The sequence below is a fragment of the Sapajus apella genome, unplaced genomic scaffold (assembly GCF_009761245.1).
Source record: "Sapajus apella isolate SASKATOON/1434 unplaced genomic scaffold, GSC_monkey_1.0 scaffold83, whole genome shotgun sequence".
Taxonomy (NCBI): domain Eukaryota; kingdom Metazoa; phylum Chordata; class Mammalia; order Primates; family Cebidae; genus Sapajus; species Sapajus apella.
In genome coordinates this window covers 9,090,874-9,160,510 of record NW_022437023.1, presented here as the reverse complement: position 1 = coordinate 9,160,510, position 69,637 = coordinate 9,090,874, and the positions used below count along the sequence as shown (strand labels likewise).

Below are 69,637 nucleotides of genomic sequence, written 5' to 3'. Positions count from 1 at the left end.
TTTGCTTCCAGAATGGGGACCTCCACCCTATTCCTTATGGTCATTTTCTGCTTCCCTTTTCTTGTTTTTGGTGGAACACATCCTTCATTCTCCCTTTGTGAGAAGTGGTCAGTGGAGCTGCATTTTGGGAATTTGCATGTCTTGACATGTTTTTATCCTGCACTTAATTAATAGTTTGGCAGAGCATGGCATTTTAGGTTGGAAGCAATTTTCTCTTAGAGCTTCAAAGGCAATGCTCCATTATTTTCTATGACACTATTGTTGTACAATCCAATGCTGTTTTGAGTCTTGATCCCTGAATATGACTTATTTTTCTCTCCTGGTGTTTGTAGGATCTTCTCTTGTCTCCCATGTTCTGAAATTCCATGATGATGTGCTTTGGTGAAGGTACATTTTTTTTTTTTTTTTGAGACGGAGTCTTGCTCTGTGGCCCAGGCTGGAGTCCAGTGGCATGATCTCGGCTCACTAGAATCTCCACCTCCCAGATTCAAGCAATTCTCCTGCCTCAGCCTCCCAAGTAGCTGGGACTACAACCATGCATCACCACACCTAGCTAATTTTTTGTATTTTTAGTAGAGACAGGGTTCGCCATGTTAGCCAGAATGGTCTTGATCTCCTGACCTTGTGATCTGCCCACCTCGGCCTCCCACAGGTGCTGGGATTACAGACGTGAGACGCCTGTACATTTTTACACACACTGTGACCCATTCAATTAGACAAGGTAGAAACTCATGTCTGTCAATTCTGGGGCATGCTTTCAAGTTACTTAAGAGTTTTCTCTTCCCTGACTCTCTTTCTAGGTCTCCTGTTACGTAGATGTTGGACCTCCTGAACTGGTCCTCTAATTTTATTGTGTTTTACCCTGTGTTTCTCTTTGCTGCTGTTTTATTTGCTGTACTTTATGGAAAATCTCTTTGACTTCCAACCTTCCTGTTGTAGTTTTCATTTCTGCTATCATATTTTAAATTTCCAAAGTCTCATTTTGTTCTTGGAATGTTTTTATAACATCTTAATCTTGTTTCATGAGTGCAGTATCACATCTCCTTGAGAATACATTTTTAAAAATTTTCCTCTCTCTGCCTAGTAATATCCTCTGTGTTGCTTGTTGTCTATTTTGATTTCCGTTTTTCATATTAGATGTTTTACCCATCTCTCTGTGGGTCCTTGCATTTTTACTGAAGAATAGGATTCTAAAAGCTCTGTGTCATGGGTGGGCCTCGCTGACCTGACCTTTGGGAACTCTTGATGTCTATGGCTTTTAATCCCCCTGGAGTGCCCCTGCTTCAACATCAGTGTCTCCCAGCCTGAAGACCCTCTACCCCTCCAGAACATTCATCTTCCATCATCTACCATGGCGTAGGGAGAAGAGGCCCGCCGTACAGAGTGGCAGAGTGGGCAGGGAATCTGGAGGACTCACTACTCCTTAAACCGACTTTCAACCAGTTTGCCTGATTTTTCTTTTCTCTTTCCGTTTTTTTTTTTTTTTTTTTTAGAGACGGGGTCTCGCTATGTTGCCCAGGCTGGAGTGTAGTGGCTACTGATCAGCACCGGAGTTTTGACCTGCTCCGTTTCCAGCCTGGGTTGGTTCACCCCTCCTTAGGTAACTTGGTGGTCCCCTGCTCCCAGGAGGTCACCATACTTATGCCAAACTTGGTACGGACACCCGATCGGCGTAGGGCACTACAGCCGAGACCTCCTGGGCTCAAGCAATCCTCCCACCTCAGCCTCCCGAGTAGCTGGGACTACAGGCACGTGCCACCACGCCCGGCAGATTTTTCTTTTAAAAAAAATATAGGCTTGGAGGAGCACGGTGGCTCACGCCTGTGATCCCAACACTTTGGGAGGCTGAAGCGAGTGGATCACCTGAAGTCAGGAGTTTGAGAACAGCCTGGCCAACATGGTGAAACCCCATCTCTACTAGATATACAAAAATTAGCCAGGCATGATTGTGTACGCCTGTAATCCCAGCTACTCAGGAGGCTGAGGCAGGAAAATAGCTTGAACCTGGGAAGCGGAGGTTGCAGTGAGCTGAGATAGTGCCACTGCACTCCAGCCTGGGTGACAGAGTGAGATTCTGTCTCAAAAAAAAAAAATGGGCTTTAATTTTTAAGAGAAGTTTTAGGATCACAGCAAAATTGAGTGGAAAGTACAGAGAATTCCCATACACCCTTCTCCACACACGCACAGCCTCCTCCATGATAAACGTCCCCACTGGAGTGGTACACTTGTTACAATCTGTGGAGCTACGCTGACCATCATTGTCACCCAAAGTCCACAGCGGTTCACTCTTGGTGTACATTCTGTGGGTGTGGACAAATGTATAATGGTGTGTACCCACCATTATAGTATCACTCAGGGTAGTTTTCCTGTTCTGTCATCCTCTGTGCTCTGCCCAGTCATCCCTCCCTCCCTTCCAAATCCTGGCAACTGCTTGTTATTTACTTGGTTAAAGATTTGCCATTACTACCACTTCTTTTTTTTTTTTTTTTTTTTGAGACAGAATCTTGCTCTCTCACCTAGGCTAGAGTGCAGTGGCATGATTTCAGCTCACTGCAAACTTCACCTCCCAGGTTCAAACAATTCTCTTGCTTCAGCCTCCCAAGTAGCTGGGATTATAGGCGTGCACTACCACACTTGGCTAATGTTTGTAGTTTTAGAGATGAGGTCTTACCATGTTGGACAGGCTGGTCTCAAACCCCTGACCTCAAGTGATCTGCCCGCCTCAGCCTCCCAAAGTGCTGGGGTTACAGGTGTGAGCCACTGTGCCCGGCCATTACTTCCACTTCTAGAAGTACCCAGCACCAGCCACCGGTCCCTGAGCCTTGGCGGGGAGGTCCGCATGCCCGGTGGGCTGCCTCTGAGCTCTTCTCATGCTGCCTTAGGACTCAGCTGTCTCTGCCCATCCTCTCCAAGCGTTCCAAAAAGTACTGCTATTGTCTCCTATCTTGTTCTATTCGTCTCTCTGAGGCTATTCCTTCAAAGAAAAATCCCTCAGCTGGGCATGGTAGCTCACGCCTGTAATCCCAACACTTTGGGAGAGCGAGACAGGCGGATTACCTGAGGTCGGGAGTTCAACACCATCCTGATCAACATTGAGAAACCCGTGTCTACTAAAAATACAAAATTAGCTGGGCGTGGTGGCACATGGCTGTAATTGCAGCTACTCGGGAGGCTGAGGCAGGAGAATCGCTTGAACTCGGGAGGCAGAGGTTGCAGTGAGCCGAGATTGCACCATTGCACTCCAGCCTGGGCAACAAAAGCAAAACTCCATCTCAAAACAAAAACAAAAACAAAAACAGAAACTGACAAACAAACAAAAAAAACATGCTCATACTATTCCCCCGCTCAAAAATACTGTATTTTGTCTAGAGTAAAAAGTTCACAAAGTTCTGAGTTGGGCCAGTGATTTTCCACACTCTAACTCCAATCTATGTTTCTGGGCCTAATTCCCCTACCATGCCTGCTGGCCACAGGTAGTTTGAACAGATCAGCCTCTTTCAGAGACTGTGCCCTTCACATGCGGTCCTCTTTGCCCAGGCACTTCCCAAACACCCAGCTCAAGTGCCACCCTGACATGAAGCTTCCCAGGTTACCCCAGGGAAGTTGCATGCATCCTCTTCTGGGCTCCAACCCCAAAATGAATGTTGTATTGTCATTCTTCTGCTTATATATGTGTCTGTATATATAAGCTTCATATATCTATGTCATTCTTCTGCTTATATATGTATCTTTGGAGTTCTTTGAGGAGAGAGACTGTGTCTTACTCATCTTGTACTTTCAGAGCTCAGCTTTGTGCCTTGTATGCAGAAAGTTCTCAATAAATTTTGAATGTATGAATGATTAACCTCAGAGTTATAATTCATTATTTGTCACTTTCTATTCTTTTCTATGCAGCTGTCTTCACTGTCACTATATTAATAACAATTTTTATAGGAAAGCCTTTTGAATAATTAAATTCCTTGGAAGTGTTGTAAGAAGATCCTTTTCTAGGCCGGGTGCAGTGGCTCATGCCTGTAATCCCAGCACTTTGGGAGGCCAAGGCGAGTGGATCGCCTGAAGTCAGGAGTTCGAGACCAGCCTGGCCAACATGGTGAAACCCTGCCTCTACTAAAATAAAAAATTCTGCCGGGCGCGGTGGCTCAAGCCTGTAATCCCAGCACTTCGGGAGGCTGAGGCGGGTGGATCACGAGGTCAAGAGATCGAGACCATCCTGGTCAACATGGTGAAACTCCGTCTCTACTAAAAATACAAAACATTAGCTGGGCATGGTGGCGTGTGCCTGTAATCCCAGTTACTCGGGATGCTGAGGCAGGAGAATTGCTTGAACCCGGAGGTGGAGGTTGCAGTGAGCCGAGGTCGTGCCACTGCACTCCGGCCTGGCGCCTGGTGACACAGTGAGACTCTGTCTCAAAAAAAAAAAAAAAAAAAAATTAGCCGGGTGTGCACCTGTAATCCCAGCTACTCGGGAGGCTGAGACAGGAGAATCACTTGAACCTGGGATGCAAAGGTAAGCTTGTGCCACTACACTCCAGCCTGGGCAACACAGTGAGACTCCATCTCAAAAAAAAAAAAAAAGACGACGACGACCCTTTTCTATATGGGGAGCGCAGAAGGGGGTCGAGCATATTCTTTTGTGTGCTGCCTTACCTTTACTTCACTTCTTTACATATCAGTGTTATTTTCTCTTTTTTTTTTTTTTTTGAGATGGAGTCTTGCTCTGTTTGCCAGGTGATTCTCCTGTCTCAGACTCTTCAGTAGCTGGGGTTACAGGTGCCCACCACCACATCTAATTTTTTTAAATATATTTTTTAGTAGAGATGGGGTTTTGCCATTTTGGCCAGGCTGGTTTTGAACTCCTGACCTCAAGTGATCCACCTGCCTTGGCCTCCCAAAGTGCTAGGATTACACGTGTGAGCCACTGTACCTGGCCAACATAGAGTGTTCTTTTTCCAGCTGCTCAGTTAGCCCCTCACAGTAGGGCCTGTGGCTAGTCATTGCTTTCCATATTCCTTGTAACACTGGGTGTGCTCTGGGGTAGGGAAAGATACATGCTACCACACTAGGCCCCTTGCTCCTTAAAAAGACACCGAAGCATATATAACCATCACTGCTGAGAAAATTAATAAAACCTTGACATTCCTTGGCTATGTCCTACCTCCTCTCCACCTCTGGAGGTCTCTCTCTTTCCCTTTACTACTTACTACAATCACTGAAAGACAGGCCTACACCTGTGCCTCCACTTCCTCTCCAGATAAGGACTCCCTAACCCAGGGGTTCCCAATCCCCAGGCCATGGGCCCAGTTCATGGCCTGTTAGGAAGTGGGACACAGCAGGAGGGGAGCAGCTGACAAGGGAGCGTTACCACCTGAGCTCCACCTCTGTCAGCAGTGGCATTAGATTCTTACAGGAGTGTGAAGCCTATTGTGACGTGTGCATGCGAGGGATCTAGATCATGTGCTCCTTGTGAGAAGCTAATGTCTGATGATCTGAAGTAGAACAGTTCATCCTGAAACTATCTCCCCACCCCTACCCTGGTCCATGGAAAAACTGTCTTCCACGAAACCAGTCCCTGGTGCCAAAAAGGTTGGGGACCGCTGCCCTAACTCACCATTCTGCCCTCACTCTCCTTAGAAACTGTTCTGTCCTTGGGGATCAGAAGCCTCCAGGTACAAGTCCATGGAAATATCTCCCAGGCCCCGAATTCTGGGAACCCTGTGGCCTCTGTCACAGTGAACATCAGGACTGCCCTCTCTTGTGGTTCTCCTTCCTTGCTACCCGCTGACTATCCGCACCTTCCTTCGTGGCCACATCTCCTGCCCAAAGACCAGATGTGGGCCCAGATATGCTTTGCCAATTACCATCTGTCCAGCCCTGCCACCCCTGCAAACCCCTCTAACATTTTACCTTTTCCCTTGCTTGTCTTGAGCCCACAGGGGCTGGAAGGATAAGAATTCTTCCTGTGGCGTGGACCCCAAACCTTGGAGCCATTCTTCTTTTAATTTATTTTATTAATTAATTTAAGGCTGGAGTGCAGTGGCGTGATCTCGGCTCACTGCAACCTCTGCCTCCCAGGTTCAAGCGATTCTCCTGCCTCAGCCTCCTGAGTAACTGGGACTACAGGCATGCACCACCATGCCCAGCTGATTTTTGTATTTTTAGTAGAAATGGCGTTCCACCACGTTGGTCAGGCTGGTCTCAAACTCCTGACCTTGTGATCCACCCACCTCGGCCTCCCAAAGTGCTGGGATGACAAGGGTGAGCCACTGTGCCCAGCTGCTATTTTTTATTTTTAAAATTTCCCTTTTATTTATTTATTTAGAGATGGGGGTCTCACTCTGTCACTCAGGCTGGGGTGCAATGACGTGCGATCTCAGCTCACTACAGACTCCGCCTCCCGGTTCAAGCAATTCTCCCACCTCAGCCTCTGAGTAGCTGGGATTACAGGGGTGCACCACTATGCCCAGCTAATTTTTGCATTTTTAGTAGAAATGGGGTTTCACCATGTTGGCCAGGCTGGTCTCGAACTCCTGACCTCAGGTGATCTGCCCGCCTTGGCTTCCCAAAGTACTGGGATTACAGGCTTGAGCCACTGCACGGGGCTCATTCTTCTTTTAAGTGAAATATTCCAGCCACAAAAAGGTACAGAGAACAGGTTTAACCTCTGTGTTGTCACCACCCAGCTCCAATGCTAACTGTTACCAATAGACTTGAAGCCTCCTGAATACTCCTCCCATTGCATCCCCCTCCCCAGAGTGACAGCCGTGATCTAGAATTTGTTATCATTCCTACAAATTATTTAAATGTTTGCAGCATGTACGTGTGCCCATACGATACGTGCTATATAGATTACACATTTTCAAATATTATATAAATGAAAACAGTCTCTATGTATCTGTCTTCTACTTTTTTTTTTTTTTTTGCTCAAATTTACCCTGCTGATGGGAGCTCTTTACTTTCTTTGCAGTATAATATTCCACTGTCAAATTGTGCCTCACACATTTCCCTCTCTCCTGCGAACGACATTTAGGAGGACCCAGTTGAGCTCATTCCCCACCTTCCTTCTCTCAGGTAGCCGCCAGCCCCTCTTTTACTCTGTTGTTATGCAAAAAGCCTCCTGTTATCATTTTCCAAAGCCCCCCCCACCCCCGCAAACACCAGCATTTTCCAAAGCACCTCCCACACACACACACACACCCGTACTTAGGCCTTCGTTATCGGGCACCTGGACAATCACAATTGTTCCACTTGGCCTGTTCCCCAAATCTCAGGTCAATCCTGCTACTACTCTGCTCTAAAAGCCCCTGTGAGCACAGCTCCCCCAAGTCCCCGCTTGGTCCCCAGCTTGACCTGCAGGGCCCTCCTGAGTCTGGTGCCTGCCTTTCCACCATCTGGCCTTCCTGGCTGTCCCCAGGCGTCCTGTTTAGTCCGCCTGTGCATTTTCAGCTATCCCCTGCCTGGCAAAGCGCTCCTGCTAAGTCGAATCTATTCAGCTCCTTGTAAACTTTATCTCCTCCAAGAAGGCTGCTCTGCACACCTCTGAAAGTCACAGCACGAGGTGTGGGAACCACTGACTGGCCCCTGCCATGCCTGCGAAGTACCTATTAAGTCCAAGACAGTCCCTCTCTGGATGGAAACTCCCCAGTGGCATCAACAGCAGCAGCAGCACCACTTACCGGCATCAGCAGGTGTGGGCGTGCCCATGCCACCAAGCTGGGTCATTCTCCCCTTAACCTTCTGAGTAGTCAGGGAGTCTTGGGGACACTTCATAAGGAAACTACACTCCAATTTACCTGCCCAGGCCCAGCCCCAATCAGTTGGTAATGACAGGGATGGGGCCAGGTTTCTAAGGCCCCGTTGGCCTCCCTGCCTCTGCTTCTGTGTCTGTCGCCTCCATTTAATGTTTTGTTTTCTGCCACATTAATCTTCCCTAAGCTCCATCTCAGTTTCCCTGCAGGCCTAGAACGTTCTCTCTTCTCCTTTCTTTCTACCCAAACTTCCCCTCCTCAGCTCCAGAACTCTTTCAGGGAGTCTTCCAGGTCACACTGGTCCCCAGTGAGCACTTGAGTTCCCCTGAGCCCCTATGGTGACTGGCACCCAGGACTCCACTTTATTAACAGCCATTATGTATTGAGGGCATACTATGCACCAGAATCTTTTTATATATCATTAATCTTCTCAACAAGTCAGTGATGTAGAGATGACTACCCCACCCCATTCTACAAATGAGAACTCTGAGGCCCAGAGAGTTCCAGTGTCTTTCCCAAGGCCACAGAGCTGGCAAGCAGCAGAAGCAGGATTCGAACCCTTATGTTTACTCCCTCACAGCACATGACACTTGGCTGCTCTCCATCTGTTTCCCAGCCAGAGAAGCAGCTGTCAGAGAACAGAGACCCACCTTGTGCTTCTCTGGTGACCACCCACCCCATCCCCTGCACCTGGCCCACCCCTGGAGCCCAACCATGGTGGCCTGGTGTAGACAGGCCTGCATTCCAGGTCCCAGAGCAGGAGGGGCCCTGGCGGGAGGGCCAGGGACAGAAGCCCAGAGTGCCGGCTTGGGTGCCCAGCCCGCTGCTGCACTGTCACTGTTAATTCAGCCAGTCTTCTGAAGTTGCCAGCCCCCACACCCTGTCCCTGGCCCCTCTTGGCTAGGACAGAGGGCCTTTCAGTCTGGGCTGCCACCATGACCACCTTCTCGGGAGGGGCTGTTTTTCTAAACTTTTGATCCTGAAGCAGATGCAGACTGCAGGCCAGTGAGGTGTTGGGGGTTCTGTGTGCTGGGAGTCCCTCCCTGGGGGTCCATGGCTGGTCACCTAGAGATGACTGCAGAGGAAGGGCCCTCTGGTGTCAGCATATTGGGTAGCAGCATGCGGGTATTTGTGTGAAGGTGTGTGCTGTGCGTGAGGGGTGTCATTTCTAACTCCCCACCGCAGACAAGGACATCTTTGTCTGCACTGCTCTGCCTCCCCGTCCCATCAGAAGGGCCTCTGTCTGATTATTTTTATAGGGTATTTCAGACTTCCTTCTCTGCTTCACTCTGTCCTTCAGCAACTGTTCCAAGATCAATTTACCTTATTCTGCTTAGAGAAGAATGGCAGCTGGGGATCTCAGAAGCCAGGGCCTAATTCCCAACTCTGACGTGCTCGGAGACTCCAAAGAAGCAGGGAGGTGGCAAACACCAAGGTAAATCGTGTCGTTGCTAGCCAGGCGCGGTGGCTCACGCCTGTAGTCCCAGCACTTTGGGGGGCCAAGGCAGGCGGATCACAAGGTCAGGAGTTCAAGACCAGCCTGGCCAATATGGTGAAATCCCATCTCTACTAAAAATACAAAATTAATTGGCATGGTGGCACATGCCTGTAGTCCCAGCTACTCGGGAGGCTGAGGCAGAAGAATTGCCTGAACTCGGGAGGTGGAGGTTACAGTGAGCCGGGATCACACCGTTGTACTCCAGCCAGGGCTATGAGTGAGACTCCGTCTCAAAAACAAAAACAAAAAAAACTGTGTCACTAGAAAGCTGGGGTAAGCTACAGGGCCTCCCTCTTCTCTTTCCACACCATCAGCCACAGATTCCTCCTTCTTCTTTTTAGCCTGGATTGCTCATCTGCAAAGATTCTTTATTCCTAATGCTTTATCTCTTCATCTCTTTGACTCTGCCTCAGTTTCTTCATCTGTAAAATGGGGATAATAATAGTATCTAACTCAGTTATTGAGGGGATGAAATGAAATACAAAGCTTCTAGGATAGTGCCTGGCACATGATGAGGGCTCACTAAATGTTAATAGTTATTACTATTAAAAACAGGTACTGAGCCCTCTGCTGTGCAGCAGCTGGCGTTCTCATGGAGGTTGTGCTGTGCCCCCAGACAGGTTAAGTTGGTCCGGAGGAGGAGCTGGTCCACGTTATTTAAAGCGCCCTCTGCTGGCCATTGGCAAGAAGGCCTTGGACAAGGTGGGGCGTTCATGGTGGGGGAGCGAAGTGCTGAGTGCAAGGGGAAGGGGGGACTTCTGCTGGATGCAGAGCCCAGAGTGCTACTCATCCCATCCGAAAAATGTACAGTTTGGAGTATTTCTCTTTACCAGCCTGAAAACAGGTTCCAAAGACGGCTTCACCAACGGGCTCAGCAATGCTAAGACCAGGACAAGCTGCCAGCTGCGGCTAAGAGCCTGCTTGCTCCCTGGCTGTAACAGTAGGAAGGAGAGAAGCTACATGCCCAGCATCCAGGGCTTCCTCACCTCGAGGCGTGATGGGGGTGGGGGGTGGAGGCATTGGTTCTTACTTCGAATAAGGTAATGATGGTGGCGGGGGGTTGCCCCATGTAGGATGTCAGGTCAGGAAGAAAATAAATTACTGACTCTATAAGCCCAATGCAGCCAGAAGGTGGTAGTTCCTAACAGCTCTTGTTTCTTACATTGCAAGACCCTCTCCTGTACCAGTGCACGACAGATCGTCATCCACCTGCAGATGCACTGGCCAGACCTTCACTATATCCCTGTGAGAGGAGTAAGAGGACTCCAGTGGAAGCAGGAGAAACTAAAGTTAGACTTCGGGAAGGACGGTCCTGAAATAAGGCTAGGTGTAGTCTTGTCCTTCAGAGTCTGGCATAGGAAAAATGACCCCGGGGCTGGTCCACAGAACTGACCCTCTTCTTCAAGGGTGTAGAGCAAGGTGTTGGGAGACTGGCAGCCACCACCTAAGAATTCTCTGAAGCGTTTCTGGTAGGTCCCGGCTGGGAGGGGAAGAAGGGAAAGGGGAAGCGACTGCAGCAAAATCATAGGTCATTGTTTTATTGCATTGTAGAGAATGCTGCAGTGCACAGATGACATGCCGCTAGGTCCACTGTACAAGGCCCCGGCAGCCTCCATGGAGGGTTGGGGGCAGACTACAATACACATCAATGCTACCTTAAACAGTGTCTGGTGGGAAGGGGTGGGGCACTCTGAGACCAAGCTAAGCTCCCCAGCCCCTCTCGAGGTATCATGTGGGACAGGAAATTCACCCCAGGCTCTACACAGAGTCCACAGGATTAGAGCTGTGGTGGAGTAGGCCTGTGAAGGTGAGACAGAGAGAAAGCAGGGCGAGTGAGCGACAGAAATTGATGGAGGAAAAGGACAAGACAGGCCTGAGAGTAGGGAGGGATCAGCAAACACTCAACCTCCAGGTCCTCCTCCGGCATGTGGCTGGAGAGTTCCAGCAGTTTGGTGATTTGTAGGAAGGGTGACTTGATTCCTGCTCCCCCAATACACTTTCCTGGGCCCTGTCCCTAGGGACGGGCCTGGGGCTACTTTCCACCCTCAAGGAGGGAGATTCCAGAAGGCGGTATAAGACCAATGAGCCGGCTGAGGCCCTGGGGATGTGCAGAGGGGTCTGAGGCGGCGGGAGGGGCTCTGTGTTGAGGAGGGGCAGCAGGTGGAGAACCAGGACCTAATATGGGTGGAGAGCCACGCAGGCTGGTGTGTGGGGCTCGGGGAGGTGGCAGGGCCCATCTTTGGCTTAATAGCTTGGCCCTCGGCCTCTTTCCTTGCTGCCTATCCAGGGTCCCCTTCATACAGGTTGGATATCCAGTTTCTGCCATGAGCCCACTCTGTGACGACTGTGGTCACTGCAGTGTGCCACGTGGGTGTGCATGCATTCACTAATGGTCCTACTGCTTTAGGATGCCACTGCCACACCTGCGCACAAATACACTCACACATACACACACCTAGCCAGGCAGCCCCCTGGAAGATGTGGACAATGAGCCTACAAGGACACCTGGGCATGGGGGTGGATGTCTCCAGAGCTGGTGGCCCAGGTAAGGGAGCCCTGCAACAGTGGCCCTCTCCATCCCCGAAGCAGATCAGCTGCCTTGCTCCAGTACTCTGACAGGAACTTGGATTTCAAACTAGGGAAAGAACTGGGGCAAGGGATTGGCAGTCTGGAAGAAAACAGGAAAATGACAGACAGCCCTGCTTAAGTGTGGAAGGGACGGGAGGTGCAGGGGAATGGAGGCAGGGGGACCCTGTCCACACAGTGAGGGCACATGCCCAGCGCCCAGCATGGTCGCTCATTCCATCCATTCACAGAAACTACCCCACAGCTGCCCTCACGTTGCCGCTGCTCTCCTGAGGCTCCCCGAGCAGAGTGATCTTTCAGCTTTAATGCTCCTCCCCTCACACCCTGGCGACACACACGGGGCCAGGTGAATAGAGGACGTTTAATATTTCTGTGCTGGTCAAACGGAACACAGGTGGGGAATACACGGGTAGGGGGCAGAGGGCCCCCTGCCTCTCAGGAGGGGTGGCTTGTGAGGGGTGCATGTGGGGGATTCTTGGGAAATATCCAAGGAGTCTTCTCAGCAAAGGGGCCAGGCCAGGGGTGTTATGAGCATCCGACACACCCAGTCCTTGGCCTTGAGTTGGGGTCCCCCATAGGGGGTCTGTGGAGAGTCTCACTTTTTTTCCAGCTCTTTTGCTGGAATCCACACTCCCAGCACGACGGGTGACTTGGTCCTAGAGAGGGGTCTGGAGAGCCCCCAGGAAGCAGCCCAGGGGCAGGGAGGAGGGCTCCTGTGCCCACTCCTGAGGGTGTGAGAGCCCACCTCCTCTCCTCCTTCTCCTTCCCCCAGGCTGGGCAGGAGTAGAGGGGAGGGGAGCAGGGCTCCAGCCTCCACTGAGCCCCAGGGCCCTCCGGATGGGTGGAAGAGGGGTGGAGGGAGAGGGTCTTGGCCACCAACAGACACTGTAAACTTTGGTTTAAAACAATAACTTAAGTGGAGGGAGGGCTTCCAGCCTGGGGCCAGGGCGGGAGACTGGGAGGGCAGGTGCTGGGGAGGTGACAAAGGAAAAAGCCAACAAAAAGTTTTGGTTTTTGCTTCCGGCATAAGAAAGGTCTTTGGTCATCCGTTTAACTTGGGGGGAGAGGGGGGTGCAGGGAAAGGGAGCCAAGGGAGGGTGAGGGAGAATGCAGAGGAAGGGGAGCTGAGGGAGGTGGGAGGACTGCAGAGGGGCCTGCAAGCTGGATGTGGGTGTGAAGCTGGGGTCCAGCCTGGCCTCCCCCTGGGCTCCCAATGGCCCAGGCCCCGCCTGTGGCCTCAGGGGGAGCTTGGCTCCACCTGCAGAGCGCACCAGGCAGACCTCTGTGGGTGAGACGGGCACTGGGCCTCTTACTATGGGGTGGCTAGAGGAGCCCCCAGCAAATGAGGGTGGGGGTCGGGGCAGAGGCCTGGCTCAGCCTGGTTCTGTCTCAGGTTGGGGGCAGGGCTGGAGCCAGGTGGGCCAGCTTGCACAGATCCCCACAGGGCATACAGATGGTCCCACCCCAGCAGTGGAGGGGGCCATTTCTTCTGGGATGGTCTGGAACTGCAGTTCCTCCACCCAGGCCAGGGCAGGTAGGAGCTAGGGGTGGAGTTCTTTCTTCACAGTACGGAAAAGAAGGTGGAAGGGAGAAGGAATTAGGTAAGCAGGGGCCTCTGGCCAGAAAACGAGGCCACAGCCAGGTGCCAGGAGGCCCTGGGTTTGAGAGGGGTGGCTAAGCCCCGCCTGCGGGTCTCCATGGCGCTGAGGGGCCCTGTGGGGAGAGCTGGTGGGGGAGGAGGGCCCTGATGCTGCTGGTGGTTGGGGGTAGGCGATTTCAGATGTGGGGAGGGTCTGAGGAGGGGTCTGAACCCTCCGTGTCCTCTACTGGTCCCAGACCAGGGGTTGTATCCCTGGGGGTGGGGACCGCCCCTGCCCCTGTGTGTTTTTGTCAGGTCACACTGGGAGCTGCTGGCCCGGGCCTCCCCCGTTCTGAGTCCTGGACGTGTGCCTTGAGGCTCGGGAGGGGCTGTGGAGTGGGGGGAGGTGGGGCCTGGATTCTGGGAGGGTCTCACCCCAGCCCCTCGGGTCCCTACATGCCCTTAGGACAGTTCTTCTCCCGGCAGCTCCTCCTCCAGGTCCCTGTCTTCCGGAGGCCCTGAGGCGCTGGGGTTGGGGGCGCCCAGGGAAGGCCCGGGCTGCCTGTCTTCCTCCGCCTCTGCTGGCTCCTCCTTCACCTGCACCTGGTGGCTGAGGCAAAAGTATGGCATGGACACTTGGGGGCTGTCCTCTGATCCCCTCGGCCCCCTGCTCCCCAAACTCACCCAGAACTCTGGGGACAGTGGGGTGCCCACAGCCCCTTCCCCAGGATCCCATCAGCACTGAGGCTTCAAAGAAAAGTCAATGCTGGGTCACAGACTACTCTGGGTTGGGGAAGAGAAAAAAGGGGAGCAAAGGGGAGATGAGCAAATGGAGGAAGGAGAAGAGAAGAGGAGCTGGGCGTGGCAGTTCACACCTGTAATTCCAGCACTTTGCGAGGCTCAGGCCAGTGGATCACCTGGGGTCAGGAGTGCGAGACCAGCCTGGCCAACATGGTGAAACCCTATCTCTACCAAAAATACAAAATGAGCCGAGTGTGGTGGCACCTGTAATCCCAGGTATGGGGCTGAGGGGCGCTGAAGCAGGAGAATTGCTTGAACCTAGGAGGCAGAGGTTGCAGTGAGCCAAGATCTCACCATTGCACTTCAGCCTGGGTGACAGAGCATGACTCTGTCTTAAAAAAAAAAGAAAAAGGAGAGAGGAAGAGAGAGAGAGAGAGAGAGAAGGAGGAAAAGTAAAAAGGAAGGAGGAAAAGAGGAGGAAGAGGTGGGGAGAAGGGAGAGAGGGTAAGAAGAACAGGCAGGTGGGAGAAGGGAGGGCTGAGAGGGCTGCTGAGGTGAAGGAAGAGAGAGGCCACTTGTCCTGGGGAGAGGCATGGTGGGGGTGGGATGGAGAACCCCACCCAGAGGAGGAATGAGGCCTCCTCTCTGGTGCTTGAGGGGCACTGGGATGGGTGGGAGTCTGTGCTGTGTGCTCACCTGTACTGGGGTGGGGAGAGGCGAGGGGGGCTGCTGCTGCCATTGCTGGACAGAGGCTCCAGGGGTGCGCCCACGTCATCGTGGCTGAGGGGCAGGAGGCTGCTGGTGGAGCCAGGGTTCAGCATGCCGGGGCTGTTGAGGAGGGGGAAGCTGCTCTCGGCCAGGGCGGCCTGAAGGGCACAGGGTTGGGGCCCGTCAGTGGCTCCACAGGATGGGGCACACCTAGTCAAGTCTGTGCCCTTCCCACCTGCTAGAGAGCCCCCTGAGTGTCTGTCTGCTGGCCCCATGGGCAGATCTGTCTGGGCACCCCTAAGTCCCAACTCAGCCTTTGAATGAAGCACCCCTCCCATGGCTGGAACTCTGACCCCCACCTCCTACCTCCCAGCTTTCCTGGAACCTAGGCCTGGCTTATCTCCTCTCCCAGGGGACAGAGAACACCCAGACTGACAAACCAGGAAAGGGGATGCTACGGGTATGCCCCCCTCCCGGCTCTCTGCCTGTCTTGTCTGAGCCCAGCCTTGAAAGCAGAGGTGGAGGCTGGCCCCGAGTTGGGGTGAGGCAGAGAGGTGGGGTCTTGGGGAGTTTGGGTCTTCACCCTCCTTCCCTCCTCTGGTGAGTCCTCTGCAGGGGAGGACGGGAGTCTCTTGCATGAGAAAGCAAGGGGGTGGGAGGTAGAGGTGAGTGGGTGGGCTCTGGGCCAGTCACCTGGTAGCTGGCATTAAGTGCTCCATAGCTGAGGCCCGAGATCATGTTCTTCACCAGGGTGGGGCTCCTGGAGGACAGAGAAGGCCGGCTTTGGCTCACTCATTCTCTTAACTATTCATTTGCATCCTTTACTCCCACTAAGTACGGGCCTGTGCTGGGGCAGGGACTGGCGCATTCCTTATCCCCGGAGGCCAGAGCAGATCAGCCACCGTCTCAGAGCCGTGGGTGTGCTTGCTCTGATTCGGTTCTCACACTGACCTGGCCATGCAGGAGCAGCCCCTTCACAGTTGGGCGCAGGGAGCTTGGTTCGGGGACCTCCAGGTCTTGGAGCTGGGAAGTGGGACCTGGTACCCATCCCCGCAACGTCTGCTTTCACAGCACGCCGCCCTCCACCACCCCCATTTTCTCTCTCTGGTCTAGATTTTCCAATGTTTGGCAAGATCCGAGCTACAGCCTCGATAGTTCCACATCTGCTCTGCCCACACCGTCTTGCCATCCTGGATTCTGGGACATGTCAGACATGCCTCAGTCTGTCCCCACATGCTCCATTCAAAAGGCTTCTCTGCACTGGAAGGTGTTTGGGAGTCGGGACAGGAAATGCAATGGCTCGGTGCTGTCCCTCTTCCACAGTGATGACACCATCAGAGAGCTCTCACACAGCTTAAAGAAACGGCCAAGGGTCACCAAACTGGTGAGAAGCAGAGGTGCAAGTGCAGCCAGGCCTTCTGATGTAACTTGGTAATGAGACATGCCAGTACCCGGCCACCTGGGGACTGGCCCCTGGGGCATTCACCTGGGGATGGCTTCCCTCCGTCTTCCAGGCTCCCACACTGCCTGGGGTGCAGAGGCTCCTGCCTGGAGAGCAGGCATCTTTGAGGGGAGCAGACACCCCACACCCCAGAGGCATCCATCTAACTTGCTCTCCTCTCCTTACCCAGGGGCTCTGGTCCAAGGGGCACAGCAGGTGGGTGGATGGGGTAGGGGTGTTTGGGGTGGGGAGAAGGCCACGGCTGCTATGTGGAAGCCAAAAGGGATTCTGACCCTGTTTCCATTTAAACTGTCAGATGGAGGCTGGGCGCGGTGGCTCATGCCTGTAATCCCAGCACTCTGAGAGGCCAAAGCAGGTGGATCACCTGAGGTCAGGAGTTCAAGATCACCTTGGTCAACACGGTGAAACCCCGTCTCTACCAAAAATCACAAAAATTAGCTGGCCATGGTGGTGCGTACCTGTAATTCCAGCTTCTCAGGAGGCTGAGGCAGGAGAGTCGCTTGAAGCCATGAGGTGGAGGCTGCAGTGAGCCAGGATCACACCACTGCACTCCAGCCTCAGCAACAGAGCAGGACTCCCTCAAAAAAAATAATAGGCCAGGCATGGTGGCACACACCTGTAATCCCAACATTTTGGGAGGCCAAGGCGGGTGGATCATCTGAGGTCAGGAGTTCGAGACCAGCCTGACTAGCACGGTGAAATGTCGCCTCTACCAAATGCAAAAAAATTGGCCAGGTATGGTGGCAGGCACCTGTAATCCCAGCTACTTGAGAAGCTGAGGCAGGAGAATAGCTTGAACCCAGGAAGTAAAGGTTGCAGTAAGCCTAGATCATGCCACTACACTTCAGCCTGGGCAACAAGAGTGAAACTCCATCTCAAAAAAAAAAAACCAATAAAATTAAAATAAATAAATAAAATGCCAGGTGGAAAAGCCGAGCAGGAGGTCAGAGACCTGGTCCTGAAACTAGCTCTGCCACAAACCAGACCTGGTCCTGAAACCAGCTCCCACCAGCCCCTGGCTCTCACTGGTCCTCCTCTGCCATAAGATAAATTGGTGGGGTCCCTGGGACCTCAAAGGTATACACATTCTGATGAGCTGAGGAAGCAGGTACCCTGGGGGTGGCAGCCCCTCACCCAGGGCCCACTGGCTGGCATCTGCCTGTGTGCCAGCTCTGGCCTGGGCTACTTGGGGCCTCTGTCTCTCTTAGCTACCAGGCCTCCCGCTTGACTCCTTCCCTCAGCCATAGTGAGGCCAGAAAAAGACGTGCCTGCTTTCTGATGATCCATTACTTCCAGATTCCAGCCACCCCCCACCACCACCCCGTGCACTAATCTCCGCTCCTTTCTCCCCACAACCCTTCCCCCGGCCAGGAAGGATCTGGTGCACATGGGCACCCTGGAGAGGCAGGAGGTGGGGGTGAGCTGGCTCCTGCCCCTCTTGCCCCCCCCGGCAGGTACACCCCATCCAGCTTTGGAGCCACATACCCTGTCATCTTTGGCGGTCTCCGCTTCTGATATTCCCGCTCGTCCACAGTCCACACGGCACCCTTGACGTTCTCCACACGGACGAAGCACTTGTGCAGGCTGAGGTTGTGGCGCACGGCATTCTGTGGGTGCAGGGAGAAGGAGCTCAGAAGCAGCTTGCTTGGCCAAGCGCAAACAGGACAGTCCTCGTCCAGTCCCAAGTCCCAGGCAGCAGCAGCCCTCCTTCCCCAGCTCAGGGATGAGCAGGAGAGGGGGTGGGCTGGGAGGAGACCCGGCCAAAGGGAAGGCAGGCCACTACGCTTTCCATAGAGCCAGGGGCTCCCAGCCTCTTCACCACAAATGACCCATTTTATTAGCTGCCTTCTCTTTCCCTGCCACATGGTGGAAAGTTCTGTCTACCAACTAAATGCTATCTAGTTAGTAATAATCTATTCCATCATCTTCATTAATCAAAGACACATGTAACTGTTATTCAAGACTTTGGATCAGCAGCTGATCACATTCAGGCCCGGGATCTCTGCAAGCCCGGGGTGCTTTATCTCCAGTGCATGCAGAATTTTCACTAAGCTTTTAAAAGTTTGGGAAAGAGCTCACGAACCCTCACTGCCTCGTCCACTGACCCACATGAGTCTGGGCGCCGTGCTTTGAGCTGTGGCTCAGAACAGGTAGCTTGTGTTTTGAGAGCAGGAGGTATACAGTAGAGGCCTCATACAGACTTGTTGAAATAAACAGGGAGAGAGGAGAGTGTGGGTTGACAGCTGAGAGGCAGAAAGAGGAGAGAAAGAGGTAAGTCACCTTGTCTGTCCCACCTCCTCCTGGAGGGATAACTTCAAGAATTGAGGTCATCTGGTTTGTAGGACGCCTGGGTGATGGTGGGGGTGTGCTTGGCCCAAATCTCCCCCTCGCCGCCTTGGGAGCCCAGACTACGGCCCTAGTCCATCTCTGGGCGTGTCCCTCAGTCCTGCCCCGCACCCTCCTCTTGAAGCTCCCAGTCATCACCGCCCCTGCCTGCATCCCTGCCCCTGTTACCTGTCCTCCCTCAGCCTCCCCCGCCTCGTCCCCATCCTTGTCTCCTCTTTACATTTCTAAACGGGGAAGAAAGCGGGCAGGGCAGGCAGCCTGTGCCCCTGGAGATCCCCTCTCCCTCTCTCCCTTCCAACTCTTGCCACTTGCAACTGGCCCGATTTCATTACCAATTTTAATTTGCCTCTAATTAAATCCTGTGTATTTTTCCGACTCGCTTGCTAATCCACGAGGGAGGCGGGCGGCTGGAGTGGAATCTCTTGGAGCGATAATTACAAAGGGCCTAATCACGCCGGGGCTCCTGCCTCGGAATAAATTTGCCCGCATTACGGGGCTCCAATCCTCCGCTTTGCAAATGAGAATGACCCCAATTTCCGAGGATGGCCTCACCGGGGCTTTTTTCCCTCATTTCGAAGCCTGATTCGTGATGAGAGACTAATTCGTTACGCTGAAACATTAACGGCAATTTAAGGGGTCTGGCGGGGGCTGCATAAACAAAAGGACGGGCCCACAACACGGGCCTTGGGAGGGGATGGACACGGGGAGGGCCAGCAAGGACCATCAGCTTGGCAGATGGCAGCTCTGTCCCTGGATGAACGGCAGCTGGCTGGGCCCACACTATGCCCACTCCCAACCCTTCTGCCTTGGTCTGAGGTGGAAAGTATCTCAGGGTGGGAGGCAGCAAAGGTGAAGAAGGAAATGAAGGAAGCACACATAATTTGGGAGAGGAGCAGAGATGACCTGAGGGACTGATGAGTGGAAGGTGGAAGTGGAAGGGAAGCAGAGTTGAGTGTAGTTAGGACATGTTTCCCAAGTAACATGAATGAATTTGGCTGAAAATAAGAAGGTCAAAGTGGACCTCAAGCTGGACGGAGTCTGCTGTGCCATGAGGAAGGCTCAGGCAGTGACCTCAGGCAGCAGACGTAGCAGCAGAGCACTGCTAACTGGGAAAGTCACCTACTTAGTCACGCAATTTCTCCAGCCCAGACAGCTTCTTACCTGGCCCTAGACTAGGTGAGGGGAGATGGGAGTGAAGAACTAGGAGGGAGACACACACCACAGAGATGTCAAAGGCTGGGCTATGCAAGGCCAGCAGGGTTAGAATATCAATATCAGGGGATGGCTTCAGCATGGTCACTGAGTGGCTTAAGGAAGTCACCTAAACCAGCTCCTCGTGACCTCAAAAGTAGAGAGAATTAGAAAATTGCAGCAGGGTAGAGCAGGTAAGAGAGAAGGAAGGAAGGAAGGAAGGAAGGAAGGAAGGAAGGTAGGTAGGTAGGTGGCTTAGCAGTACTTTGCCCCCAAAGAGGAGGCTGTCTATGGAAAGGAGGCTCTATATTGCTACTCCTAAAGGCAAAGCATTTATATGCATTATTAAACATTAGGCAATAATTATAATGATTCCTTACGTTTGTATAGGACCCTATCATTTATAAAAACCTGGTATCTGAACTGACTTGGAGGTTGGAGATTGGACCAGGTGGTCCCAAGCAAGCCCTGCTGGCTCAGAAAGAGGGCAGGACTGTGGTTGGCAAAAATTAACATCACTCACAGCCAATTAGAGCAACTGTCCCAGCGTCCCAGCTTCTCTCCCAAGGTTTGGGAATTGCGCATGGGGATATGAAAGTCATGATTCAGTCCCTCCTGCTCCACTTAGCACACTCCCAGGGCAAAGGCAGGCAGGCACTGCGCAGACCCCACCAAGTCCTGGTCACTGGTGGGGAGGAGGGGTTCAGTAACACTTGTTGAAACCTAGTGGGATTGGGGGAGGTAGCCCATTTAACTGCAGTTTCTACACTGGCCAGCAGGGGGACTCAAGAGCCAGGGATGCAATTAAGGTTCTGTGATAGGGACTTCTTCCCCGTGTCTAACCTTCCCTGCAGGGGCCAATGCTCTCTCCTCCTTCCCACATCCCTCTACCAATTTAGATATCGCTTTCTGACCTTGCTGCAAGTGTGCATGCACACATGCATACATCGCGCGCACGTGCGCGCGCGCGCACACACACACACACACACACACACACACACACACGCCCCCATCTTGACTATAGAAAAATAAATGGCCTAGTGCCCCAGCATCTCTGTGTCCCATTTTTCTAGGGTCCCCTTCTTGCCTGCTTCTGGTCTCCCAGGAAAACTTATGGCTGAAGGTGCTGAAATGACTAATTGGATGGAAACAATTATCTTCCTGCTAGGGATGGCAGAGCCGGGGAGGGCTATGAGTGCCGTCAGTGCCCCAGTGTGTGGTCTACGGCTCTTGGTCCATCCGTGTGTCTACACCTGCACCTCCCCAGCCCCACCGCAGGCTTCAGAACATGCACCTTAAGCCAAGGTATCCAGACCCTTAGGGTCTCTGTGAATTCAGCCCTGGCTGAATGTACCAAGCTTGGGCATTACCAACTCCTAGAAGCCCTATTTCATGGGGCTGGCGTCTTTGGGGCCCTTCACCCTAGAGAAGAGGACTGCTTCCCAGAAAGGAGGCAGCACCAGGCTGGAAGGAAGGGATCATAAAAAGGCGGTTCTGGAACAACCCACAGCTCCTGCTGAGGGGGGTGTGGGCATGCAGCCCTGGCTGGACTCTGGGGCGACTGTTCCTACAGAACTAATGGTTTAGGGAACGAATTGTTAGGCAGCCTTGGTCTCCATGGGATATGGAAGGTCCAAGGGTGACTGGGGCCCAGAAGGTGGAAGGGTCCTGCCTCACCTTCCAGGTGGCAGTGTTTCTGCGGAAATAGGCGAACATCCTGGTGAACCAGTTATAGATCTCATTCAGGGTCAGCTGCCTGTCAGGGGTTTCCAGGATGGCCTGCAAGCAAGAAACAAGCAAAGGGACCATCAGCCTGGGCCTTGAAGGGTCACAGCCCTGGGTTCCCGCTGCCAGTATCTCCCCCTTCTGCCTGGCCCTGAGCTCACCGTGTGAGAAGACCTGCTCAGAAATGTGTGGGTAAGAAGATGGGTGGTGGCTGGTGTGTCCCCTGAGAGGGACAGGCTGGTTACAGCCTGGCCAAGGATAAAGGGGGCAGGTGCCTCCAAGGGCTATGTATTTGTACAAAGAGGATTGGAGCTGCTCCTGGAGAAGCACCTGGCCTGCACCGAGTGACAGCAGTCAGTCCTGTCTTTCTTGTGAGAGATGTCCACAGGGTGGAGGCTGTTTGAAGTCTATCTTGATTTTGGCAAAAGGCACCCTAAGCACAGTGTGTGTGTGAGAGAATGTGTGCAAGGGTGTGCATGCCTGTGTGGGGCATCAGGGAGGATGTACGTGTCCATGTATGTTCACGCTTGAGTGTGAATATTACATGAACACTGGTGACATGAAGATCATGGGCTCAAAGGAGGAAAGAGGAAGGAGGCAGACAAAGAGTGACCCTGAGTCTATCATGGGGGTCTGTGTACATGGAAATGAGCGCATGAACGCCACAGCAGGGGTCGGTAGGAAGAGCAGAGTGTGCACCCTCAGAGACACATGACCCTACGCAGCAGGCTGATGGGGCTCAGCCCGCAGGAGAGACTGCACAGCAGACAGGGAAGACATTGGTGTGAGACGGAGCCAAAAGGCTATGCTACCTGGCCCCAGGACCATTCTGGAGACAGGGGTGTGATGGCGGCTGGGGGAGGTGCCTTTGTGCCATTCCCGGCCCTGCTCACCTGGCGGATGAGGGAGGCGTAGGTGAAGGGGGGCCTGACGTCGGCGTTCTTGTAGAACTCATGATTCTGGGCCAGCTCTGGGGAAACAGGCAGAGAGTGAGGTAGCCAGACATGGGGCCCAGCTAGGAAAAACAGCCTCTCTCTGCAGCTGCCCTGTAGCTCCCAGCCCGCCCTTACCTGAGGAGATGGGGGAGCAGAACTTGTCACTGCTTCTCCGACGGGCTGGGCCCCCACCATGCAGGGAGGCAGAGCCCAGGCCAGGGGGCCGTAGGGGGGTGACAGGGGCTGCGGCCGAGGTCGGGGGGTGCACAAGACCATCTGGGAACGAGTCTGCTGCAGAGACGGTCACCTTGGAGAATGAGGAGGAGTCAGGGACCGGGTTCAGCTGTGAGCAATGGGGAGGGTACTGAGACCAGTGCCCGAGGTGGGGGTCCCGAGGCTCCAGGGGCTGTGGAAGGCTCTGGGAGGCGTGGGGAGGGCAGCAGCACTCACCGGTTGGCTGAAGGGCTTGGGCTCCGAGGGCCGCATGTGCAGGTGGGCCATCATGGCCTGCAGCCGCTCGCTCTCCTTGGCGAGCTGTGGAGGGTGGCAAAGCAGGTGAGCAGGAGGCTGAACCCTGGAGGTAGTGACGTCCCACCCCTCCACTGCCAGGCCCTTCAGAAGGCTGCTGGTTCCCACCCCCATTTGCCTCCTGGCCTCAGCATCCTAGCTCCCTCTGTCCCCTGCTCCAGGGAGACCTCAGCAATGCTCTGCCCCTCAGGGGCTGCCAGCTCTAGGAAGCCTCTCCCTTTCTCCCCCGGACGGTGACCATTTAGGTCCTCCCAGAGTGTCCTGGCTGAGCTCATCCCTGCCTCTACACGTTGGGGAGCTTCTTCCTACCCACCCACAGAGGACGGCCACTGGACCTCGTGCAGTGGCACTTGTGTGTGAGGGCCTTGAATACTGAATGCAGACGCAGGAATGGGTGGAATGGCTGACGCCCCATTCATAAACTCAATGGGTCTTTCAGAGACCACCCTCTTACAGCAGGGCGCTCTGCTAGGTGCCGGAGGGACAGGGTAAGCACGGAGGAGCTGCCCTGAGTCGCTTCCTGGGAACGGTGTGCTACCGAGTGTCCCCTCCCAAGTAAATGGGAGACTCCCTCGGGAGAGCCAGGCTGCCTGGGTTCTAATCCCAGCCCTGCCGCTCGCAGGCAACTCACTTTAGCTGTGTGCCTATTTTCTCCATCTGGAAAATGGGGAGAACAATGGTACCCACCACATAAGGTTGTTGAGAGGATTCCTTGAGCTATATAAAGTATTTAGTACAGCACAAAGTAAGTGCTCCATATGTTAGCAGTTAATATTATTTTTGATGTTGCTATGTAGCGTGAGTCTCTTCTGGACCTCCCAGCAGAGACGCCCCCAACCTTGGTTTACCCCTCAGAATCCAGCTGTCCTCACCTCACAACCATGGTCATTAGGACCTAGAAAGCATAAGATGGTGGCTTTGACCATAGGACCCTTCCATGAGACCCCCCCAACAGAGCCCACCTAGCAAGTCAGTGCTGTGGGTGGGCAGGGGCTGGAGCCCGCCAGGTCCCTCCCCAGCATCCTCCGGGCCACACCTGGATCTCCAGCTGCTGCACCACCTGCATCTGTACCCGACACTGGGCCGTGCTCCGGTCATCCAGGGCGTGCTCTGTGTTGAGGTGTCTTCAAGGGTAGGGGAGGAGGAGAGAAAGTTGGCTTGGGTTTCCCTGCTGCCACCATCCTCCCATCCTATCCTCTAACCCCACCCACAGCCTGAAAAGCAGACGGACCAAGAGACACAAAGAAGAGAAAGAGGTGGGAAAACGGGGCAGTGGAGGAAGGCTTTTCCCTTCTAGTCAGCCTCCTTTGATGTCTTTGCTAAAATCCCAGCTACAGAGAGATCTAATTGCAAATGAACTAATTAAGTAAACCTCTGACGAAGCGTGAAAACAATTTGTTTGACCCTGATGCTGCAAGGGTCTGAGAGACAGCAGAGTTAATCAGTCAGTGACAGAGCCTGGCACGGCTGTGGCAGCTGGCCGCCTGCTGCCAGCCGCCTGTCCGCCTCCCATCCTGCCTGTCCTGGGCCCTCAGCCTGTCACTAGCCATCACTCCCCAGGGCTGAGGCTGGAAGGGAGCTAGGGAAGGTGGGGGGTGGAGAAATGCTTATGTTTGTCCTCTCCTTCTCCTTCTACCCCCACTTTGTGCTGGGGAGGGGGCCGGGGGAATGCAGGCCTGGGAATATAGACAGGGTAGGGAGTGGGTGCTCAGCGAGTCTGTCAGGGGCAGAGAAAGAACTAGAACCCCCTGGAGTGAGGACAGTAGTACAGCTAGTGAGGAGGGCCCCCAGAAGGGGTAAGCTAGTGGGCAGGCTTGGGGGAGGGGCCCTATGGGGAAAGGCTGATGGGGGAGTGGCTGGGGGTGACACCTACTTGATAAACTGGCCCAGGTCTTCACACAGGGTCTCACAGCCTGGCCACTTGCACTCTCCGTGTCCATACAGGGGGTGGGAGCCAGGGGTCTCCTCGTGGGAAGAGCTGGGAGGACAGCAGGGAGGTGGCGATCAGGAACCTTGAAGACCCCAGTGGCCCTGTGCTCAGCTGAGCTCCAGCTCCCCTGCTGGTGACATTTCTGCCCCTAATACAGGTTTCCCAGAGGCCAAGCACCATCTGTACACCCGGGAGAGGGAGTGAACCTCCAGTCCCTAGGCTCCACCCCTCCCTCCCAGTCCCCATCACAGGGCCAGCCCTCCGGAGCAAGGTCTAGCCCCAGGCAGGGCTTTGGTGCCCCTCCCAGCCTGGGCCCCTGTACCTGTCTCTCCGAGATGTGAGCACAGTGGGCTGTCCGTTGGGCAGGGTATGGTGGGAGAGGGAGGGTGAGACCTTGGGGGGGGCGGCGAACGAGGTAGCAGTGGCGGCCGTGCCAGTGAGGTCCAGCCCCTCCTGCTTGACGCTGTCCTCAGCAGGCTGCCCGGGGGCACCCTCGCCCTTCCACAACTGGGGCAGGTCTGTTGGGCAGACAGCTGCTGTGGGAGAGACAGGGGAGGCTGGCAGGGCCCCACGAACACTCGGCTTTCTACCTGGCCCCCGAGAGCAGGGGCTGCCAGCTCTCGGGTACAGGCAGGGCTGTGGGGTTGGGGCTGGGAGGGGAGGAGTGGTGGGCGCTCACCTTGCGGAAGGGTCTGGAGGGGCCCCGAGGCTTGGCTGGGCTGCAGGCTGACCAGCCCCTGCCTCTGCAGGTTGAGCAGGTGCTGCTGCTGCAACTGTTGCATTTGCAGGAGCTGCTGCTGGAAGGCCAGCTGCTTGTTCCCCAGCGCCTGGTGAGGGGCCCGAGGGGGTGGGCAGAGAGGGGTGCCATCAGCTTCAGGCATGCCATCTGGCCCCCACCCTGCGGCCACCCCCTCCCAGGGTCTGTCAGCCCCTGGAGCTGTCGTTGTGGCGTCTGCAGCTGCAGCGTCTCTGCTCCCGGCCCAGCTTCCATAAGGCTGCATGCCTCCTCGCAGTAAACACACGCATGCACGCACGCACGCACGCGCGCAAACACACACAGCCAGACCCAGACACGCAGCACGACGCCCTCCCTCCTCCCGCCTCCCTCCTTCCGCTGCTTCAGCTCCCTGCACCGCAGCTGTGCACGCCTGGGGGGGGGGCCTCATCACAATGATCGATGAGCCTGTCAGATTCTGGGGGCCGCTCCTGCCTGGAGGGCACCCTTCCCACATGCCCGGGGTGCCCCGCTTCTGCTCTGGGGAGGGAGTTTTCTCTCCCCCAGCTCTTTTCCTCTCTTGCTTTTTAGATACAGAGAATCAAGGAGTCTGAGCGGGACTCACTGGGACCCAGGCTCAGACAGCAGTCACATCACTACTGCCCAGGCACCCTGTGCTCGCTGGCTCACCCGCTCTGCCTACCCCCACCCATTCAGTTCTTCACACAGGCACTGACAAGTCAGGCTGGTAGCAAGTCTTTTCTGAGTCCCAGGAGCCAAGCATGTTCTGGGTGGGTTGAGAAGCAGGGACGTCTCTGCCTGCCTGCTGGGGGTGGGAAGGATGGGGTAGGGTGGGGGCTGGCTATTCAATACAGAGACACAGGATAAACCCAACCTAGAGATTTAGTGGCCGATAACACAGCAATTACAAGACTGCTGAGGGGGAGACTGGGGGTGCTAGAGAATGCCTGGGTGTCAGGGCAGCGTTCCCAAAGAGGAAACTTAGAGCTTGAGGCTGTGGTTGAGCAGCAGGAGGGATACACAGGTCTGGGACCCAGGGGAGAGGGGCCTCCGGGACCTGGTATGGAAACTCGGATGGGGCAGAGGGTGTAGGCTGGGGAGCTCTGAGAGGAGACGGAGGGGTGGCTGGAGGGACAGGGCAAGACATGACAAAAACGGGAAGAAGCTAGGGCAGGCCAAGGTGAGGGGAGGTGGTTTGCTGAGGGACTCGGAGATTCTCGGGACAAGGAGGGGAGGGCTGAGGTGCTGGGTCATGAAAAGACAACAGGGCAGGAAGATGGCATGACCACAAGGCAGCTGCACATGAGCGTGGCCCGGCAGACGCCACACATGGGGGATGCACGCACACACCTGTCTACACCCATGTGCACAGAGACAACAACACAAGGCAAGGAGAGGAAGAACGAATGAGGATGCGAGGAGATGGAGACACACAAGAACCACCATCTTTCCCTCCACGCTGCTCCTTGGTCCCCTCTTCCTCAACCTTTTCTTGATTTTTCTACTATTCCTGCAAGGCAATTCCCTCCTGGCTGGCTCTGGACACCCAGCCTCTGGGCAGGAGGTGGGGGCGGTGGTGGGCCCTGCTACAGCCCCTTACCTCTTTGGGCTGCGGTTTCCCAGCCTGCTGCTGGGTGAGGAGCTGCAGGTGGAGCTGCTCCTGCTGCTTCTTGTAGTACTCCTGCAGCTGGGGGTGGGGGAGGATTACCACTGGCAGGGGATTGCTGTCCCCAGAACAACCCCAGCCCTGTCCCATCTGGGCTCCTGGGGGCAGGAGAGGGAAGTTTCCCTAAAATGTGGACTGGCTCTCCCTAGTCTGCCTGGAGGGTCCCTAAGCAGGGCCTGGGTGTGGAGGAAGGAGGTAAGGGATGGGTGGGGGTGGGGTGGGGTGTTCATTCCCACAGCTCTGAACCCTCCCAGCTTTTGGTGGATCTCCTGAACAGGTCACAGGGGACAAGGTACCAGATGTTCCAGTACTTTTCCCTTCCCTGCAGTTCAGGAGATAGAAGTGGGGCCAGCATGCAGGGAGGGAGGATGGGGGAGTATTGTGGGGGTGGGGCTGCCAGGAGAGATGCCTGACCTTTGACCTCTCCCCACTACCGTAGAGGAATGCAGATCAGTCTAGCCTGAGCAGTCCCTCTGGTTTCTGGGACAGTTTGGGCCCTCCATGAGGTGTAAACAGGGTGAGAGGAGCCAGGCCAGGCAGAGGAGGAGCAGCTGCCCTGGGGCCAGACTCACCTGCTGGAGCATGAGGGCTTGCTGCTGCTGGAGCAAGGCCTGCAGCTGTGGGGGTGACAGGATCTGCTGCATCTGTTGCGGGGTAAGCATCTGCGGCGACATCATGGCCACTGACACGGGCACCTGCAGGATTTGGCAGGTTAGCCCCATCCCCTCGACCCCGCCCCAGGAGGAGGCACCACCCAGGGCCCCACTCACAGCATGGCAGAGTGGCTCCCAGGGAAGCTGCCTGGGTTCCAGTTCTGGCTCTGCTGTCTGCTGGCTATCTCTCTGGACAGTGACTTACCTCCCTGTTGTCCGTTTTCCTTATGTCTAAAATGAAAACAATGATAGCACCTACCTATTAAGGTTACCATAAGGACTAATCAGTGAATACTTAAGACAAGGCCTGGCACACAGCAAGTATATGTAAGGGCTGGCTATTATCGTAGGACATGCTGTCCTCAGAGCAGGAAGATTAGGCCCTAGTGACACTGGTCAGTAGAACCCACGCTTTGGCTGGTTCCCCCCAGTAATGGGGAGGGGCAGCACACCAGGCCACTCCTAGTCTCACGCAGTCTATTTTGAGACCACTTCCTGCAAGGAGGGCCTGGCTGGGAGGGCAGCCTACAGCATGAGAAGGATTCAAAACGTGGCCCACCTGGCACGAGGACCTGCCCTTTGTCCCCTCTCACACAGACCTCACACACCCTGACACACCTGCCTGGAAGGCACACACAGTGGCCAGAGTTGAAGCCCACGGAGTAATCTTGGAGTCATCCTGATCCTGGTGTGTGTGCATGTGCAGAGCTACGTCTAGCATGGGGTGGAAAGAACGGCAGGGGAGTTAGCAGGGGCAAGCTTCGGCTCCCAGCTCTGCACTGAACTTGCTGTGTGACTCTAGCAAGCCACTTGCTCTCTCTTATGTTTCAGTTTCCTCAAACATAAAACATCAGAGACTGGGCTGTAAGAGACAATTCCTTCTAGGCTGGAACATTCAGGATTCTCAAAATAGAACAGCTTTCTGCCTCCTGCCCTGGGTCAGGCCTTTATAGAAGGCCCAAAGAATCCAGTGACAGGGAAAAGATTCAGAGAAAAGCAATGACATCGTTCTCTTCCCAGCCCCACCTCCCCTGAAACCCCCAGGCTTGTGCAGTTGTGGCCAGGCAGGTCTAGGCGGCTATGTTGTCTTGTTCCTGTGTTAGCAGGACAGGTGCCCTGATGGGGCTGTCTGCCGCCCCTCCACTATGGGACCCCATGCATACAGGACTCCTCTAATCTCCTCTCTCACTCCTAAGCTCTGGCAGAGTCCCTGACACACAGTAGGTACTCACTGTTTGCCCTCCTGAGCTGAAATGCCTTTCCCAGCTCCTCAGAGGCCCCTTTGCCAGCCCTGGGGCAGGAAGGGAAGGGTACAGGGCTCGCCCAGCCAGGGAGGAGTGCTGTGCAGGGACTTGTCCTAGGCTGTGACAGGTTAGGTCCTCAGGGAACTCTCCCCCAAGCCTCGGCCCCACCTGTGGGGCAGAGGAGGAGGAGGTGGTTCTCTTTTCAATCCCTGGCAGGCGCCCGACTCAGCCTTGAACCACCCCTTAAGCCATGGATTAGGAAATCCCCAGGCAGAGAAGCAACCAGGGAGGTACAGTGAATCCAAGGACATCGGGGAATCCCACTGCTCCCAACACCCACGCTCACCCCACCACTAGCAGCTGCCCCCACCCTGGGCTTTACTCCTTTATCCCAGCCCATCTCTATCCACATATCCCCAGGACAGGTAACACCTAGCTCTTTAGTCATGGATATACCATGTGAATGAAGGCTCCAAGGGACCTCTAAGCCAGTGGGGGATGTGCCCATAGGAGTGTTTTTTGTTTCTTTTAACCTCACTTTTAACCAATGAGGAGATCAGAAAAGTCTGGCACCCCTAAGTGGCAGGGTTGGGATTCAAGCCCAGGTCTGCATACTCCATGGCTCCAGGGTTTTCACATCCTAAGCTGCCTGCCCCGCCCCAGGGCAGGTCTTGAGAAGGGTTAGGGAGAGCATGTGGAGGTGGGACCTCCGGAGGCTGAGGGGGCTGATGAGGCTGAGATCCCAAAGGCTAACTTCCTGCTCTACGGTGGTATCATCCCAGAAGGACTCTCTGGAAAGCCAGGCTGCAGGGGTGGATGAGGGGGCCTGGGGTTGGAGGCAGACAATGGTATAGACCCAACTCCAGAGCCAGCCCCTAAGTCTGTTGTTGGGTGTTCCAGAGGCAGCTGGGGAGGCTGCTCAAAGAAGGTGGGTTTTGGCATCCAAAGACATGGAACAAGTACCACGGACTGTCCTTTTTTTCCTCCTCCCGGGCGGGGGTCGGGGGTTTGCCCAAGAAAGAGAGGCATCCTGGTGGGGGTGAACTCAGAGCCCTAGATTTCTGGGTCAGGTGACCTTGGTTTTTGTCCCTGATATTTACTAGTCTTGAAATCCCAAGCCTCACTTTCCCTGTCAGCTAACTGGGATTTGGGGCACCTGCCCTCCCCGCATCATTAGAGGATGTTGCTGACTGCTTATTACGTGCCAGGCACAGCACTTGGCTAAGGCCTTTATATGTTTATCTCATGGAATCTTCACGGCAACCACGTGAGGATGGTACAATCATCGTCACCATCTCACAGATGAGATGGGGAAACTGAGGCCCAGAGAGGTTCAATAACCTGTCCCAACCCTGACCCTGAAGGGACAGTGGGAGTAGGGGCGAAAGTGACTTGCACGCCATTAAATTCTATATAAACGTAAAGAAAATAACTTTTTAAAACATGCCGGAGTTTTCCTTTCCCCTCTTTCTTTCTCTCCTCCCCTGGTGGGCCTTAAGGGTGCTGCTAGACAAAAGTCACTGAGGACCAAGGCACTAGGCCACTCAGTCTCACTGCTGCGAGAGCTCAACAACAGATGAAAACAGCCTGCAACAGGAGGAACTGAGACCAGACACTCCGAAGATCTTCCCAGGCACCAGGACTGCCAGTCACTGACAGGGTAATTCGAGAAAAGGATGCGGCCTTTCCTTCCTTGGAAGCAGGGGAATGGAAGAGATGACCTTGGAAGGCCTTCTTGGCACTTGCTGCTCCTGCCACTTGGCTGAGCAGCGGCCCGTGGAGGCTGCTACAGAGATCTGGAGAGATTATACGGTGTGCACTCCTCTCGAGGTGGCCCAGTGGGGTCACAAAGGGTCGGGGAAGTGGCTGCTGCATGCTGATCTCCTGAGCTAGTTGACCTCATCCACCTCTCCCCATGCCCCTTGGGGGTCTGAGAACTGAACTGAGCTCCTCTGGTGTCCCTGCTGGCCCTTAAACAGGCTCAGATGCCTCAGGATGGGTGTTCTGCAGCTAGCAGGCTCAGCAGGGCCCAAGAGTCACCATCTGGAGAGGGGCAGCTAAGTGCTTACTGAAGCCCTGGGAGGGTGCGCCCTGGGCTAAACGCCGGCAGCTGCCTCTAGCCCCTCCCTCAGGGACCTGGCACCCACCATGAATACAGTGTGCTCCGCTGGATGGCCTGATTGAAAGGAACAGGGGCAGTGCTTGACACACAGGAAGCTTATTTGATGGCTGAGGGTGGGAATGAATGCAATTTGGTGCCAGGGTCAAGGACCCAAATTCAGTCTTAAGTATGGAGTCCCTGTGAGTTGGGGACAATGTGGGGAAATCAGGCCAGAGCTTGGTTTGGCTTAAACTCTCTTGCAAATGACCAAAAGGAAGTCCTCAAACTAATTCTGGGCTGGAGCTGCAGCAAGGAAAGACAGCAGTGAGCTATAACGAAGAACTTCTGGAAATGCCAGATGGGGATGGACAAAGCCAAGGCCCCAGCCACCTCTGCCCCCACCATGCCCCCAACTCGCAGCCACTTGTGCGGTCTTCTATGATGGGCCTCTCTCTGGTGGGGCCCAGGCCTGGAAGGAAGGCTCCTCACTAGGCTGGAGGTGGAGACCTGATACGGTTTTGGAAACTCTTCTGAAGCTGGTTTTGGAGGAGAGGGGTGGTGAATGTGTCTGGGAGGTGCGTGGGCAGATAATCCTGCTGGGGAGCAGAGCAGAGTTCTGCAGGGACCCCTGGGAAAGGAGCTGCCCTTGATCTCCCTTCATTATCCACTGCACTCAGGCTCAAGATGCACTCCTCTGCTCAGGTGAGGAGCCCAGCCCTTGCTCTTCCCAGACCCTCACCAGTCTTGAGCTCACTTAAGAGCATTTCAAAGCCCTGGGGCCCTACTTATAGACAAGGATACCACCTCTTTGGAGATAATACACTTAGGAATAGGGGCAGAAGGCAAGGAAGGTGACCAGGATTAGAGGAGAAATTGAGGGATAAATATAGTTGGGGAATCCAGGCTCCTGGGGGGACATAGCTCCATGGCCTCAAGAACCCCCAACTCCCCCAGACCCTGAGAACCATCTGGTCCAGGCTTCTGCACCTGGGAAATATTGGCATTATTACTGTGTCAAGTACAAGGGATCGTCACAATGCAGAGATTAAAAGTGTGAGTTCTGGAGCTACTGGGTTTAAATCCTCACTCTGTCCTCTATTTGTTGTATACTTTGGATAAGTTTCTTAACTTCTCCGGACCTCGGTTTCCTCATCTGCAAGATGGGACTAGAATAGTACCTCTCCCTTAGGACTGTGAGGATAAATGAGGTATCTTTAAAGTGCTTAGTGTCTACTTCATGGTAAGCACTCTGTAAATGTCAGTTGTTTAGTTTGGGATGTACTCAGTATTTGTGGAATGAATAAATGAATGAATGAATCAATCAATTTTGGGAAGGTAATGAGACAAGGAGAGAGAAGGCCTGAGAAAAGGGTCATTTTATCTGTCTTTCTGACCCTGAACGACACCTCTAGGCCTCTCATTTTGAAGGGAGGGAGTTTCCTAAGGAAGATTCCATAGTCTCCCTTCCTCTCTCAATTATTTCAGATCTGTGATCCTTAATCCTCAGCTGAGAAGTCCTTCTGGATGTCTGACCCCAGTCCCTTCCACGACCATCAAGTCAGCAGGCCCTTTCTGGTTTGGGGGAATGTTTGCTGTTGCCCAGCCTACTCCTTCCTGTTCTAAGCTGGGCCCAGGGTGGGGGTGATTCAGAGTGGAAGCCCGAGGACCACTTCAGACCCTGGGAGTGTAAGTGGGGGTCATTAATTTAAAGAGAACCAATTCTGATCGGCATGGGCATGAGAACCTTTTCAGTTATCCAGATGAGATCATTCTCTTCCTCCCTTTATTGACTTTCCAGATTGTGTCTTCCCCTCCTCCATCCCAGGCCAGGCCCCCCTTTGCCCAGCTCCTCCCTTTGAGGGTTGTCTCCTTAGGGTCCAAATTTTTAAAAGAGGGTTACTGCTAAGGCTGCACATCTGTTGGGCACCTTGAACTTTTTCCAAACATAGACTTGTTTTATGTAAAACCCAGACTTTGTCAGAGCGCTGGAATCTCCACCCAGGACAAAGCCTGGTCCTGGGTCCTTCTCTAAGCACCCTGCACCCACCCCACGCTCCTCCTTACTTCCCTCAGCACCCAGCCCCAGACTCCAGAGCACCTCCGGCTCAGGACCAACCATGCTCACCCTTCCTCCTTTAGATAAACTTCCTTTCAAAGCCTGGCTTAATCCTTTCCCCAATTCTGAGCCTCCTTCTGCTGGGGGAGGGGTGGGGGGGTAGCAGGGATGCTGGGCTGCTGGGCAGAGGGGGAGGGGAGCGGCTGCCCGAGTAGTGACCCCACCCAGACTCAGACTGCAATTCTCCCAAGTTCTTTGTGACACAAAAGGTAAACAGAAGGCCTGGTTCCCCCACCCCCCTGCCCACCCCCCACAGATCTCTCCTCCCCCAGCCAGCCAGATGGGCTGGCAAGCTGGGGGGAAGGGAGAAGGGGAAAAAAGGGCAGATTGTGCAAAGGAAAACAAAAGAGACAGAGAGACATCAAGAGACAGGAAGCATGGAGAGACTGCGAGAGAGTTGGTGGGTGAGGGAAAAGTGGGGAGGATAAGGGAAGGGGGAGACCTGGTGACGTGACAGCCAGCAACAGAGATCCCCTGGGAGGGGCTGAGACCCAGACAAGGGAACAGAGGACACAGGGAGTGACCTACAGGGACGCAGAAACAGAAGCAAGAGAAGTGACCGAGAGAGACCCTGAGGGGAAGAGGCAGGGGAGAGGAAACAGTGAGAAGTACAAACAGACAGGGAGAGCTGCAGACAAACTTTGAGCGACAGGGACCAAGCTGGCGGAAGGTCTGGCTGATCAGGTGGAGATGAGAGAAAGTGGAAGTCTTTTTGCCCCACCCCTGGCTGTATTTCTTTTGAAAACTTGCCCACGTTTTGGCATTGGGCCTGGCAAGAGCAGTTCACCAATGGGTCTTTGCCCTCCCTCTGCGCCAGGCCCACTCTCCAGCCCAGCCCAGAGCCAGCAGGGTGCTCTCCTCCTCACCTGCACAGCAGAGGCAGACTGTTTGCTGTCATTGTTCCCTGGGGAGCTCAGGCCCGAGGCCTGCTGCAGCAGGAACTGCCGGGCCACCTGGAGAGCCTGCAAGACAGGGGCTGAGTCAGCAACGGCCTGGGAGGCTGGGTGGGATCCAGGGATTAGGGCGTGTTTGGGGCAGTCAGGAGAAGGAGCTCAGGGTAAGGTGGAAGGTCTTGGGGGTGAGAGAGTCACCGGTCCATAAGTGCTTGGGGGAAGGGCAGTAGGAGTCACTGAGAAGAGTAGTCAGGGTTCGGAATCAGAGCCTCTAAGGACTCATCCTGGGACCCAGTGAAGTTTTGTTAGGACTCAATGGTGGCAGCAAATGAAAGGGCCCAATAGTCAAAAAAGGGCTCTAGAGGAAAGTAAAGGGGGTGGACTCAGGGCATTAGTAAATCAGTACTATTTGTTGAGTACCTACTATGGGTCAGGCACTGTATAAGGCAAGAGCTTATTTAATCTTCCTCTGTAAGGCTGTGAGACAGGGATTACTGCCCCATTTTGCAGATGAGGAAACAGAGTCTCCAGAAGGTTAAGTAATTTACCCAAGATCATACAGCTAGGAGATATCAGAGCCAGGATTTGAGTCCAGGAAGCTTGGCTCCAAGGTCAACTGCCTTATTGGGTAGTCAGTCTGTGAGGGTGTGGGGGTGGGAGTGGGTGCTTAAAAAGTAGGATTCACTGTGGAGCCAGAGCACACAGTTAGGAGGATGAAGGAAGTGCCCTGGGGTCAGTGGCACAAGGTCTGAGTACCATGTGATTTTCTGAGTTCAAGGACTGTACATGCATGGTGCTGGAGGAATTAGATCAAGTTCTGAAAGGTGAACTACCAGCAGAGATGCATGGATCATGGTCGTCCGGACTTGGTGGCCACAGTGGCTTAGACTGAACTGAGCCAGAGGGGTCAGGAGTAGGAGGCATATAGAGACTGCTAGAGGAATGGCTTCAGTGGGTCAGTGTGACACTCAAGGAGTAGGAGTGGCCTGGGAGGTAAGCTGATGGGCAGTGAGACGTCTGGTAGGAGTGAGGGGTCAGGAGGGCCCAGGAAATTATCTGTGAGGCTGGCCAAGCACTCTATGCCGTCTCTGTGGGTCAGTGGAAGGTCTGAAGGCAAGTTCTGAATCCACATTTGAGGAGCACAAAACTGAATCTGCCTCCAGACTGCTCAAGACCCCCTTGGGAGCCAGTGCAGTTGCGTCCAAGCCCTTGACACAGGGCTCCAATCTTAGGCAGCCCTGGGTTTGGATCCCAGCTGTGCGGCCTGCCAGCCATGACCTTGGGCAAGTTATTCCAGTTCTTTGCACTTCAGTCTCCTTATCTGCAAAACTGGGAAACTACTCATCTCCAAATTACCAGGGGGATTAAAGGACCAATGTTTGGCATCCAGTTGGCATTTGGGAAGTGTTTACTCCCTTCAACTCTCATTAATCTCAACAATTCTCCATTTCACCTCCTCCAGCCTCTCCCCAACATAGCCTTGTGCCCTGCGCACTTATTAGACGAAATGAGCCCGCTTGTGGCTCACTCTCACATCTGTTCACACACGCACTTGTTTCCTCCATATAGGCGCCTATTCTCCAACCCCACCACAAGCATCTTCAAGGAAAAACCTTTTAAGGTGAGATATGGCTGCACTACCCATTGTTCAACAAGGGAAGAAAGTGACCACTGTGTACCAAGCATATACACACATCCACCTTTGTGCCTGTTCATCACCGGAGAGAACAGCCAAGCCTCCAGAGGCTTTACATCTAGTTTACCTGAGAATGTTATCTAAATGCTCACTGGCTTATTGATGGGAATGCATCCTGCAGCAAACCTGGAGCTCAGATTGGTGTCCTCCTCACAGGCCACCCCCACCCCACCTCCTTCCCTGGGCCTCATACCCAGAGAAGTGCCCTGGGCTTCCAGAGGAAGGCAGAATGTTTCTCCTCTTTCAGATTCACTTTGGAAAGCAGAAATCTGACCTTTTAAGTAAAAAGACTCTGTGGAAAGAGGAGTAAGGAACGGCGGTGGGTGAGGAAAGGCAGGGAGTCAGGTGGTCATCAGGAAGGAGCCCCTGCCTCTACCTTGCTTTTACAAATCCCTCCAGGTCTACTGACAAGTGCTCTTTGTCCTTCAAAGGTGGAGGTAGGATAGGGTGGAGGGGGTACAGTGATCAGAAGCCAGGGCGCAAGGGTTGGGGAATAAGACGGCTCAGAGAGGCTGGCCAGCCCAGGCGACCCAAAAGGGACACTGTTTGGGGTGGGGAGATGAAGCACTCCAGATCCCTGGGGAGCAGGAGAGAGCAGCAGGGGAGGGGCTTCTGGGGGAAGCTGGGGGCAGAGCCCTGCTCAGTCTCTTGGGGTGGGGTTGGGAAGTGGCCAGGGGAGTTGAATTCACTCCCTACTGACTGTCTTACTTTGTGGTCTCCTGGAGCATGAAATTACACGATTTACAGGAAAAAAATGACAAGGCCTTGCAATCTCATTCTTGAGACCTCCCTCCGTGTGACAGGCCCTTCTCACCTCCCCACCCCACAACCCCTTTCCTTCTTCTTGCCCAGGCCGGTACCCTCCCCTTTAGGCCAGATGAGAGCCAGGTAAGACCTTAGGTCTGGCCAAGGCTCCCCTCCCCCACCTTCCCACCATTCCTGCTCATATGAAGGTCCTCACTCACCCACTCCTCTCACATCTATGAAGTACCTGCTGTGTGCCAGGGACCAGGCTAGATGCTGGGAATATAGAGAAACAGAACATGGCCTCTGCCCCCAGGGCTCACAGCTCAGGTTCTGTGATGATAGTCTCTTATAAAGAATGATAAGGAACTAGTCAGCCAGAATCGAGGGTGGGTGCCAGGGCTCAGAGAAGGCCTTCTACCTGTAGAAGTCTGAGAAGGCTTCCCAGAGGAGGTGGCAACACTAACTGGAGTCTCGCCATCTGAAGGGAGAGTTCACATGGTGAATGTGGAGGGTGGTCACATCTACCACTACCATGCTGCTGCATCAGATGTGTTCACACTGCCTCCTGGCACCGGGGCCTGGAGATCACTGGACCGCCCACCTCCAAGAGACATGGGAAATAACAGGTCCTAACTCTGGCAGATCCAGCCCCACTTTCTTTGATAATGCCAACCAGACTGGGGCCTCCTTGAAAGCACAGATGTTGTCAAATGTAGCTGTGAACCCCCACCGCCACCCACCAGTATACAGCAGCCATGCGATACCCACTCACAAAACTCATTTTAGTCTAGGCTGAATACGGTCAGCCAGCACTAAGCTTAGCAGCCAACATATGCCTTGCAACTTTCAAAGCACTTTTTCAAACATTTAATTGAATCTTCACAACACTGAGCTAGGTGGAGCAGGTATTGATAACCCTATTTTACAGACAAGAAAACTGAGGCCTTAGGTTCCACAGCTAGGAAGTGGGAGAGCCGGGTTTACCCCACTAAGGGGTCTCCACGATCCCATGCAGAGTGCAGCAAGGCCTTCAAATCTGCCTTTCCCCTCATCTGCATGTGTTCAGCCCTCCAGTGAGAAAGGGAAGTGAAGATGGAGGTAGAGGAGGAAGACCAAGAAAGGAAACTCCAGGGGAAAGGTGGGCTCAGTTTCCCTTCCCTAGAAACAAGAGATAACCAAACACAGCCCTGGGTGAGTAAGATGTTCAGATACCCACTCCAGGAAGAAGCCATTATGGAAAACTTAGGGGAGGAAGGAAGTGGGGGCTTAAGCAGAATGGGAAACAGGGAGCCATTTGGCCTCTCAAACCTTCTTTTTTCCCTCCTTCTACCCCTTGGACTGAAAACCAAATGTCCAGCTCTGTGGTTTGGGGATGACATCCAGTTTTCCTCTAAGGGAGGTGTACAGTCCATTCATGCATGGACTTCAAGAGAGATCTAGATCCAAGTCCTGGCTCCACCATATACTGGGTAACCTGGGGCAAGTCAACATCTCTTTGAGCCTCCGTTTCTTCCTCTGCAAAACTGGAATAAAAAACAAACAAACAAACAAAAAAAAAAACTGGAACACAACCCCATACTTTCTTCATGGGGTTCCTGGGAAAAGCACATGGGACTATGCACACGGAGTACTTAGCACACTGCCAGGTACCCAGTAGGTCCTGGACGAACACTATTACTATGATTAATCTTTCACCAGCAGCTCCTGGTCATTTGCCTGGTGCCACCCAGAAGGCCTTGCTAACCAAACCCTCTTTCAGCCCAGCCCACATTTCCCCTCAAGCTTAAGAACTCAGTCTCGGTAATGAAGCTGAACTCTCCTCCCCCAACCCCCATTCAGAAGTCATTAGCAGGATCTCTGCAATTAGGAACAAATGGCTTATAACGGATGGCATCCAGGGAGGGCAGTTGGGATGGAGGAGAATGAAGCTGTAGCTTTGAGGGCAACAGGGAGCTGCTATGAATAGAAAAACAAGTCTTGGTGCTGTGGGGTCTCTCTCTCCCCTCCAGGATGGGATCACACTCCTATTTCTGGTTCTGGGAATTTGGGGTTGGTGGGAGGGGTGGGAGAGGGGTCATTCTCTCCAGGAAGCCAGGTGCAGGGTTGTTTACCAGCCCTTTCAGCAGGCTGGAGGGTCCCAGATCTGTGTTGCGGTGCCAGCCTTATTCTCTGTGTGTGCGGGAGGGTGGGGATGTGATAATCAGGGGGATGAACTTGAAGGGCTGCTGAGAATGAGAAGTCAAAGAGCATGGGCCACAGCCCTGGAGAGCTCAAGTGTTAGAAGGTATCGAGTCCAGCATTTCTTAAATTGTTGCTCATGGCCCAGTAGTGGGTCATAATATAAATTTAGCGGGTAAAAAAACAGGAATTTTCTAGTTCACTGATAAATGAAGAAATAGAGATCCAGAGATGGGCAATGATTTGCCCAATGGGACACAGTGACAAAAGGAGAACCTGAATGCACCAGACCTGAAACTGGGCTCTGCACAGGGAAGAGGAACCGAGCGCTGGCCGGCGGGATGGAGGAGGTGCTAGCACATTCTGGTTTAATATGGATTGTGGTGAGGGGCAGCCAAAAGAAACAAACTCCAAACTTCCTTTGTCTGCCTCTGGCTGGTTTTGGCAAAACTGGGATTCCGTCTTATCTAAATTGTCTCCATAATTAATTTTCACTGGGAATTGGCTGAATTTAGGAAAAGGAGGGACTAGAAGGGTATATCTGAGCACGCTGGCCCACCTCACCCCATTCCAAACCAGAAAAGCATCCCCAGGAAAGCCTATCCCTTTTACCTCCAGAGCCATAGCACAACTATTAACTTAGCAACAATTGAATGAGTGGTTATTAAGCCCCACAGGGCACTCAGTGTCCTCAGCACTGGGGACTCAGTGTCCTCAGCACTAGGGACTCAGTGTGTTTAAAGGGGCTCACATTCTAATAGGCTGAGACAGACACTACACAAAGAGGCAAACAAACTCTGAGCTGGTGGTGTGCGTTACGCAGAGGCTGGCTGGCTGGCTCTGTGGTGTGCGGCCAGGGAAGGGCTCTCTGAGGAGACACATCAGGAAGAGGCAACTCTTCCAAGCGAGAGTATCTGAGGTGGAGGGAACAGATGGTGCAAGGGACCTGCTGTGGGAAAAGCTGGGTATATTATGAATTGAAAAGCCAGTGTGGCTGAGAGAAGAGTGGCCTGAGAAGAAGTCCCAGAGCTGTGCAGGGGCCAGATTACATAGGGACAATGATTTTTTTATTTCATTCTGCACTTGAAAAATCACTGGAAGACTTTGAGCAGGAAGTGATAGAGTCTTTCAGGGTAGACACTTAACTTACTGCTAGTCAACAATGGATGCCTAGTAAGTACTCATTGGTTCAAAGTAAAGAAGGAATACCTCTTCATCTACCCCTCAAAATGCAACTCCTCAGGGGCCAGAGGGTGGAAGAAAGGGGTACAGGAAGGAGGAGTTAGAGAGCAGTGGCCCTGACTACTAAGGGCACTGATCTCGGCGGAGGAAAGTTCTCAGCCAGCCAGGCTTTGTCCTCCAGCAAAGAGACATAAAAATGAAATTACACAGAGAAGGGGGACAAGGAAGGTGGGGAGAGGAGCCCATAAAACCCCCAAAGTTGTTCCGCACCTTTTTCCTTTGGAAAAAAAAAACGCTTTTTGGAAAAGGCTGTAAATTTTTTTTTACACCAACCTCGTAAAAATGACATAGGCGCATTCTCAAATTAGAACCATTAAAATGAAAACCAGCAATGCACAGACACAGACAGGCCCATGTGGGTGGGAGACGACTCACATCCTGGGCGTACAGCCCCGGTTTCAGGACCCCATCCCCACCAAGTGCCTTGAAAATGCCTCCTCTCTACAAGGAACTAGCCTGTGGCCTGAGAGAGATGAGAATTTACAGCTGAACTCAACAGCGTGGATGAGGGAGCTGCGATCCTTCAAAGGGCTCCTTCATTCTCTTCGTTCCCCAGCACCACCGCTCTCAAACTCAGGCAGGCTTTACACCAGCAGTGCCCGGCCTCTGCTCGCTTCCAGCAATGATGCAGCCCAGGACTCATTCGACTCCTGCAGCCAAAACCAGCTCTGCAGGGTGTCATGAGAGGCAAGGCCAGAGTCCTCAGTGCCTGAAAGGAACCCTCTGACCACCAGCAAGGAGGTGAAACCACCAAGGTGGTGGCGGATGGCTGAGAGGTGGTGGTGCAAAAGTTCCCATGATCGCTTTCCTCATTTGTGGCGTTTGGAGGTGGCTAACAGACATACTTCCCTCCCACCCGTATCTGTGGAGTTCTCTGGAAGTGGGTCTGTGCCAGGGTCTGGGTTCTGAGCTGCTTCACTCTAGCCACTTCTGCAGTGTAGGGTTGGAGTGGGGGCAATGGAGCAGGGGATGGAGTTCTTGTCCTGAAGATTCCTACTGGGTCTTCTCAGAAAAAAGATGCTCCCCCAGGGGAAAAGCTAACTCTCCCATCGAGGGTTCCAGGCCAAGTTCTGCCCTGATGAGGTGACCCTAGGATGCAGCCTTCCCCGCTTCAATCCTCAAGATAAATCCTTTCTCAGAAGGAATAGTCACCTCCCTTCCCCAAATTCTCCTCAGTAACCCCAGTTCTAATCAGCAGGGACAAGAATTCTGCCATAAAGGGGAGGTGAGGGAGGGGAGAAAAAGAGGGAGCTCAGAATTCCATATTAGGAGAGAAGCTGGGGGCTCTCCTGCTGGTAGAGTGGGCTGGCTCCTTTTAGTCCCAAGAAAGCAGGGGTCTGCAGATCCCTCCTCCAGGTCCCAGCCCCACCCTCCGCCCTCCTAGCACTACTCCCTCCCAGGGGGATTTTCCAACTTAGGAAACTGGGCTGCCTTTGGCTCACAGGGACCTGGGAGGGGTACAACGTGGGGGACGTTTAAGGCCCTCTCCCAGCCACAGCACTCCCCAGCTCCTCCCACCTCCCACCTGCCTTCCTCTCACTGTGTCCAGGCCAAGTAGGAAAGGGCAGTTTCTGAGTGTTCTCCAGCAGCTGGTATGAACTGGTATGATGTGCCTAAGCTTCCCCTCTGGAGAGTCCAGGCCCCAACTCTCCCTCCATGCCCAGGCTACTACTGCACAGGAGGGGCTCATTCTCCAGAAGGAAAAGGAGAATGCAGAAGGTATGCAACCAGACAGGACCTGGGGCACACAGGCAGGAGTCCTGGAGAGAAATGGGCCCCAGACCTGCAGACGAAAGACAACTGTTGAGTGAGTGAGTGAGTGAGTGAGTGAGTGAGTGTGTGTGTGTGTGTGTGTGTGTGTGTGTGTGGTGGGGTGGGGGTAAAATGCACCCTCTGAATCCTCCTCTTCCCCCGCTGCCATCCCTTTAAGTAGCTTGGGCAGAGGAGGGCCAGATGGGGGAGGATAAGGAAAAAACCTCTCTTCCATTCTTCTTTTCCCCTCCCCCAACTCCCTGACATTCCCCCCATCTCTTTGAAGGGGGGTGAGTTAAAAGCCCATTAATGTGCAGAGCCCCCCAACCCTTTTGAATCTCCTCACAGGATGTGAACGGGGTGGGATTTGGCCCAGTTGCCACGGCAACTGCGATGGGAGTTCCCAGACGCTAGGCAACCCTCCCATGACCCTCGCTGACCTGTCACCCCCGCAACCCATGGACAATGGGAGTGCGCGCTCCAGAGGCCCAGGACGCCTTTCAGGCGGCCTCAGCACCACCGCCAGCGGCTCTGCCTGCCCCCACCTCATCAGCTCGGCCCTCCTGGCCCCAACTTGGCCAGTGCACCCAGACCAGCCCCCAAGACCTCCCCTCCCAAAATCTGACACGTACTTCTCCTAGGCTCCATCACCCCTGTCAGAGAGTCCTAAGGGTATTTGTGGGGTCCCACTGGGAACATTTTCATACAAGTGAAATCAGATTAGGATAAAACACAGGGCAACTTTCAAATAAAAGAGCCATCCCATAGGGTAAAAATGCAGGGAGGGGCACTGTGGTAGAAGCATTTGCCTTGGTGAGGGAGGGGATGGATTGGCAGCGGGTGTGTCTACAGTCTAGTGTATTCTTTAACAGCAGCTGAGGATCGCCAGTGCCAGCTGGCCAGCACACTGCCCAGTGCAAAATAAGTCTGAAGGTGTTTGCAGATTGACTGACTGCTCCAGAGCCCACTGCACTTCCTGTACCTTCCCCTTAGGATAGACAGATTCCCCATGGGGGTAAGACTGCAGACTTGGTGAAGCCCCAAGGACAGCGTGGAGGTGGCACGGCTCTGTCACTCACCAATGACCAGGCTGGGATGAGGGAGGGGGAAGCTGGGGCCTTGAGGGCTGAAATGGGGCAGCCAGCCAAGGACCCTCTCCCTCTAGTCAAACCTGGCCTGGAAGCCAAGCCAGGTCACCCCCAGCCTCTGTTTAAACAAGCTCCCAGCCTGCTGGTTGCATGGAAACAAGCGCCTGCTCTTGTTCCAAAGTGACGTGGCCACCCTCTTCAGCACTGTTTGTTTCAGCCTAAAGTCCTGTCACGGGCCTGACTTCTGACTCGACCTGTTTCTCTCTCTCCTCTCTGTCAACTCATTACTCCCAAAGGCCAGGATTGCATTTCCAGGGCTTGTTTACTGAGAGCAGGGGAACAAGGGCCGACAGACAGACGGACAAAGGCAGAGGGGCCTGGAGAGCCACGGAGGGTCCCTGGAGAATGGGACCAGTGCGACCCTCTCCCACCCCACTTCCTATCGAGTTTGCAGATGGCACTAGAGTGGCTATTTGGGGCCAGCAGGCAGCGCTGCTTTTACATCACAGAGCCCTTTCAGGTTGGAAATGAAATGCACTCATTTACTCATCAACAGACATTTCTTTAGCAACCACTATACTCGAGGCCTTGCTGCCTCCATTTCCCAGGGGGACTGCGTGAAGGAGAAGAAGCAAAGGGGCAGGTGTGCTGAGCCCTCAACTAGGAACTGGGAGACTGAGGTCTATGCAGCCTTTATTGTGCCATCTCGACAAGTCAGTGCCTACCTATGGCTGTCTCATCTGTGAAATGGGAATAATCATATCGACCTAACAGGGATGGTGAGCTGATTTGATGACAGCATACGCGAAGGCCCAAAGCACCAAACAGAAGAAAGGCATCTGTTTGTCCTCTAAGGACTTTGTGGTCAGGGTTGAGAAGGAGCAGGAACCCAAAGGGCCAGGCTCTCTTTCCTGTACTTGTTTAACCTACAAGTAGGAACTTTTATTGTTGGGGACCAGAAAATGTTACCCTTGAAGGTCCCCGAAAAGCTTCATTCGTACATTGAGGGTAGAGAATAGCCCATGGACTGTTTCATTTCAATTCAAACTCTTGTCATTTTAAGTTTGCAAGGTTCTTTTCAAAGTTTGGAGCCAAGAAAACCTTTTTTAAGTCTCAAATATGTTCCTTGGCCCTGGGCACTATGCCCATAGTGAGCCCAAATGGATAAAACAGCCCTCTGCCTGCCTCCAACTCCCCACCCCAGTTTATTTGTGAAACAGATATAGGATTTTCCAGGACTGTGGGATATTCCCCAAAACAAACAGCAATAACTGGAATGTGGAATATAGATGGGAAAACATGGCTCATGTGCGATGCAGAACCAAGAAACCTGATCAGTACAGACAGTTCTGTCTTTCCCCACCCCAAACATTTCCCCAGTTATCCAGAGATCTGTATTCATTCTTCACTTTCAGTAATTTTTTAAAAGAAACTTTCCAGTTTCAGTACTCCCGAACCTCCACCACATTCAAAATTTTTCATAACTCTGTTTCAGAGAGGGAAGAGCTGGCCATACAAAATGGGTGGCCTTCGGGATTCCTGGTGGGGCATGTTTTGCTATTATGTTGGTAAAGGGTAGGATTTTGCCCTTTAACCTTCTCTCCCCAGCAGACGGCACAGACTCTGTGGGTCTCTTCCCCAGACAACCTGCTTAGGAAGGCATGGGAGATGCCAGCAAACTCCTGAGGACTCTCTCCCTAGGGAAGGGCGTCAGGCTCTTCCCTGCTCCAGTCTCCACCACTGGCAAGAGAAAGTGATTTTTGAAGTCCTCCGTTCTGCTCACATCCACATCGACAAGTGAGCTGCACGTGTCGCACACCCAAATTGCATCTAATCCTAACAACTCTGCACTTGAGATGCCAAGGAGGCCAGGGCTCAGGAAGGCCTATGACTCTGTCAAGGTCATGCCGCTGGTTAAGGGGCTTGCTGGGACTTAAACCAGGTTTCTTCAATTCTTGCTTTACTGCTGGCTGACCAGCTCTGTGCAGGGGTGCCAAGCTGCTGATGGTGCTGCTTCCAGTCTGACTTCTGGCCCCAAGGAATACAGTGGGAAAGAGGCCCTTAGGGGTTATGAAGTTGGGTTGTAGGAGACGGAGGACACAGTCCTAGGGTGAACTTGAGAGAGACAGCAGGGCCACAGAGGGGCACATGAGGGCACGGTGGTACATACGCGTATGCACACATGAGGCAGGAGTGGGGTACTAAGCAGGGAGGTACACACAGGCCCCTGCTTCTCCATGTTCCTAGCAGACCCCCAAGGGCCAGCACCACTGGCAGTGATTCCAGGAGCAGAGTCAAATTAGAGAAAGACAATCCCAATGCCAGGGCTGTCTGGGCAGGTTCTCCTCAATTTGTCGAGTGTGATTCTCCCTTTTTCCCTGGGTGGGACCAGGACATGAACCCCTGCTCTGTTATCACTCAACCAAATCTAGGCCCATCCTAAGTGCCTCTAGGTCCTCAGAGAGGCTGGTCTTAAAACTCCTGAACTCTGTACTTTAGGGTGGAAAAGGAAATAGAAGACACAGACAGGGGTTCCCAGTTTGAGTCCTAAAAATGGAGGCCTGCCTTTGCCTAACTCTCTTGGCCTTTACTCAGCTGCCTAGGCCTCTCTTCACAGCTTGGAAGCTTGGATTGGAGGCCCAGGCTGACTCGGATGTGGAGAATGTTTTGCAACAGAAATAATGTGAAGATCCCTGTGTGCACAGCATTCTCTTAACCCTGTTCAATTAGCCAGTTTCCTAGCCAGTATGTAGGTGAAGAGTGGAGTGCCCAACAACCCAACATGCCAATCTCATGCCTGCTGCCCAGGTGTATGTCTGTCTCTTCTTATTGGCACTTCTGGGACAGTTTCAAGCTTCATGATCTCAGACCTCCGAGTCCCACTTCTCTCTCTTGAAAATGCTGTGGTAGCCCAGGCTCAAGGTGGCCACCAGAATGGGAGGGTGCACAGGGAATCCTCAGAGGCTGACCTGTCTTAAGAATGGTAGTGATGCTAGCTGGCAGGGAGTGCTGCTCCAGCAGCCAGAATGAAGTGGCATGAGGCCTAGTGACCCCTCTCCCCCTCCCTGATACCCCAAGGCGCGCCAGCTCCTACCTGTTGCTGCTGGAAGTGTAGTAGCTCCGCAGGGCTCATCTCACCATTGCTGTCTGTGCCCGTGGTCACGTCCCTGCCCGTGCCACTTGCGGTTGTCCCTGTGGCCCCGCCGCCGCCGCTGCCATCAGCTTGCCCAGAGAGGCTGCCCACGCCATTCTGACTGGATGGAGCTGACCTGATTGTCTCCGAGGCAGATTCCACCATCATGTCGCTCTAGCGGGAACTGGAGGAGGAAGACAGACATGGTGGGAGAGGCTGAGGCTCAAGGCTGAAAGTGCAGTGACTGCTGATCCCCAAAAACACAACCATAACCACAGGAGGAGCTGGGCATCCACTCCTCCTCAACTTCCCAGAGGCTGCTCCTCGGACACCTGATGGAGTGTGGCCCCTCTTGATGTCCCTGGAGGTAAGGAGTAACACCACATTCCTCAATGTTTTTTTGACTTCTAGGAGACCTCGTGCTGGGTGGGGAAGGGAGGAGACAAAGCCCTTGCACTGCCCCTCTCGGTGGGTTTTTTTGTCCCAGTTGAGATTTTGCACTGTTTATAATAATGACATGAAGCAGGGCTTTTTTAGTTTAAGACAAAGTATCACTCTGTCACCCAGGCTGGAGTGCAGTGGCTCTATCTTGGCTCACTGCAGTCTCCACCTCCCAAGTTCAAGTGATTCTTCTACCTCAGCCTCCTGAGTAGCTGGGACTACAAGCAACCACCACCCCGCCCGGCAAATTTCTTTTTAGACGGAGTTTTGCTCTTGTCACCTAGACTGGAGTGCAGTGGCTCGATCTCGGCTTACTGCAACCTCTACCTCCTGGGTTTAAACAATTCTCCTACTTCAGCCTCCTGAGAAGCTGGGACTATAGGTGTGTGCCACTATGCCCGGATAATTTTTTTGTATTTTTAGTAGAGACAGGGTTTCACCATTTTGGGGAGTCTGGGCTCGAATTCCTGTCCTCAGGTGATCCGCCTGCCTCAGCCTCCCAAACTGTTAGGATTACAGGTGTGAGCGACCGAGCCCAACCTTCTGTTTGCATTTTTAGTATAGACGGGGTTTCACCATGTTGACCAGGCTGGTCCCAAACTCCTAACCACCTGCCTCAGCCTCCCAAAGTGCTGGGATTATAGGCATGAGCCACAGCGCCCAGCCCCCCTATGGGTCTTAAACCTACACCAACAAAGCAAAGACAAAAGTTATTCACTAGGGACCCACCATATTACTGCCTTCCCATCCGCACCTGAAATGGGCTTTGCGTTTGTTCCCATCCCAGGACAGACCACCTTTTCCAGGCCACAGAAGGTCCAAAGCAATAATTATTCTACAATAAAAAAGGCCACCACTTGCCCAGCACCTACTGGGAGACACACACTAGGCTTGGGCATGGAGGTGTGCAATGAAGGAACGCCTGGTTCCATTTTCCATCTTCCATTTTAAAGCCCTCAGCCCAGCGCCTGGTCAAAAGTACAGAGTAGCTGGGACTACAGGCATGCACCACCAAGCCTGGCTAATTTTAGTAGAGATGTTGGCCAGGCTGGTCTCCAACTCCAGGCCTCAAGTGATCCACCCGCCTTGGCTTCCCAAAGTGCTGGGATTAAGGGATTATAGGCATGAACCACTGCACCTGGCAAGGTTTCACTATCTTTAGTATGAAAAGCTGTTCTGAAATTCTGGGGGTTCCCCAACTACCCACCGGAGTCACAGTACCTTGATAGGAACATGGATTCAGTCAAACAGGTCAGATCATGCTTGGTATCCACTACTGATATTTGACACATTTTAAACTCCCTAACTCTCAGTTTCCTTGTCTGTAGTAGGACAATGTTTCTCGGCACCTACGGGGGATTGGTTCCAGGACCCCTGTGGATACCATAATCTCCAGATGCGCAAGCCTCCCAGTTTGTCCTGCGGGACCTGTGGATACAAAAGTTGGCCCTCCCTATCTGTGGGTCCTGCATGCTGAAAATACTGTACAGTATTTTCCATCTGTGGTAGACTGAATCCACGGATATGGAACCCGTGGATTAAAAGGGCCAAGTATATTTCATCCCAGCCTCTGAGTCTTTGGAGGAACAAACAAAACAAGCATGTACATGGCACCTGACAGAGCAGGCCCCAGTATTGATCAGTGCCTTCTCCACCCACCCTAATTGTAAGGGTGGGGACACTGAGACCCAAACAGGTCAAGGACTTGGCCCAGATCACACAGAGATCATCAAGGGATAGAAGCCACATGAGCATTTAGTAAGGTCCGTGGAAGCCAGCCAGTTTCTTTCCCCCCATTTGGTCTCCTTTGGCCTAGGCAGAGCCTATATCCACATGGTCTCCTTGACCCAAGTGACAGATGAGGCCCTTGTAGGTAACCAATGAGAAACTGCAGAAAGAGACTGGACTGTGATTTCTCTAGTTCCTTCCCCAAAGCATCTCCTTCCAACTCCCAAATTCTCTCCTTTCACTCCAGTACCTGGCCATTTGTTCAGCTTTCATCCTGGCTGGAAGCAGAGTAGGGAGGAGACAGAGAACTACAAGGGGTCCACAGAAGCCACATCACTGTTCCTGTGGCCCCTCTTTGTCTGTGATTCTGGGTGTCACTGTCCCAGTGAATCTGAGTGGCCTCCCAAGCGCCCTGTATTTGTGAATTTCTCTATATGTTCCCAAGGGCTTGCTCTTCCCCCAATCCAGCTGCTGCTCCACTTCTAACTTCTGAGAGAAGCTGGGCTAAGGTAAGGGCAGGATGGTATTACTTGAGTGTTGGAAGAGGGGCACCTCTTCCAAGAGATGGCTCTGAAGAGATTGAGCACTCCGGCTCAGGCCTTAATGGTCGTGTCAGCCTGAGGGCTAGTGGCAGTGAAATGATAGATGGGGTGGGCACCATTCTCCACTAGCCACAGCACAGGGCTCCATCCCCCTCCCCTGAAACCACCCAGCCAGCAGCACCTTCCCCACAAGCTGAGGCCTGGGCCTCAGCTACATGAGGGGGATGGGAAGACAGGAGGGAGGGGGGCCTCTCCCCCAACCCTGGCTTTGCTGGTGGTGGAGAGCAGCTGCCCGCTCTGATTCCAAGTCTAGCTTCTCTGAGATCTGAGAAATCCTGGGCCCCAGGGGACAAAGACCAGAGCCTCAGGGGTGAATGCATGCAAAGGAGAAAGGAAAGAGAATCTGGCAGTTACTTCCCTGGGGTTAGGGAGAGTGCCCATCTTCCAACACTCAAGTAATACCATAAAGTTGCAGATCAGACGGTTAAGTTTGGAAAAAGAGAAAAAAGGAAGAAGGAGGATGCAGACAGAGGTGCTCCTTTCTTTTCTGTCTTCTTATTGGGGGGATACAGAGCGACACCCAGTGAACAACATAATTGCTGCAATGTGGTATATAATAATAGCTATTCAGGGGCCGATCATTCATATTAAACAGGGTGAAGCAAGCCTCTCATTTGCATGCTTGAGATTATATGCATTTGAAAAGTCATTTCCGCAGGGTGTATGAATGGCATTAATTCCCGTGTGGCACGCTCTGCCCCCCTCCAGGGCCTTCACCCCACTGACACACACCCATACACCTCCTTCAATGCTCCTGCCCACCTACCAACATAACCCCCAAGCCTGCATGACAGGTACTCCCAAGAGCTTTCCAAATTCTCACCTCTGCCCTGGGACACCTGCCGTCCAAGGACGAGCACACCAGCAGCCTCATGTCTCCTGCTCACCTCTTCACAGGGTGTCGAGACTCACTGTGGTGAGCAGGATCTGGGTGCCTGGGACACTCAGCCAGCTAGAGACAGGATGGGGTGGGGTGCTGCCAGGAGGCCTTGATTATCAGTGCCCTGTAACTGCAAGGGTGTGGGGCATGGAGAAGGAAGTCAGTGTCCACAGGAGCCTGAGCCCTGGCTAGGGGAGCAGGTAGGGGCCTGGGCTCAGTCACACATCATTGTGAATGCCCTGTCTTCTCTCTTCTCTGAGTCTCTATTTCCCCATCTCTATATGGATAGGCGGTCTTGCAGGTCTCTTTTCACTCTCAGTCTGGCATGTGGACATGAAGCCACAGTATTTCAGTGAATACTGGGAAGCACTGATGGTCCACTGGAGTCACAGCAGGGTCCCTTTCCCAGTGGACTCCACCCGGTGTAGACCCGAGCTGCTTCCTCTGGTACTGAGGGGCAAGCTCCAAGAGGCCTTCCTTCCTTCTCCACACACCCCTAGCCTCCCCATCCATGCTCCTCCCCCAGCCACCAAAGTCTTCAGCAAGGAGCAGCTGAACACCCGCAGAACAGAAAGGCAGAGGCTCTGAGAATTAGACCATCTGCTTTCTAGGCTCAGCTGTGTGACCTTGGGCGAGTCACCGGGCTGCTCTTTCTGCCTCCATACAATGACGTGGGGGTTGGTCAGGAGTCTTTCTAAGGTTCACCAATACTAGGTTCTTATCTCCCACCCCAGACTTCCCATACCCCTCTCCTACCACATGTTGGGGGCAAATGGAGACAGCACTGGAGGCCGAGTTATTCTGGCAGATCCAGGACTTGTCTGAGGCTCAGGTCTTGTACTTGGGCAGGACCTAGTCCGCCATCCCTCAGCGTTCCCCGTGGGGGAGTCAGCGCACCTGGGAGCCTAAGTCGGGCCCGGAGGCTCCTGCAGATGCCGTCGGAAGGAAGCTGGGTCAAACCCGCGGCCGCCTCTTCCGCTTTGGGGGAGTCTGCGGGCCGCTGGGGGCTCCCACTTCCCCTGAGGCTCCTGGCTCTTCAAAGAACCTGTGCCGGGGAGGTGCGCAACTAGGGACGCCCTCGGAACTTGCCGGAGTCCGCCCGGTCCCCTCCCTGGCCGGAAGTGACGAGTGCCACCTACCCTGGGGCTAAAGGGGGGACCCACGGGCTGGGGTGCTTTTGGGGAAGGAGAAAAGAGAAGGGGAGCCCCACACGCGGAGAAACCTTTTGTGCCTTTTCGCGGGCCCATATGGCGTAGCAAGTATTAATTACCGTCGCTTTTTAATTAACAATCGCTTAATCTGAGCCGTAACATTTGCCATGACACCCTGCGCCTCGCCGCGAACCCGCGCCGCCCGCCCTGCCAACTCATCAATTAATTTTTATTGACGTTTTCTTCCCCAAACAGGCACAATACCAGGGTTTTCCAATTAACACCTCCGCGATCTCTAATTAGTGCAATTAACAGACTGATGGATGCCTGGAGTTTACCCGCGGGGGAGGGGGGGCGGGGCAGCCCCCAGCGCGCTCCCGGGCGTACACATGCACGCGCAGCTGGAGTGGGGATGCGGCCCCAGCTCTTAAGGGACACACGGGTGGGCATGACGACAGGTAGCCCATACCCAGAGCAAGCGTGGTGGTTGGAATTTAAGTAAGAAGATATCCTTTCCAGTTATCTGGAAACCTATAATCTAGTCTGGGAGATAGCAGGAGGTGGCCCTGCTGAGAGCCTGACCCTGGAAGTTGGAGTCTAGCCCCGGCTCTAACACCAATTTACTACTGAGTGACTTGCTTTTTTTAAGAGTGGTGGTGGTGTGGGGGAGTCTCACTTTGTTGCCCAGGCTGGTCTCCAACTCCGGGGCTCAAGTGATCCTCCCTCCTCAGTCACCCTAAGTGCTGGGAGGACAGGCCTGAGCCACCCACCGTACCTGGCCTACTGAGTGACTTGGAGCAAGTTAATTCTCTCTTCTCCTCTGAATAATGGGGAGAACTGGACTAGACGTAGTCAACTATTTTATTATTTATAATTCCAACATAGATTAGGAAGCAGATTGCAGTAAGAGGTAAGATTTCTTAAAATACAATAGCATGGAGTAGAAAGCGAGAATCATGGACCACAACGTTAAATCAGGGGGTTGCAGACTTGAGTGCATCAGAATCACCTTGGAGAACTTGTTAAAACACAGATTACTGGGCCCCAACAGAAGTTTCTAACTCAGTAAGTCTAGTGTGGGTCTGGGAATCTGCATTTATAAGAAGTTCCCAGGTGATGCTGACGGTGGTTGTCCCAGGCAATGGGGCTCCAATTGACTTTAGTTATAAGCTTCCTGGTGGTCAAAACTAGACGATATATCTCCAAAACCCATTCAATCATTCAACATGTATTTAGGGGCCCATTAAGCTAAGCACTGGGGATCTACCTGAAGGAAACTGAAATGTGGGTCCTACTGAACAAGGAAGTACAGCAGTGCCCTTAGATGCACTGAGAACTGCAGGTGAAAGACTCAGCAAGGGCAACTGGTAATAACCAAGGTCCTAGCCCCTTCTTGTTTGTTCTAGATAAACCTGGCTCTTGTTCTTTTCCTAAAAACAAGTTTCCTAAAAACCAGTCGGGTTTTAGCCATGAACAAAGTCATGCTTCTCTCTCCTCTAATGGTTGTCCAGGAGCATGTTTCACCAGCAACGACCCTTCATCCATTCATTGGTGCGACCAATGCTTAAGTACCTACAGTGTGCCAGGCTCTGTGTATGCAGACTCCAGCAGAACAGGACACAGGCCTTGCTCTTATGGAGTTTATGTTCCCATGAAGGGGGTGCAAATGATGACTAAAGACACAAGTAAATGGAGAAGCCCAAGTCATATACATTCTATCGAGTGTGAGTACAGGACAGGGAATAAATGGGGATCTAACATGTCCCCATTTGTGGAGAGAGGCAGGGAAAGCCTCCTTTTTCAAGGAAAGGGCATTTATGCTTAGATATGAAGGCTGAGTAGGTATTGGCTGGGCAAAGTATACAATGAATGCAGGGCAAACAACACATACAAAGGCCTTCATTTTACAAAGGAAAGGTCACCAGTTTCAGACTTTCCCAGAACTAAAAATCTTTGAAATACATGTATTTCTAGATATATAAAAAGACACACATGTGGATACCAGAGCACAAGGATGCCTTCTAGTTCCTTCTTTCTCCGTTTCTTTCTAGCTATCCTGCTATCAGATCTTACTTGTGTCAAGAGATATAAAACAGAGGACTTTCCAGAGCAATGAGCACTGGTCCTACAAGTAACTGCAGGATGCTTCCCAATCCAAAGTCCCAGGGGCCAGCCTCCCCTATTCAGCCCTGGCCCCAGAGGTCCAATCGCTTCTGGCTTTAGGCTCCAGGGAAGGGGAGGGCTCCAAGGCAGTGGCCACTTTGGGCCTCTGGATTACTTAGCCAGCCACTCATTTGCCAGATGACCTGCTAACCCTTCCTGGCCTCTTACTACCTTTGTGATGTTGAGGGATGAGGTCACCAGTCTGAGCCTTGGTTTCCTTATCTGTAACATGGGGCTAATGCCAATACACCTTCTTCCAGGGTTGCTGTGGTATCAGATCACACTGCATGAGGAAGACATTTGGAGCAGGGTAGCTACTGTAGTTATGGGAGTCCAGAAAGTCCTGCTACAGCCCACCTCTGAGTGGGCTATGGTTTAAAAATTGATTCCAACCCCTCCCCCTGCCCTTGGTTCAGCATTGAAGAAAGTGAGGCAAGACCCTACAGTGTGGGTTAGAATGTGGCTATAGCTCATTCTATAGCCAGAGCTGGGTGATGTGAGTCACGTACTGCTTGGCTCCCCTGATCATCCCAGCAGCTTCTCTCCCCAAGCACATGGGGTTCTGTGGGTTCCAGAGTAGATTTAATCCCTCTCCAAGACCCTGCCCTCCTTTAGCATTCCCCGTTGTGTGGGTCAGAGGGTGGCACCCTGGACTTCACTCTGTACCCCCACCTCTGCCTGAGTTCCTGGCCTGGGAGTCTCCCTAAATGACTGTGACATCCTAGAAGCTACCTACCCCAAACTCTAAGGACCATTCCAGGCCTTTTAGCACAACCCTTTGGCGCTCAGAGCAGCTCAGTGCAAGGGGCAGGGCAAAGACATTCCCGTGTGAAAGGCTGCAGCAAAGCCTTTGATTTGGAAGGTGAGCCGCCATCCTGTGCCATCTGTTCCAGGTCCTCTCCCAAGTTCCAAAGAGCTCTATTCCTGAACCCTAAAAGTAAGAGACATCCTGGTAGAAAATTTTGAAACAAACAAACAAAAGGATAAGAAAAAATGGAGTACTCATAATCCTACCACCCAGAGATCTAGCCCTTTGGGATATACAGCCTTTCCAGTCAAGCCACTCTCTCTCTCTTCTGGCATATAAACATTTAAAAAGTGAAATTGGGGTCATAATCTGTACATGGTTTGAATTTTCCTCTTTTTCCACTCACCGCTTACTATCATAAGCATTTCCACATGCCATCAAATATTTTAGGCAACAGTTTTTAATGGTCACACAATTGCCTGAATGGGCGGCATGTTCCAGAATGTATTGAGCCAATCCCCTAGAGTTAGACATCTAGGCTGTTAGCTATGTTTTACTATGACTCTGCAGTAAACGCCTTTATGGGAACAGGATACTCTACATTTTTGACTATTTGCCTTGAATCCATGTTTAGAAGGTGGAACTGTGTATTTTTAAGGCTCTTGATAGGTTTATTCCCTAATTGATGCCCATAAAATTTATACCAATTTTGTCCAATTCTCCCTTCACAAGGCAGCCACATCTCGTAAGACCCTCAGGCCCTTACCTTTTTAGCCATTTCCCTCAATTCTCCGCAGCCCCTTCTCCAGGAGATTCTCAGAGCCTGAATAAGGCATTCACCACTCAACACTACAGGCCCTGCCAAGTCTGGGTGAGCTCCTTAAGCTCAGAGTGGGGCAGGGAGCTTTCAGCTGCAGCTGATACTGAGCACAGTGGGCACTGGGGTTGGAGCAAACGGAGGTGATTAAAACGCAGACCTTGCTTTTGAGGGACTTGAAATGGAGAGAGACTAACGGGCAGGTAAGCTTTCCTTCTAAACATCGGAATCACCTGGGGAGCTTCAAACAAACAAACCCATACCTATGGCCCACCCTAGGTCAATTAAATCAGACTCTTCAGGGAACGGGACCCAGGGGTGGATATTTTAAAAAGCTTTCCAACCATTCTAAATTCCCAGTGGCGCCAGGATTGAGAACTTCTGCCTTACACAGCACACACAGCTTTACAAAGGTTATGTTAGACACTGGGGACGGACCATGGAGTCTGGAAAGAGTAAGGGGTGCTCCGGAAAGGCTTTCTGTAGGAGGTGGCTTCTGAGCTGAGCCATGAGGCAGCGAGACCTCGGCACACAATTTGTGAATACATTTTATTGTTAAAAACCATCCGATTCAGAGTCCCTGAGAGTGCTTTCCTACAGCCTCTCCCTCCCCCCATGCAATTTTGTGCTCATTTTGACAGAGGAAGGAACCACACTTCAAAGATGCCAAAGACTTGACAAGGTCACCTGACTGCTAAGTGGCTGAGCCAAACTGAAACCAGGTGGCTCTCCTAACTCTTAAACCAGTGCTCTTCCCCGCATCCAAACTTCCAGAGTCACTCTGGAATCCCTCACCACCACCACCCTCCTCCACCTTACCTTTTACTGGCTCCAGCCCTGAAACGCTCCCACAGGCCCTGGCACGGTGGCCTCCCTCAATACCCCTTCCTACTACATAGACCAAAAGGAAGAATTAACAATGAAGGGGGGAAAAAAGAAAGAGAACCAAAGATCCCACTCCATCTCATTAAGAAAGTAAACATAAGAGCCATCTAAGTGTCTAATTAAGCTTCTAATTAGTCCCTGCTTGTTACTAATGCAAATTAGATTACTCCGCTTAACTACAGCATGTCCACAACACCCTTGTTAATTGCGGCCTTTTGAAATTAAATTACTCCCTAATTAGCATATCAAAGCCATTGATTCGGAGCTGGGAAAGATGAGGGCAAGAGGAGCCGAATGCCAAGTTTGGTTAATCAGAGACGGCTAATTAAATAGTGACGTCTTACGTGGGGGGCCTGCTGGTTAAGGGGTAGGGGCAACTAGCCCAGGGCCTGAATGGCCATCTGGAACCTGGTTCTGGTACTGCCTTTGGCATCAGGGTTTCCTGTGGGCACAGGCGGGGCTCTAGCGGGCCTAGGACAAACCACTGAGTATGGCCGCGTCTGGGCCCCTGGCTGTTCTGCCCAGCCTGCCCCTGACATGCCTTGGCCCCTCCCTTCATTTCCCCAGATGATTTCCAAGTGTGGCATTCACAGGGATCTTGGGCACCAATTCAGGGGCATCCAAAACACAGTCACATTTGAATATGCAAAGATTCAGCATCCTTCCACGTCTTTCTCCCTGTTCTAAGGTGAGTTCCAGAAGGGTAACTTCTGCGTGTGGTTTCATTCTTGGAAGAAAGCCCCTCCTCCCCAACAAAAGTACACAAAGGGAGTAAGTGTTGGGGGCAGGGGATGACTTTATCGTAGAGGATCTCACCCTGGCAGGGATGGGCCGGTTTCATCTTGAAACAGGGCCCCGGGAGACACAAGGCCTTATGGTAAAAAGGCCTACCCTCAGTGGTAGAAAGAAGGGAAAAACAATCACTCACCACCATTAGTTCTTTTTTTTTTTTTTTGAGACAGGGTCTCACTCTGTGTCGCTCAGACTAGAGTGCAGTGGCATGATCTCAGTTCACTCATTGAAACCTCTGCCTCCTTGACTTAAGTGATCCTCTGGCCTCATTCTCCTGACTAGCTGGGACTAGTCACATCCCACCACACCCTAATTTTTGTTTTTGTAGAGAGGGGGTTTCACCATAATGCCTAGGCTGGTCTTAAACTCCTGAGATCAAGTGATCCTCCCACTTCGACCTCTCAAGTGCTGGGATTACAGGCATGAGCCACTGCGTCAGTTCCACCACCAGTTCTTAAGTAGCTGTGCAGAAATTAGATTTGGGTCAGAGTGTCCTTATAGGTCTTCTCTGAGCTCTTGTTGTACAGACCCTGCAGGGTCTTTTTTTTTTTTGGAGACGGATTCTCACTGTCACTCAGGCTAGAGTACAGTGGTACAATCTCGGCTCATTGTAACCTCTGCCTCCCAGGTTCAAGTGATTCTCCTGTCTTAGCCTCCCGAGGAGCTGGGAGCTGGGATTACAAGCACCCGCCACCACGCCCAGCTAACCTTTGTATTTTTAGTAGAGATGAGGTTTAGCCATGTTGGCCAGGCTGGTCTTGAACAACTGACCTCAGGTGATCTACCTGGCTCAGCCTCCCAATGTGCTGTGAGTCACTGCGTCTGGCCAAACCCTGCAGTCTTTCAGACACTGTCCCCCACTAGATTTTCCTTGAAGAATACTGGGGACTGCTGAATCTCCATGTCAAAGCTGCTAGCCAAAATGTCCTCAGGGGCTAGGCTGGTCACTTAGAAGGCCAGGTGAGGAGGGCACAAGGAGGCAGCTGCCACTCAATCCCAGTCCATCCTTTCCACACAGAGATGCAGACTCAGTGTTGACAGGGCTTGGGTTTTTCAAAAGGAGCCTTAGTGGGAATATTTATGTGAAATTTGCCATTGTAATGAACTGTGTGTGGGTCAAAAAAACTCAACAGGGATGAAGTTAGTCCATTTGTGACCTCAGCCTTTATGGCCAGCATTCCAGAGAGGCAGGTTCCAGTTAACTGTGACCCTGGGCAAGTCAGGTCACCTCTCTGGGCCTGGGTCCTTCACCTATCAAATGAGAGTGGTAATTACCACTGCCTGGAGAATCTTTCAGGGTTGTCGTGGGGATGAGAACAAGGAGGTATGTGAAACTGCAAAGCACAGTTCTCAGTCAGGGCCTGGTGACTACCTAGCTCTACCTGCCACAATGCCCTCCCAGGTTTCCTAATGGGGGTGTCCCATTAGAACTTTCTTCCCCCATCTTCCACGCAGGAGGCTCCCAAGTGTCCTTGAAAATGCTGAGGGCTTTTTCCTGCAGATACCTGGCCTGGCTGTTGGGAGGCTTGGAGGTACCACACACTTGTGCCCTCCACCCTGCATTTAATGGATCAGGCCTGGGAGGGGCAACAGCTTCTGAATGACAAAATCCTGAGGGTTGAGAGGTCCCTAGCTTAGTCCTATACCTCCCCCATCCCCAACTAGGGTAGAGTCTGTTCCCAGCTCTTCCTCCCACCCCTAGTCTTCCTTTCTAAGTTTCTTACCAGTAGCCCCTGGAGCACACAGGGTCACAGCCAAATTCCCAAAGGGTGAGATTCTGCTTATTTAAGGAGACATCAGACAGGGTCCAGGGGAGGGGAAGTCCTCCTGCCCCCACCTCAGAAAGGATAAATCCAGCCAGTACCCAGCCCATGGTTATCCATCCAAGCCAAACTGGGTAAAGGGGCCCAGAGCAGTGGTTTTATTTTAGAAAATAAGTGAAATTAAAAGAAAGGCAGAAAAAAAAGGAATGGGGGAGGGGAAAGCTGCCCTGGTGTGAGGGGGAGGGAGGACGGCGGCACATAAGGGCCAAGCTGCAGCCCGCCTCGCCTCACAGAGCGCTCTCTCCCAACGAGATTCAATTAATTGATAACATGAGGCATCAAATTAATTTCTGGAGGATGTGAGATTCTGATGAAGGGAAATCTCGGCGATGGGGATAGGCTGGGAGGGGCAGGCAGCACCCCTTTTAATCAGGCTCCACGGCCTAATTGGGAAGGAGGAGACTTGCATGGGTCGTAGTATCCCCTGCCCTGAGCTCCACAGCACCCCTTTCAGGAAGGACCCACAGAAGCAGTAGGCTCCCAACGCCCTTGGAACAAAGAGGGTGTGCATGGAGATCTGCAGGTGTCTTCTTCCCTGGCTCCCAACCCACAGCTTCAGGATGCTGAGCCCGAGGACACTGGACTATAGGCGAACTCTTCACCCACTCTACAGTTAGGAAAACCAAGGCCCAGAGGGGAGACAGGTCATGCCTAAGGCCAAAAAGTGAGTTAGGAAGTTGGCGGCAGTGTGCTTGCTGGGGCTCCTCATGATGTATCCGTGTGGGTTCAGACCCTGTTTAGAACCAGACCCACGAAGTCATCTCAGAGCAGCATGGGTGGGCGACCCTCCAACCCTCTCTGTGGCTACAAACTGCCATGCTGCCTGAGCCGTCCCCTCTTCAAGTGTTCCCGGATCCCCAGCTGCCAGCCTGAGCAGACCCAGCTGCAGTTATTTCCTTGGAGTGTTCTGAGTGCCGAAAACACCTTTCATTACATCCCTGTGCTCAGGTCTCAGACGAAGGAGATTCCAGCAACTCCAACTGATGCGCCCAATTAAAAAGGTAAAAGCTCACCGGGGGAATAATCCGAAGCGAATGCTCAGCTGGGGAGGGGGAATAGGTAGCTCTGGCTCTCAGGGAAAGGAATCTCCGAGGCTTCCTGAAGGAGGATTCTCTCAGCGGAGCAACTCTACACCCTAAACACGGCCTGACTGTTCAGCTCCTCCAGCTCCCATCCAGAGATGCGGCCTCAAAAAGCCTGGTGCTTTGCTCCCTGAGTGCTTACTGTGTCTGCAGCACCCGTCGCTGGGTCTCCCACAAATCCTAACGCTCCATATCCCCCCAGAACTCTCTCCAGTGCACCCCTTCCTTCCAGAATGCGGATGTGCATCTGCAGGGGGAACCTCAAAGGAAAGGAAGAAGCATACCACCACCCTCTTTTGGAGCAACTTCTTTAGGCCTGAGTCTCCTAAAGACGTAGAAATGTTCTAGAAACGTAAAGCCATCTGGGAATGGAATCCAAGGAAGCCCCATTGAGGAGATGAGAACGGAAGCCCCGGCAACCCCCTCCCGCTCCATGTCCTATCTCAGCTGGGGGTTTCAGGACCCACTCCGGCTTAAGTGGCCAGCGACCACAGATGTGTGCTGAGGCCCTTGCTCCATTTCTGATTTTCCAAGTTGCACATGAGCCACCTCTTTTCTGGGTCTCTCCCACGGCCCTTTACCAGCCTGGCCTCCAGGCCTCCAGCACACAGTAGGCGCACCACAGTGTTCAAGTGATGGATACAACTACTGAGTCCCTGGCTCCATTTCCTAAGCCACCCTGCCTTCAAGTCGACATCATTTTGCCACCCCTTTCCTGCGAGTTGAGAAACTTCTGCTCCCACCAGTCTTGCCTACCTTGAATACATGCCAGACAGTCTCTATTCTACCTACTCTGTTAGTCTGAGGAAAACTCACCATGTCACCCCACTTTCCATTTACATGGTAGCTTGGGTCACAGGCCATCAGAAATTTAGCAGGAAAGAAAACACCATTTACCTCTACCTTGCACCAACAATTGGCCCCACCCACCATTAGGCCTGGCTGTGGAGGCTCCAGTTGGCCAGAGGATTGGGCCCAGGGAGGTGGGCAGTGCAGATGGGATTCAGGGCACAGGCCACTGTATGGCTACCATCCAGATGGGAAAGGGTGCAGGGCTGTGCCAGAGGGAGAGCCAGGGAAAAAACCCTGGTCTCAGGAGGGATCCTCGGACCAGGATCAAGCAAGGAGGGAATTTGCCAGGCCCAAGCCTACCCAGCCCGGGTGATACGTCATAGCAGCACTGACTCCACGGCCTAACACCCTGCGGCCCTGTTCACATGTATACCTTTTGTGCCAGGAACTCTTGTTTTCTAGCTCAGGCAGGTATGCCCTGAGTCCAGGCTCTGGAAGGGCCCAGGGGCAACATTTCACAAGACTACAGCATCCGAAGTGGCAGAATTCAGAGGAAAGGGGTTTCCACTGTGATCCTGGCTTGGTAGAACTAGCAGCGGGCTGAAGGTGTGTATTTCCACAGAGAATCCTGGGAGGCAATGCTGAAGGGTGCCAATAACTCCAGGCTCAAGGGGAATTTCCTTTTTCTTCTTTAAGATGATCCATTCAGTGCTAGGTCCCAAATTGGTCTGAGACTTGCTGCCAACATCTTCCAGAAGGACGTGTAGGCTAGGGTTTCCAAACCCCAGAATCTCCCTTTCTGGAGAGAGGGTTTATCAGTCATTTTTATTCCTCTGCTTTCTGGGGAATTCTCTCTCCCATTTATGTGTGTCCCATGGGCTCCTTAGGAGTGCCTGGGAAATGCTCCAGGGTTGCCCACAGGTGCAAACACCAGATTCTGCACCTACAGTCCTCCTCCCCGCTTAAAGGGAAAAAGAGAAAGATGGCCTTCACACTACGTGGCAGGCGGCTTAGGCCAAGCTTGCGGCCACTTCTCCCATCCCTCCCTTTCTCCCTTCACCAAAGGCACAGGCTGGAGCCCTACTAGTTTTACAGGAGTCAGGGCCCCACGTTTTAGTTCCAGCTCTGCTACCATGTAGCAGTGTAACCTTGGACAAGTTGCCTCTTCTCTCTGGGCTTCATTTTCTCCAACCCATAAAATGAAGATTAATCCTTCAGTATTTCCAGTATTCAGCCAACATGTGGCCTGGCAGTGCTAGAAAATTAATAATAAAAGCCATCCCTTGATCAGTAGTACTGCGCGCCCGGCACGGTGCTAGGTACTTGACATCTGCTCTCTCATTCAGCTCCCAAATGGAATCTCTAAGGTGGGTATGATTGACCTACTTTACAACATAAGAAAATTGAGGTTCAAAGAGCTTAATTAAGTTCCCCAGAGTCCCATCTCTACTGCCAAGTTCCAAAGCCTTTTCCACTCTGACACATGTTCTGCTCTGGGGAGGCCTCAGTTCCTTGCACTGGGTTCCAGAGTTCTGGAACCAAGTCTGAGGAGGCCATTCCAGCCAACAGAGCCTCAGAGTCTGTCAAAAATAGTACCTGCCCTGCGTTGGTCTGGGGAAGCTGGAGGGTGGTTAAGATCTGTGAGAAGGGAAACTGTGAGGAGTTTCTTGGATGGAAGAAATGTTTATTTCACACAGTTTAAGCTACTAGTAAAGACATTGTGCCTGCTTAAGATGGGACTGGGGGCTTGCACCGAGGTTGGAGAGACAGGAAGCTGCCAAGGCAGTGGGGTAGGAAGGGTTAAAATGCAGGGAAGGCTTCTAAGGGAGACGACCCTTCCCTCCCCTCGCACCTCACACCTTGCCTGTGAAACAGACACTCTGTTCCCATCCTTCGCTCCCCGATGTGATATATTATCTGTCTCTCCTACCCCAACAATCTGAGGTCCAGAGAGCAGACCCCAGTCTTCATTGCTTGGGTACCCCGGGCAGAGTAGGGGCTCAGTAAACATTTAGGGGAATTGCTGGATCAAAAGCAAGCCCTCCTCTCTCAGTCCCTCTGCTTCTCTCCACACAAGGAAGAGGTATGTTGGGGTAGAGGCCAGGCAGGATGCACACATTCCTGGCAAGAAGGGACCTACCTGCCTGCCGCCTGAAAGGAAGTTTTTGGCAAAAGTCAAGGGAAGGAAGCTGGTGGCGTCTAGGTGTGAGGAGGGTCCCTACACAGAAAGGGAGAGGAGCAGGTCCCTTTGCAAGTAGGACCCTTTGCAAGTGCTCTGGCCCTGCCGTTCTCCAGCACTGGGATCAGGTCTTTCTCCCCCAGGGCTCAGGGGTTCCCCAACTCCATAACTCCTGGGAAACCTGCCCAGGACAGGGAGGAGGATAGAAAACCCCACCCAAGCGCCCAACCCTTAGTGCCAGGAGAGGTTTCCTGTGGTCTCCCAAACTTAGCAGCAAGCCTGAAGCCACGGTAAAGTGGGTCCTAAGGGTCCCGTAGGAGAGATTCAGCACTCACCGTGCACCTGTGGTTGCTGAGAGGGGACAACCACAGAATCACCTCCTCCCCTTGCCAACTTGCCGCTCTGACTAGAGTGTGAGTAACTCCCCCAACTCAGTCTTCTGAGTGTCTCAGATCAAAGGGCATCATGGGAGCTAACAAACTGTTCAAGTACCAAGAGCAGAGCTCCAGCATCCTCCCTCCAGCCACCAGGTAACAGCCCCAAAACCTTGAGGCATAAGTTTCTCAAGTTGAAAAAAAAAAAAAAGCTCTGCAGACTTCCCCACAGTGGTTTTCCGCGGGGGCGGGCAGAGGTTTTCTAAGGCCGTGGCTCCCCTTCAGGCAGCTGGGTCCACTGGGCCCGGCCTTCGGTCCCTGCTCCTACCTGCTGATTCACCGGGAGGTTGAGGGGGGGCTCAAAATGCCCGGTGCCCGCAGGGCATGGCGTTCAGGAGGCCGTTCAGCTCTGATTCTCCGTAAAGTGAGCTTCTGGGTTCTGCGGTGGGACCGGCACAGACCTCACCGCAGCTACAGGCCATATGACGACCCCGCTGCTCCTTCTTTCTGCGAGCACTCGGGGCAATCCTAACAATCGCCCTTCAAGCTGCCCCAACCTCAATCCCAGACCCGACGAAGTGTGTGCTAGGACGAATCCCGGCGGGTCTCCAAAACCGGGGTGAAGATGCTGAAGTTCAGGTAAAAACCCGCATTGGCCAAAATGCTCCCAGGCTTTCTCAGGAGCCACCCGAATGGCAGCGTCAGAATGGCAGCGTCAGACTCGGGTTTGCTCCTCCGGACTCCCCACCCCTATTCCCGGCTCCAGGCGCCGCGGTCAACCTGCGGGGAGACTAGGTGCTGGGGTGCTAGGCACGCGGTGATCACCTGACGCCCGAAACACCAGGCGCCAAATCAGCAAGGAAACCAGCCGGGAGGGGGCTGGCCAGGGAGGCCGGGGAGCAAAGGAGAGAGCTGGGCCCTCTCTAGGCTCGGGGTTCCCATACCCTTTCCCCCTAATCTAGGATGGGGGTGAAACGCGGTACATTCACGACGTCGCCCCAGTTGGGGTACAGAGGGAATCCGTCACCGTCTGGGCCTCTGCCTCAAAATCCGCATCCCGCGAAATTACCCGGTTCTTTATGGGGGCGGCCGGGACCCCAGGTAGCATTCTAGCACCACTGGCTCTGCTCTGTCGCAGCGCAAGGAAGTTTGTTTGGTGTGAATGGGAAGCCCGAAGCTGAAGCGCCGCGAGTCAGAGAGGTGCTGGGGTTCTCCAGGGGAGATACCAGACTCCTCAGTTTGGAGGGGGGGCGAGGTCCTGCTCGGACACTCCGGGGTCCTTCCCAGGTGACCTCCGGGCCTACGCGGCCGCCCTCTCTTCTCCCCGTACGTGGTGGGGCGGCATCTCTCTCCACACCGGGTGAGTAGAGGTGTCGGCCAGATCGTTCCCCCACCGTCCACCTCCGGCGCACAAATCACAGGGGCCATTTCCAGACGCTCTCAAGTCCCCAAGAAGTTTTCTGCTCTATCCCGGAGCTGAATGAGCGATAGGAAAGGGGCTGACCCGCCCTAGCACTTCCAAGGTGCGACCTCAGCAAGACAAGTCCCCTCTTCACCCGAGACGACGCGGCGGGTAGGACCGCGATACCCCGCACCCCCTCTAGCCCCCACGTTCATCGGCCTCCTGCGCGTCCTGGGGAGTCCCGTACCGACTGGAGTTGGGGGGAGCCCAGTTCACCACTTCCCTTCCCAGCTCAGGAAAGTCCGGGCCGGGAAGTACTCTTTGTCTGACTCGGGGCGGGGAGGGGGTCGCGCCCCGGTACACCCCATTCCCAGCGGCCCGGCCGGGAGGGGGCGGGGCCCAGATTCTTGGGGAAGGGCGGGCCTCGGTGGCCTCTCCGGCCGCCCCCCTCCCCGCGCCGGCCTTCGGCTGCCCCCACTCCCGCCGCGCCACAGCCCCCACCTGTTCCCGAGGCAGCTCGGGCCCGCGGGGGCCCGGGCCAGGGGCGGAGTGTCGCGGCTGCGCGGGGTCAGTGCGCCGCGGCCGGCCCTGGCTGGAACAAAGTGCGCCGGCCCGGGCCCGGCTCCTCCCGGCGCCCGGCGCGTCTCGGGCGGGCAGTTTGCAAACACAAAGTGAGCCAGCGAGCGGGTGAGAGAGTGCGCGAGAGAGGGAGTTGGTCTGGTCGCCCGCCCAGCCCCCACCCGCGTCCCTGGGCCCGGCCCGCCACCTACCTGTCCCGCCCGGCCGCTCAGTGCGGGCTCCGGCCCGTCAGCCCGCGCGGGGCATGGGGCTCGCTCCGGTCGCAGCCCGGGCCCGCCGCCGCCCGCCGGGGCTGCCCCTCCGCGCCGCCCCGCGCCGCGCAGCTCCCGGGCGTCCTCCCAGCGCGCCGCGCCGACCGCCGCGCGCCTCAACCCCGCCGGGGCATCGCACTTTGTGGGCTGCTTGGCTCGCTCCGGCTCCGCTTCTCCTTCCCGGTCCTTCCGCGACGCTCGTCAGCTCGCTCCGGCTCCCGGGCTCCGGGACCCCGGCGTCCCCGCCCCCGGCCCAGCCCTGGTTCCGGCCCGGGCTCCTCCCCGCCGCGCCGCCGCCGCTTGCGCCGCGCCCTCCTCGCGGGCTGGGGGCTCAGTCCCGGCCGCCGGCCGCACTGTCCGGTCCGCAGGGGCGGCGGGCTCCGGACTCCGAGGGGCTGCGACTGAGCCTGGGCTGCGAGTGGCTGCGAGCGGGCGGCGCGCGGGCGGGGCGGAAGGGGGCGGGGGAGGAGGAGGGTGGAGAGGGAAGGAGGGAGCGCGCGGAGCGCGAGGGAGGAGGGAGCGAGAGAGCTAGCGGCGGAGGGAGGGGAGACCAACTTCTAGTGCTACCATAATTCGCCTAAAGCAGGTGCAGCAACTTTCGCCCCGCCAGGCAGCTGGCTGAGAGCGAGAGAAGACCACGTGCACCAAACTTTAGGGGAGGAAAAATGCGAACGTGGGGAGAAGGCGTGGGGCGGCAGATCTGAAAAAGGTGGTAGGTGGAGGGACCCCAGGGATTCACGTTGGCCTAGAGCTAATTCTATGGCGCGCTTGCAAACCCCGGCCATCCCCTGGAGTCTGGAGGTACGGCCAAGTCCTGCTCCCACACGGTTCACTGGTTCCCGGCGGGCTGCGCCTGGCGCGGGGAGTGGCCGGGGGCCCAGAGACTGAGCCAGCGACCGGCCTGGGCCCTCCCTAGCCTCCCTCCTACTCCCCACTGCGTGGGGGCTGAGGATGGGCTTTCTGAGCCGGGGAGGGGGGTGGGGGGGCGGGGACGAGGCCCCTTCAGGGCTTTGCGAACAGTCACCCCCGGGTGCCCACTGCCTCCCTCTGCGGAAAGGGAATTTCCCGTAAAATGTTCTGCGAACCAGTGAAGAAGGAGCCCAAGGCTGGAGTCAGACAGGCAAAGTGACGTGCAAAGTTGAGGCAATTATCCGGACGAGTTAGATTGTAAACAAAACTCAGCATCTCTGAATATCACTTTTGCCCAGGAGGACTGGAGGGATTGTGGTGGTGGTGATGGGGGATGGTGGCGATGGTGGGTTGGGAAAGGGAGGTCCGGACCAGGGAATGCCCACGGCCCAAGGGGGAGGGCTATGTTGGTAGCAGACGTCCCACTCAGAGTCCCGTGGAAATCTCAATACCCGTCCTCCCTCACCCCCCCCTCACACACGCCGGAAATGTCTCCGATCTGTCTGCGTGTGTTGGGGGTGGGGAGAAGTGAAGGAGGCCTCAGGGGTCCTCATGAAGTGCCCCAACCCAGCTCAGTGATGCCAGGTCCTTATGACCAAGGGAGGACCCTGTTGTGGGATCGGGGCAGGAAGACAATGGCTCTTAAAGCCTCCCCTGGCCCCTGAATCCTCAGGCAAGTGGACAAGGGGCAAGCACAGTATGTGAGCCCCTGTGGAGTGGGAGCTGGAAGCCTGAGGGGTGGGGCTGAGCTGCAAGGATGGATGCTTAGTTGCCTGGGGGTAGGGGATTTCTTGGCCCTTCAAATGGCCCTTGAAAGAAGAGGGACTTGAGAGAGGAGGCACCCTCTTGGGTTATTTTTCATCACTTCTGACCCTTTTTCTGTAATGTTAGTGACACCTACACGGGTCCACATTTTATGTATTTGCCCTGTTGGGCAGGTGTGACAGGCATACTTAGGTCCTGCTGGAGTGTTTCAGATTTCTAGGTGTGAAATTGTGCAGGGAAGACTCTAAGTGGTGTCCTCTCCAGCGTGGCAACTGAGATAACCACAGCCATAAGAATAGAAAGCAGCTAACATCTGAGTCGTACCACCCACCAGCCATTTAATCTTCACAGTAACCCTAGGAGGGAGATAGTTCTATTATCTCCATTTTACAGAAGAGGAAACTGAGGCACAAAGTGATCAAGTCACTTGCCAGGGCTTACACAGCTGGTCAATGATGAGCCAGCTTCCAACTAGAGCCACCTCAGTGAGGACAGGAAAAAAGCTCATGGCAGTTTCCAAAGCGGCACTGCCTGCTTGTGGGTTAGCTGAGGGGAAGGATATTCCGGGAGAAAGAAAGCCCTTGGTGGTACCATCCAATTTACCTTCTGTCGAGGGCCAGCTCTGGTGGAAGTCATGGCGTGTGGACTTGTGTCACACCAGTTGGGCCAGTGACTACGTCCTCAGTTCTCCTTCCCATCCTTCTTGCAGCAAAGGCCGAGGGTGGGGCGAGAACTAGGGACAGTGGAGATGAAAGAGAATTTCTGTAAGGGGGCATGGAAAGAGGTGACCTCTGAGGGGCTTCTCCAGCCCTTTTCTGGCTGGTTCACTGAATGCTTTTCCCATCCCCTTCCTGCAGCAGCCTTTGTACCTCACACATGGGCTCACTTGCCCAGAGAGATTGCCCTGGGAAATGCTTCACTTTCCTTTCTATTTACCCCTCATCTCCAGGCCAGTTCAGTTCCCAGCACCCTGTGATCTATAGTGGAGGGCTCAAGGCATCAAAAGACCCTGTCTTGTCTTCACCTCACTAAAGGACATTTTAGTGAGGAAAACAAAACCTCCCCAAAGAAAGATACAGAACAAATGTCCCCAAATCAAAGAAGCCAGTCCAAAGCCCTTCTTCCTGGTGCAAGAGCTTCATAAAGAAGGTTGGAAAGAGTAGCCCTTGACTCCAAAGTGGGAGTGACTGGGAGCAGACAAGAGGGTCCCCTTTCTCTCCTTGTTCCTTCACAGGACTCAGGGCAGGTGCAGGCGCTCTGGCAGTGGCAGGAACCAAGGCTCATGACTTGGCTCCTCTAGGAGGACCATAATTAAGAGCACAAGGGCCGGGCGCGGTGGCTCAAGCCTGTAATCCCAGCACTTTGGGAGGCCGAGGTGGGTGGATCACGAGGCCAAGAGATCAAGACCATCCTGGTCAACATGGTGAAACCCCGTCTCTACTAAAAAAAAAAATACAAAAAATTAGCTGGGCATGGTGGTGTGTGCCTGTAAGCCCAGCTACTCAGGAGGCTGAGGCAGAAGAATTGCCCGAACCCAGGAGGCAGAGGTTGCGGTGAGCCGAGATCGCACCATTGCACTCCAGCCTGGGTAACATGAGTGAAATTCCGTCTCAAAAAAAAAAAAAAGCAAAAAAAAAAGCACAAGGGCTAGAGTCAGGCAGCCTTGGGTTGAACTTCAGCCTCTGTCACTTAACCAATGTGTGACCTGGGCAAGTTACATGATGTCTCAGTCTCAGTTTCCTCACTCATCAATTGCAAGGTTGGGAGGTCTCCTTGTGTGGTTGGGAGGGAGGATGGGCAAAACTTCTAGCCTGGTAACCTGTTCCTCATATGCTTTCCATAATTACTTATTTTCCTTTTGATGAGCTCCAGGGTCCTCACTTAAAATAAGGAATGCTGACCTCACAAAGCTGCAAATCATGAGTTGCCACTTATTAAATGCTTCCTGTGTGCCAGGCAGTCTGATAACGTGCTGTTCAGCTTATTACCCCAGCAATGGTAACTGTTCTTCAGGTGAAGCTAAGAGAGGTCAGGTGACTTGCCCAGGTCACATAGCTAGGAAGTGGTGTGGCAAGGACTTGCTCCCAGGTCTCCTGCTCTGAAGCAGATGCCCTTTCCCAAGGTCAGCTGCCACCCTATTTTGGAGATGAAGTGGGTTGATGGATGAGCTTGTTCCTAGCAGCAGGCCTGACACTCAGGCGTGGGTTGGGGTGGTACTGGTGTGTGCATATAGAAACACTAGTCTCATTCCCATGGTCCCAACACAGCTAAGCCCAGATATTTTATGTTTCTGTTCATTCGAGTGCTTGAATCTCTTTTCTCAAAAAGAATATTTTAGCTTTTTTTTTTTTTTTTTGACAGAGTCTTGCTCTGTTGCCCAGGCTGGAGTATAGTGGCATGATTTCGGCTCACTACAACCTCTGCCTCCTGGGTTCAAGTGATTCTCATGCTTCAGCCTTCTGAGTAGCTGAGACCACAGGCGCGCTATCATGCCCTGCTAATTTTTGTATTTTTAGTAGACATGGGTTTCACCATGTTGGCCAGGCTGGTCTCAAACTCCTGACGTCAAGTGATCCATCCACCTTGGCCTCCCAAAGTACTGGGATTACATGTGTGAGCCACTGCACCTGGCCAAAAACTATTTTTTAGTTATCGAGGAATAAAATTTGATCAGCGTAGGCTGGGTGCAATGGCTCATGCCTGTAATCCCAACACTTTGGGAGGCCGAGGTGAGCAGGTCACCTGAGGTCAGGAGTTTGAGACCAGCCTGACTAACATGAAGAAATCCCATCTCTACTAAAAATACAAAATTAGTCAGGCGTAGTGGTATATGCCTGTAATCGCAGCTACTCGGGAGGCTGAGGCAAGAGAATTACTTGAACCTGAGGGGTGGAGGTGGCAGCGAGCTGAGATCACACCATTGCACTCCAGCCTGGGTCTCAAAAAGAAAAAAAAAAAATCTTTATCAGCATAATAAAGTAACTCCACTCCTAAGTATAGATATCTATGCATATGTACATATGTACATAAAAATGCATATGTACATATGTTCACC

The 69,637-nt window shown here is 53.5% G+C and overlaps 1 protein-coding gene across 8 annotated transcripts; it reads right to left on the bottom strand.

Moving 5' to 3' along the window:
- Window positions 1–12,171: 12,171 nt before the first annotated feature.
- On the bottom strand, window positions 12,172–65,408 carry FOXP4 (forkhead box P4). 8 transcript variants are annotated; one of them, XM_032253294.1, is made up of 18 exons: window positions 50,627–51,679; window positions 49,814–50,000; window positions 46,181–46,403; window positions 34,357–34,452; window positions 27,949–28,071; window positions 27,311–27,397; window positions 25,654–25,801; window positions 25,297–25,531; window positions 24,918–25,022; window positions 24,081–24,168; window positions 22,967–23,050; window positions 22,652–22,859; window positions 22,475–22,551; window positions 21,534–21,635; window positions 17,805–17,926; window positions 15,551–15,617; window positions 14,846–15,015; window positions 12,172–14,018 (listed from the first exon to the last, which is right to left on the bottom strand). In XM_032253294.1, the coding sequence occupies exons 3-18, from the start codon at window positions 46,385–46,387 to the stop codon at window positions 13,871–13,873; spliced, it is 2,067 nt and encodes a 688-aa protein (XP_032109185.1). In that variant the 5' UTR covers window positions 46,388–46,403; window positions 49,814–50,000; window positions 50,627–51,679; the 3' UTR covers window positions 12,172–13,870. The 8 variants fall into 8 exon arrangements, with proteins under 8 accessions (XP_032109185.1, XP_032109184.1, XP_032109188.1 ...); XM_032253293.1 differs by lacking the exons at window positions 49,814–50,000; window positions 50,627–51,679 and adding an exon at window positions 64,849–65,408; XM_032253297.1 differs by lacking the exons at window positions 49,814–50,000; window positions 50,627–51,679 and adding an exon at window positions 64,849–65,408 and having other exon boundaries at window positions 22,652–22,823.
- Between the last annotated feature and the right edge of the window lie 4,229 nt (window positions 65,409–69,637).

Excerpts from the sequence above, each read along its gene's own strand:
- FOXP4 (XM_032253293.1), bottom strand. The coding sequence starts at position 46,387 with ATGATGGTGGAATCTGCCTCGGAGACAATCAGGTCAGCTCCATCCAGT. Across the intron at positions 22,552-22,651 it reads CTGCTCCCCCATCTCCTCAG|AGCTGGCCCAGAATCATGAG; the intron begins GTAAGGGCGGGC and ends CTGTTTCCCCAG. Across the intron at positions 15,016-15,550 it reads CACTTAATGCCAGCTACCAG|GCCGCCCTGGCCGAGAGCAG; the intron begins GTGACTGGCCCA and ends TGTGCCCTTCAG.